Source organism: Crotalus tigris, unplaced genomic scaffold (assembly GCF_016545835.1).
Source record: "Crotalus tigris isolate CLP2741 ecotype Arizona unplaced genomic scaffold, ASM1654583v1 scf7180000017753.6788120, whole genome shotgun sequence".
Lineage (NCBI taxonomy): Eukaryota > Metazoa > Chordata > Lepidosauria > Squamata > Viperidae > Crotalus > Crotalus tigris.
Window position 1 is genome coordinate 3,846,791 of NW_024096615.1, and position 72,089 is coordinate 3,918,879.

The following is a 72,089-nucleotide window of genomic DNA, read 5'->3' on the forward strand; positions in this document are numbered from 1 at the left end:
TTACTGATGAAAAAGTTGTCAAGTGTAAACCATGCACCACAAACTTCTTTTGGAAGAGAACAAAGTCAAAAAAAGAAAGCCCTTTAAAACAAGCCTTCAGACCAGAAAGGATTTTATCACTATGCTTAAAAAATAAAAATCCATTAGTAATACTATATCACTGCTGCTTGCAAAGGGCTCCCCTTTATGCCGAACCAGGCACCTGATGAACTCTGGCAAGACCAATCAATTGTGTGTAAACATCTTGAAGGCTTTGGGATATTGAAAGGGGTGATTTAAAAACCACACCAAGCCTCTGTATCAAGGGCCAGTTTTCCCACCATGAGGCAAACGCTTCTTACCACCCACCTAGAAGAAGCCCACCAGTAGCAATTTCCAAAATGCCCAGTGTGCCGGCTATGCATTCTGCCAGGAGCCTAAAGATCGGAGTTTAAGAAAACCCACATGATAGATGAGCTCTCCCATGTGGACATCCCAGCTTGCAAATCATCCACGCTGTTCAACCCAAAACCAATGGGCCATGCCCCCTCTCAACTTCTGAAGGCAGCAACACCCTCCTCTGCCACCCAGAACCCAAGCTCTTTCCCAGGGAGACCAAAGTCTGCTTAACCAGCTGCAGGAGCAGAGCACACCCAGTGTCCTCAGCTGCCCCTCCAGCCTACTTTGCCGGCTTGCCCTTTGCAAACCAGGCGCTCCAGGTCCTACAGGTGATACCTCCTGGTAACAAGGGGGGACCTTAATTTCTCCAGATGCCACAATCTGTGGGCGGTCGGCTACAAGGAGCAGAGCACGAACAGCGCTGAATGGAGAGAAGCGAGCGGGGAGTGGAGCGCGCGAAGGAGATGTGACCAGGGCAGCAGGTGGAGGGAGGGTCGGCTCCAGAGGCGGGGGTGGCGCTCAGAAGTGAGGGAGGGGGTGGTGGCGAGACAAGCCTGAAACAGAAGTCTGGAGAGCGCAGCAGGCGGTGAGGGGAGAGGCCGGAACAAAGAGAGAAGTGGCTGGGAAGCCGGAGAAGCAGGGAAGATGTGGGGATTTCTACAATACGATGCAAAAAAAACCCCCCAAAAAAACAAATAAACCCTTGCCTTGGCACGTTGGTGTGCCTTTGCCCTTCCGACCCTAGGAGAAGTTGCCTTGCAAACTTGTTTGCGGTCGGTTTCTCAGTTTGGAAGATTGCGTGCACGTGCAGCTATTCTTTGTCTTGCCATCCCCACTTTGGAGCAAATTGTGGCCTATTGTCAAGCAGCGATACCTGTGACAGAACACGCACCATGCAGTACAAAAATGGTATGTTTTTTGTCCACTTTATTGGATAAGAGGGGGAAGCCATTTTCTGGTGGGATGTTCGCAGAGTGCGCGCTTGTTGCACATGCCTTGTTTCTTGCATGATTGGTTGCTGCATTTTGCTGCACGGAACTCTTGTTCCGCAAAGCTTGCATGGAGAACAGTGGCTACTTCCTTTGCAGCCAGCCAGGCTAAAAAACCTGGGAGTCCCACCATTTTTCTGCAAGCAACGGACAAAATCCTTCTCACCTGGCACCTACAAATTCGGGACACATTTAGCACAATGGGAAATAGTGAGAAATTGACGCACAAAAGTAATTTGGGGCTGATGTTGCTTTGTGATCCTTGACGCTTAGAGAGATAAGTAAGCAAGGATTTTTAATTCATTTGTTTAACAAAACGAACTACAAACTTAAGCTCCACTGAAATAATTAGAGAGTACCTGTATACGCCGGAAAATACGGTATATATATTCCTCTGCCAAGCAAAGGAAGCTCAGCGGCAGGCCAGAGAGGAAACTTACCACTTTTGGTTGTTTTCTCTCTTGCTTTCTGCTGCTTGTTCTCTCTTGCTTTCTGCCGCTTGTCCTCTGTATCGCTTTCCGCCATGTGCTCCAAAACCGAAACTTCGTAACTTTATATAGAAAAAAGCTGTGCATGTGCAAAGAGGAGGGAAGCAGGAACGGCACTTTCGAAAGCCAATAAGAGGGAGTAGGACAGCTAGGGAAAAGGGAAAAAATGGCAGACAGCGTGGTTTGGCAACCCACGTGAAATGGTCGATCGACCCCAAATGGGGTCGCGACCCATAGGTTGAGAACCGCTGTATTAAACAAAACTGGCTTCCCCAATTGACGTTGCTTATTAGAAACTGGCTGGGAAGGTTGCAAATTACAATCAAATGACCATAACCATAAGTCACTGCAACTATCAGAAATGTGAGCCAGTTGTCAGAGCCCAAATTGTGATCACGTGACTGTAGAGGTGATATGATGATTGTAACTTTAAGGATGGGTCATAAGTTACCATTTCTGAGGCCATCGTAATTGTTCAATAAACAATTGTATGTCAAGGACTACTTGTATTCAATGGGGAGCACACTTAGTCTTTTCATTCAGTTTAGAATCTTTTATTGCCCAGAAAGTTTACTGAAGTAGACATGCTTCATGCTGGATCTTTGCCATCCAGTACATTAAAGACAATGAGATGAGAATGGAGGAAATGTTATGGAGGAAAAGACAAAATGCTTCCTCATCATCCCCCTATTGTGAATATAATTACGTGATGAATTTCATTAATGCATTCTGTAAGTCTAAGCACTGACAAATCCTCAAAAATATAAGGTAAGAGAAATATTTATTTAAATTTTGCACAAGGAGTATATAATGGACAAATTCAATCAAGGAGTAAGTGCAATCAAATGAGGATATACAGATGATTTTTTCATAAGAAAACATTATGCAATCGTGCATTGTTTTACAGTTATTGGATTTTTTTCACAGCGGTAGATACATTGCAAAAAATTTCTGTATTTCCAAATGACATCCTTTTATATAACTTTGGGGATTCTTGCAGTTACCAATTAAACAAATGGATATAGACAAGTGGAGTTATATTAAAAAATATATTTTGGACATAGATGAAGTGCAATTTCAAAACTCTAGTAAGCATTTCCCTGCTTGAGGATTTTGACATCTTCATTTGCATGTCATTTTTTTCAGTAGTCCAGAATCTTACATAATGATGTCAAAAACATGAACCAAAACTTGAATCTCACATCAAAACATAGGTTTATACATCTGAACTTGTTCCTAGTCATATACATTTCATTCAGACTAAGGAACTAGACATCTTATTCAATTCATAGCATTTCTGTAATTGTATCAAATTAATCTTGGTCCAGGTCTGGCTTATTAATTTCTGATTTTTAAGTCCTTATTCTTTAACATAAATTGTCCAGGATTATCCTACTGTTTTCACAGTTTCTGCAGACACTGTGGATCTACAGAGCAGCAAATATGCCCATTCTAGAAAAAAGATAAAAAAGTGATTTATTATACAGCAGTTTTTTTAAAGTAAGCATATATCCCTAGAAACATTGAAATGGAGGGGGGGGGAATCATCCATTAGCACTTGTTGTTCAATTGTCCTGCATACACTTTTGTTTGATGTTCTAGTTAGATTAATCCAGCAATTTTCATTTACCATCCTTTAATGACTAACATCAGTTAAAATGAATACTTGAATCCCTTTTTTACATTTAATTATTTGATACCTATGCACAGTAAATTATACTCATGATCCCTATATTAATATTCCTTTAGAAACAGAGCATGCCACTGTGAGAGATGAAAATATAGCCCCCTTCTCATATAATAAGATAGGGCTAGAACAAACCTGAAATAGGCCCCACAGAAGTGATTTGAAGCTTTAACTTGAACTTTATGCTGTTTCTCAATAAGGACGCACTATTGTACTCTGCTGAGCTTTGTGCAATATGAAATTGCAAAGTAGGTAGTTCTGTGTATATTTGGAACATGAGTATTGTAATCATGGGAAAAGAGGAACTGAAATTAGCTGTTGGATGTGGGTTCCAATGTTACATGGATATATGTGAAAAGTTATGTTCAGCAAAAGTCAGCAGAAGTCAGCAAAAGTCAGCAGACCATCTGACTACAGTCTTAGAACGAGAAAGGATATAAAAGGTTGGGACTGGACCTGATTGATTTGCCATTGGCCTATAGCTGTCCTTTGGAATCTGCTATGCCATATAGTCCTCATTGCAATGGGTTATTGATGTAAGTGATGTTGTGTTATTATGCTTGCTATGTTCCAAATTATTAGCAAAATAAACCTCTGAATCCTAGAGTAAGAATTATTGTTATTGTGTTGCTGTCTCTTGTCTTTTTCATTGGGTTTTTCCACAACACCACTACCCTTTTTATTTTTATATATAATCAAATATCCTGGAAGTAGTTTGATATAACTATCAGCTACAGCTAAAGAGTGAATGAGAAAGAATTCTTGTCAATACCTGATAGAAGCAGAATGTGCCCTATCTAGCTGTACTCAACAAAGAACTGTTGATCAAAGAGATTATTTTTAAAGAAGCTAGTGCATATGGTGTATAGTATTTTTTATTCTTATCACAGCTACAAGTTAGATTAAAAATTGCCTTTTCTCTTGATCATACCACGGCAGTAGACGTAGGTAACAGCCTCGTCACTATTGTTATTAAATATTATTGTGCAAGGTTGGCAGTTAAACATGTAATCAGATTTCAGGATTACAATAATTTCTTTTTTTCTTGCATAATATTTTAACATACTACAGGCAACCTTTTCAGAACTTATTTATGTGCCTCAGATTATATTCCCATTAAACTCATAACATTTTTCTTAAATTTGTTGGGTTAACCAAGGAAAAGATAATGCTTCCAAATTTCCATCACTTGGTTTAGCTAAAGTGGAAAAGATGAATATTCATGCCTAGAATGCCACCTGATTTGTTTTAACAGTTATAAACTGGACTATGCATTCCAACTTTTATGCACACTGATGTTTGGAAAATATTGGGAAATATAACATGGATCTCCTTTTTGAATTTTGAAAAAATTCAGATATAAATGTGCCACACAAATAACTTACCATGAATTGAATTCCACTCTGTGCCTTCATTCAAATTTAAATTCTACTTTGACCATTTTCTAAAAATAGCAGAAGTCTGCTGGTTAAATAAATTATATAACAGACATAGTTTTGCTATCTCTTTTCCAGTCTATAAGTCTTATTGTCAAGTCTGCCATCAAAGGCGGGGGGGGGGAGAGGGCATGGGCAGATGAATAAATGGGCAATAAACCTATGCTAGTATGTGATGGGAAATAGGGAGGAGGGAAATGACACTTGAGGAAGACCAGGGATGCTTCAAACCAGTTTATGCCAGCCTTCAATGACACTGAAACACTAGTGACACTGGGAAAGGAATGTCGATTGCTCCAAACATCGGATGTTCCCCAAACATTTAGACACCAGCTCATTGGATGGTGTTGAGCTGGAGGGGGGGGGAATGGATCAACAGGAAAAGTTTGTATGCTTTTACATGGGAAATTCAGTTCTAGCCTGACTATATTGCAGCAAGCATCTTTAGTAAAAGAACCTATTACTTCAGCTAAATGGAGTCGAGGGTCTTTCTTTCCTAAGGTATTGGACTGGGACAGGTCTGACACTTATAATGAGTGTAGCCATGCAACAACTTACTACTATTTAAATAAACATCAGCCTAAATAAACATAACTTAAAGACTTAATCTCAGGAGTAATTAGGAAGAAACTACATATTATTTTATAGCATATAATATTATTCTACAGAACTACATATTATTCTACAACTACATATTATTATTCTACAACAAATAAAAAACATGTATCTAGTTTTCCTGTTACATGATATCAAATTTGCATTTCTCAGCTTTCACATCACTGTTTGCTACTAACAAAAATGAAGAAAAATTGACCACTTTAAATACACTTTAAAACTTAAATATATTTAAGGCCACAGAAGGATTAAGAAATTGACACAAGATCTTCTTTCATGATTATATTCAGCTAAAAGAAATTTTAGAATTTTGAATAAAATTATTTTATTGCAAGTTGATGAAATCTTATCCCATTACCTTCCTTTCTATGTAGTCCAGGAACATTTAGAGCATTAATAATCTATTTTATAGTATCACATTATTCTCATATAGTGGGTAATGAGTCTCATTTTAATCTGAATGTTTGAGTTATTTAAAGCATGACTCTGAAAATACATAATTTTTAAATGCACTTCGTTATGAAATATTCTGTTTCAAGGACAACAGTATTTAACAACATCAACCATAATCTGTCTGAAGCATTCTCTTTATATTCTTCTAGATCCCCATCCTGCTTTCTTCCAATTATCTCAGGAAGTTAGTTCTAAGCCAACTTATTCCTCTTTACTCAAGGCTCATACAGAATATTGATATGGTCTTTGATGGCTGGCACCAACTTCTGCATTCACAGCTGCAATTTAGCATTCTCAGTAAAAATATATATCTCTTGGATTTATTAGTGCAGTGAAATTACTTCACAATTCAGGTATTTTCTTTCCAGCAGATCCAGGGCAAAGTCAATGCTAACAACTAAAAGTCTAATTAGCATTTCATTTGCTTGAGCAAAAAGAAAAAAAGTATACAGGGTTGGACTGTGATAACCACTACAGTGCACAGCAGGTGCAAGATTTCTCTTTCATATTTTAAGAACTTAAAAAATCCTTTCAGGTTTGGTCTAACTCTAACCCTAACTCATCTAGGTATTATTTGTTAAATTTCTTTACAAATGTTAAGAAATAATAGAAAATTGATTTCTCTCCAAAAGCAGAGAGAGAAATAACTAACCTTTCTGATGTGAACAATCTCTAAAAGTTGATTCTTGAAAATATTTCATATTTTGGGGGGAATGAAAAGAATCACTTTTTCAAAATGACAAGCATCATGATTTATATATAAATAGGATTGCTTTGAACAGTGATAGTTTTGTTCATGGACAACAATTCTATGAGTAGTAGAAGAAAAATTGGACAAATCAAAATAAATTAGATTGAACAAAAATCTATACTTTTCATTTAGTTACAGATGTATCATATGATTCTATGTTGCAGGTGCAAAGTATTTATTCATTTCCCTGATATCATACCCAAAAGACTACAGCAGTTATTTTAAGAAGCAAAGAGGAAATTCTTGACATTCTTCACATTCAGAACAGATATTTTTGTTTTCTGTATATTGACTAGTATACTGTCTACACAATACCGTAATTTTATAATGGTTCTATTTTTGTCTTGATTTCACCTATTTTATGTTTATTCAGTACTAGCTTCCCCATTATACAGTACATCTTATAATTTTGACTACTTGTTATTTGAGTTTAATAGGACCTACTATGGCAGTTTTAATTATACTTTCAAAGGTTTTCTATATTTTGTGATTTTTAAAAAGTATTGTATTGTTCCATGCTGGTCTTTGGCCATAATAAAATCTAAGTTTCAAATTTGAAGAATCACCACTCATTTCAGTTCAGAAGGAATTATACAAAATATATTTTATCTCATGTGTTTATCTATAAGTGAAAAACAGTTTTATTCTGGTTTGATCTTAGCTTATGAATTTTTAAAAACTACTAGAATCTTGTAAGTTCTTCACTCCTTCTATTTCTTCTTCTTGACCTGAATAAATACCAGATCCAAATTATCACATGGATTCTATTTTCTGAAGGAAACAATAGTAGTATTTCATCTTTCTGATTTTCTGAAATATAAAAAGGGTGTCATCATTAAAACACCATGATTCTCTCTGACAATTTGTCAGAATCCAATCATATTTCATCTTTAATTATCAAATATAGAAATTCCCAATTCTGCCTTCTTTGGATTCTGCCATAAGAGGGAGAGAAGGGGGAGAACAAAGGGGCTTTATGGCCCTCACTTCCTTCAGTACACTTCAAAGAGCTGAATGCTGAATGTGTGTTTATTGTAACATCAAAGCGTTAGCACTAGAGAACCTTATCATAACAAAGCAGGATACTTGCCTTTCATGTAGTTACCTGAAGTCTCCATTCAGACGGAAGAAAGAAGAAAGGGGGTGGAATTGTGATACTTGAAACTATCACTGGAAGGGGGGTTGATTGGGTGGGACTACTGGGGAACCCCTTAAAACCTTGAATGGAAGAGCTTGAACCCCAAGTCCTGTCTAGCATGCCTGCAACCATTTTCTCTTAATAAAGGATTCCTGTTGGAAGAATTATTCCAAGAGTTCTGTCTTCTTAAGATGCAAAGTGGGGTGGGTCCTTACATTAGACAGGACTTGCAAAATTAATCCACCTGGAAGGAAGACCCTTGCCGGGGGATTTTGCAAAAATTTACCATGTCAGACAATGGAGCAAGAGAGGGGGAAAACTCCCTGGAAAGAGAGCCGCTCACCCAGTTGGAACCTTGCCAGATGTTGGGATCCGAGAGGCCAGATTCCTCAGGAGAAGAAGTGGTGGAGACACAGGACCACAAGCCTCGCTGGTCGATGGGCGTTGGAAAGAAAAGTGAGTGGGGAAAGGAATCAAGAAAGGTGACCCTGAGACGGGGGACCAAGCAACCAGAATGGAAGCAGGAGATGGAGAAATCCCTGCACGCAAGTGAAGAGGGAGGAAGCTGGGCACCGTACTCAGACTGGATCCTAGAGAAAGCTATTGACCTGATGAAAAGAACTCTCAGCTCCCTAGGAGAGGAGAATACTGAACCCTACGGCCGCCCCAGTTCCTGGAGCCGCAAAGGGAGAGACACCGAGGGGGACATGGAACCTGCAACCCCAGGGACATCTACTGATCCAGGAGCTCCCACCCCCTACCGGACCACAGATGGCAATCTGGACGGAAGGCACTACCACCCACAACAGAGGCACCGATCCATTCCAAGACGTCCACCGTTGGAAGTGAAATTCAAAGGGGAGCCAACACGCTTGGGGTTTTTCCTAACCCAAGTCCTCAGCTACATGGAGGAATATGGGCAGGATATTCCCAGCGACAAAGCCCGCATCCGGATCGTGCAATCTGCCCTGGATGGACCAGCTGCAGATTGGGTAGTGAACTTGCATGACTCCAATGCCCCAGAACTCAGTAACTTCAACCGTTTCATGTCCTCTTTGAGAAGACGATTTGAAGACCCCCTGGCTGATCGCAAAGCCCGTGAAAGAATAACAACGATGAGGCAGGGCAAACGCCCAGTGGCTGAGTATACACAAGAATTCCGGGCAATTGCCAGCAAACTGAATTGGCCAGAAGGCATCCTCCTTGGCCATTTCAAAGACGGACTAAACTATGATCTATATGATGCTTGCCTGCCCCGAGGGGACCCACATCGACTTAAGGAATGGTACGTCTTGGCAGAGGAAGCAGAGATCGACATATTGAAGAGGCACCGCCGAGGAAAACAATGGAGCCGCCCCCCGCCTGAGCTGACACACCAAACGGTGAAATCATCGGATACAGCCAAGAAGCAAATGGGGTGTTTCAAGTGCGGAAGAGAAGGGCATCGAGCTGTAGAATGCCGCTCAAAGGCCCCCCAGCACAACCCAGACAGATCCCCAATCAACAAACCCGGAAAGTATTCAGCTAAGCCAAAAGAAACGGCCATGAGAATGATGGAAATTGCAGAAACCCCACCTCTGCTCACCAAGGGGAAAGGACTCCAGCCTACACCACAGGGCCGGTGGATGCCTCAGATGACAGCTCGGAGGGCGAACCCCTGGTAAGTGGATGCATCACACCCATCTTCAAAACAGTGACTATATTAATCCCCCCCATGCCCGAAGCTGTGAAGGTGAAAGCCTTAATAGACTCTGGCTGTACCCGCTGCCTCATTAGCCCAACACTAGTGGGGAATCTGGGCATCCCATCCAGGAGACTGGAACAACCAATCTCATTTGGCCAGCTAGATGGATCCATAGCAGGGGGGGTGCCAGCTACCCTAGCCACTTTGCCAATACATCTCTCCCTGGGCAACCATGAAGAGGACTTAACGTTTGTGGTGACCCCAGGTATGGAATGCCCAATGATTCTAGGGATGGAATGGTTGAAAAAATGGAACCCCTGGGTAAATTGGAGGACGACAGAAATCAAATTCCCGAAGGGGGACCCTATGGACTTAAAACCCCAAGGGAGGCTACCAGAATCAAGAATAGAAAAAGCATCCATAGGAGAGGAAAAAAGATTAACAGAAATACCAGAGGAATATAGGGACCTTGCTGAAGTCTTCAGTGAGGAGAGGGCGAATGAGCTTCCCCCCCACCGACCCACAGACTGTACCATTGAATTCAAGCCTGGGGCAAAACTCCCGAAGCCCAGATTATACTCCATGAGCCCAAAGGAGAAGGAGGAAATGGAAAGATTTATAAAAAAAAACCTGGAGAGAGGTTTCATTGAGCCAGCCAAGCCTAAAGTGGCTGCCCCGGTCCTTTTTAGAGAGAAGAAGGATGGCTCTTTACATTTATGCGTGGATTATAGGGCCCTGAATACAATCAGTGAAAGCAACCTATACCCGCTGCCCCTCATGAAAGACATGCTGTCACACCTATCGAAAGGGAAAATTTTTTCTAAACTAGACTTAAGGGAAGCTTACTATCGAGTGAGAATCAAGGAAGGGGACGAATGGAAGACTGCATTTAACTGCCCCATGGGGTGCTATCAATTCAAAGTCTTGCCATTTGGATTACAAGGGGGCCCTGCAGTCTTTATGCAATTAATCAATGACGTTCTAAGGGAGCACCTGTTTAAGGGGGTCCTTGTTTACTTAGATGACATTCTTATCTTTACTGAAACAAAAGAGGAACACGTCAACCTTGTCAGAGCGGTTTTAAAGAAGCTGCGAGCCACCCACCTATATGCCAAACTCTCAAAACGCGAATTCCACCAGGAAAGGATAGACTACCTAGGTTATCGCATATCCCCTCAGGGCATTGAAATGGACCCAGAGAAAGTCAAAGCAGCATTAAATTGGGCACCACCCCGCACAAGAAAGCAACTACAAAGTTTCCTGGGCTTTGCAAACTTTTACCGCCAATTCATCCCCTCATTTGCACAGATAGCCTTGCCCCTCACCAACTTACTAAAAACGAAGGGAACATCCTCAGTAAAACCTAGCCAGCCACTAACATGGACAATGGAGTGCCAAGCAGCGTTTGAGAGACTAAAGAGACTTTTTTCTGCCGAACCAGTACTAAGGCACCCAGACATGGACAAGCCCTTCATAATACAGGCAGATGCAAGTGATGTGGCAGTGGGGGCTGTGCTATTACAAGAAAATGATGATGCAGTATTGCAACCCTGTGCATATACATCTAAGAAACTCACGGAAACAGAACAGCGCTGGCCCGTATGGGAGAAGGAGGCTTATGGGATACGTTGGGCATTACTCACGTGGCGACAGTTCCTGGAAGGCAACAAAATCCCCTTCCAGGTATGGACTGATCACAAAAATTTAGAAGCCCTGAAAACTTCCAGGAAACTCAATCCCAAACAAGCCCGCTGGTCCCAGCATTTTCACCAATTCCAATTTAAGCTCAAACATTTACCAGGAAGAAAGAACTTCCTGGCAGATGCACTATCTCGCATGCCCCAATATAACAGCGCACGAACCACAGACTCTAGACCAATAATGGCAGAATCACAACTGGCAGCGCCAGTAACCACAAGAACCCAAGCCAAAATAAAACCACAACTGGACAGCCAAACTGGGATTGAATTCAGAAAAAGTTTGGAAACAGATGATTGGTTCCAGAAAAACAAACATGTGTGCACAATGAGAGACGGATTGCCTTGGGTAGGGGAAAAGTTATATATACCAACAACTCAAAGACTAACTTTCATGCAACTTTGCCATGACACAAAATCAGCAGGGCATTTTGGATTTGTAAAAACTTTACACTTAATTAAACGGCAATTTTGGTGGCCATCAATAAAAAAGGACATAGAAAGTTATGTTGCCAGCTGCCCAACCTGTGCATCAGCAAAGAGGTTGCAAGGGAAATCGCCAGGGCTGTTACAACCAGTGGCAAGTCCCTCAGCCCCCTGGAGGGAAATAGCCATGGATTTTATAGTGGAATTGCCTGAAAGCAATGGGAATACGGTTATCTGGACAGTCACGGACCTATTTTCCAAACAGGTGCACTTTATCCCTTGCCAAAAAATTCCCACTGCAAAGGCCTTAGCAAAACTTTTCATCCAGCACATTTACAGATTGCACGGGGCACCCCAACGCATCATCTCTGATAGGGGAGTGCAATTTACGTCTGCATTTTGGAAGGAATTTTTATCCCTCTTAGGGACCACTCAGGGATTGACATCTAGCCACCACCCTCAAGGAGATGGACAAGCGGAACGGTGCCAGTCGGTACTTGAGCAATATTTGAGATGTTTTTTAAATTTCCAACAGAGTGATTGGACGGACTTACTTCCTTTTGCAGAAGTTGCCTACAATAATGCAGTCCACTCCAGCACAGGCTACACTCCTTTTCAAATAGCCAACGGCCAAAGTTTCAACCCTATGCCAGAGTTAACCCCAAAAGAACCAACGATCCCTTCACTGAAAGAATGGATGGAAAACCTACAAAACACCTGGCCAATAGTCAGAAAATCACTAGATGAAGCTAGGCGGGCATACAAAGCACAAGCCGATAAAAAAAGGGTTGAGCCTACACCATTCATTATAGGAGAAATGGTGTACTTATCTACAAAATACCTAAAGTCCCTACAGCCCTGTAAAAAACTTGGACCAAAATATATAGGACCTTTTCCAATTAAAAGGATCATAAATCCAGTAACAGTAGAATTAGAATTACCCAAAAACCTCAGGCAAATACACCCAGTTTTTCATTGCAGCTTGCTGAAAAGAGAGCATCAGTCACCTCTACGGCCAAAAATCCCCCCCCACCACCTCCAATCATGGTGGAGGGGGAACAACACTTCGAAATAAAAGAGATCCTTGACTCTAGGAGATATCATGGAACAACTCAGTACCTAGTTGCCTGGAAACACCTCCCTGCCTCACAAAATGAGTGGGTCCATAAACGTCACGTCAGAGCTATTGAAGAAGTTTCACACAGAGTATCCTAACAAGCCTAACTAAATTCTTTACTTGTGTTTTCTTTCAGGTGGATCTCTCTTATTGTTAAGAGGGGCCGGATGTCAGAATCCAATTATATTTCATCTTTAATTATCAAACATAGAAACTCCCAATTCTGCCTTCTCTGGATTCTGCCATAAGAGGGAGAAAAGGGGGAGAGCAAAGGGGCTTTATGGCCCTCACTTCCTTCAGCACACTTCAAAGGACTGACTCTGCGTTAAACGTAATCACTGAAGTTATCCAGACGGGAAGAAGAAAGGGGATGGAATTGTGATACTTGAAACTATCACTGGAAGGGGGGTTGATTGGGTGGGACTACTGGGGAACCCCTTAAAACCTTGAATGGGAGAGCTTGAACCCCAAGTCCTGTCTAGCATGCCTGCAACCATTTTCTCTTAATAAAGGATTCCTGATTGGACAGAGCTATTCCTATAAAGAAGTTCTGTCTTCTTAAGATGCAAAGTGGGGTGGGTCTTCTTACAATTGAGCTATGTTGCTGTAAAGAAGAATGTATGGTATTGTAAATATTTTGATATGACTATAAAGAAGTTATTTTGAATCAGCTAAATGCAGTCAACTGTGAGAGCTTCTAATTTATTTTTTTCACCAATAGAGAAATTAAAATTCTAACAATGAGTATATCACAATATGTTCAGGAAGTTAGATATTCAAATAGAAATGCAAATCTGAGAACTCACCCAAGGATTATGTGAACCCTGAGCTTAGAAAAGATCTTCCTACCCTTCTCTTTCCTTCACATTATCCTGATCATAGTTCTCAATTGATATGTCAGTCAGCTTTCTATTGTATGTAATTGCATGCTCTAATATCTTCAACCATTGTGATTTAAACTTTTTTCTATCATCATGCAATATTTGAGGGTTGATACACCTAGCCATTGTATTTGCTTTATAGTTGGAATTCCAAGGGTGACTCAGATGTGGACATGGCAGTATTACAGAGTAATTTCCACAAATTGATCTTTCTCAGAATCATCTATCAAGAGGAAGCAAATATTTGGATCCAATCCAATGCATTTAATGAAACTGAGTCAGTTGATATACTGAATTGCCACTATGGAATAATCAAGATATCTACTTCACATATAAATCACTCCAGGCTTATTTTCATTTTCTGAATTATATTCATGCCATAGTAACACAGCCATTAATTTTCTTTTATTATGCCTGTTCTACTGCTTTAGCCAGCCTGAAATTTCAAGAACATCTCAGAAAATTTAAGTATGCATAGAATTTTTATAACAGTCATGACTATATGGAGTCTATCATCTAATGCTTACAAAATAATAGAAAATAATAATCATTTGAAGATGACTGTAAATAGTTCTGTCACCAATGTCTTTTTATTGTTTTGAGCATGATATGGTTATGTTATTCTTGTTAATGGAAAAATTATATAATAGAATATTTTGAAATTGAATAATTAAGGCTTTAGGTTGCTGAAATTAATCAGTAAAACAATCTTGGCATGTTCAGGCTGAGGTCCCTGTGATTTCAGGAAAATCTGAATAATTGTGGAGTCAGATAAGCAACAAAGGCTAAATGGGTATCTCAGAAACATATTGACCATTTTAATAGGCTTCTATTAACTGAAGAGCCTTGTGTATCAAAACTTTGAACAACAGTTCTTTAGATCACTCTCATTTGCAATTCGTGTTATCTGTTATCTGGCATCTAAGGAGCCAAACAGGTATCTTAGCTAATTTCCTCCTTCCAGCTTAATTTAGTTTTCTTTTTCAGTATATTTAGAAAATTCAGGAGTTAGCTGTAATTATACAATTACAGGTTTTGATCCTTTCCATGCATAAATTCCACAACCCCTAAGATTCATCTGGGCTTCCATTCCTGAAGCAGAATGTCAGCTTTCCATTCACTGCAAGTTACTCACATACTAATAATAAATTAGAATCTAATCCTTCCACAATATTGCTTTTTATCAAATTGCACTTTTGTATATTTCCACATGAGTGTGGTTATAGACAACTATCATTGGTGCTCAGCATCTAAAGGAAAACTATGATCCGCTGAAAGTTATTAGCAGGCAGGAGAATGCTGCATTGAAATGTTCATTCTGAAAAACTCTGCTGCTTGAAGAATTTGTGGATAAAACAGAAAAAATGCCTGTAGCAGCTGTTGTTTATAGACAAGCATTTGAAAAGCACATGTATCAATATGCCCATGTATTAACATTCCTTCTGAAAAACTGCCATTTCCATAATTTATAATGGATGTTACATGTGTCAGACCTTTGAAATAGTCCAAACAAGAAGCACAAAATTCTCCTACCTTTATTGTATGTTTACAGTCACAGAATATTGCAAGTCTGAAAGTATTTTCACCTCCTGTATTTTTACTTTCAAGAAAGGTAAGGAGACTGCCTTATGAGACACGTATGCAGCGTCTTTGCTTCTGTGCACCGAGATAGCTTTTTGCCTAATGGTTATCTACTCTGTGGCTTTTCCTCCTGACTCCCAAGATAATTCCAACATTGTATTATAAACCTAGTTGTGAAATGAATCATGCAGTCATTAAACCAGTGGTTCTCAACCTTTCTAATGCCGTGACCCCATAATACAGTTCCCTATGTTGTGGTGACCCCCAGGGGTGTGGCCAAGTGGGTGTGGCCACCAAGTGGGCGTGGCCACCATGTTGTGGTGACCCCCAACCATAAAATTATTTTAGTTTCTATTTCATAACTGTAATTTTGCTACTGTTCTGAATCGCAATGTAAATAATTATTTGGATGTGATTTGAAGTTTGTGTAATGAATTGAAATGAAGTAAGGTTTAACATTGTTTCTTTTTTTAACTAAGTTAGTTATTATTGGAAGAAGATATAAATGAGACTGGTGATTAAAAGAGGGATGAGAGAGATTAAGAACTTGAACGTATCTGGAAGAGATAATTGAAGTGATAATCTGTTGAAGTAAAACAATATTTGATTATGGAAACTGTAAATTGATAAAGTCTTAAAACAGGTTTAGTAGTAACAGAAACTTAAACTAGAAATGGAATACCGTATATTCCAGCGTGTAAGACGACCCCCAACTTTTGAGAAGATTTTCAGGGTTTAGGATTCTAAACCCTGAAAATCTTCTCAAAAGTTGGGGGTCGTCTTATAGGCCGGAAAATACGGTATTTCCTAGTTTGATGTTACCTAGTTTGGTAGTGAAACATCTGCAAAAAAACACAGAGATCACCAAACCACAAACCAGAAGTCATAGGCAGCACATTGCAGAAGTTACCAAAACTGTATCAAAGATCTGTATCTCCAGATCACCAGTTGATAGCATCAGTTGAGGCAAATTCTAATCCACACATCAAGAGGGCATCCAGGTGAAGAGATTCATTCAGGAGGAAAGGAAAGCAGACTGACGCTATTTGACTGCACAATCAGCTCAGCTAGTTGACTGGCTCCCTCCCAACCCCTTATTGATCTCAGACACTGATTCTGGGCCAAACACAAGGCAAGCAAAATGCCGTCAACATACTGATGCCACCTCTTTCCAAAGTCCAAGCTGATTTCTTTGAGCATTTGTTTGTACTTGGAAAAAAGCAGAGTAGAGGAATATTTTTTAAGTGGATCTGAGTCAGTGGGAGACAATGGAAGGTTGAAGGACCAATTCTGGGTATCTGCAGCTCTGTATCTGGTGGACATGGCCACCCCCAAATGACACAGGTTGTAATTAGAAAAAAAAAACATTTCTCTGGATGTTTCTAGGAAAACTACAAAGGTGACTGGAATTACTTTTAAAATAGTCAAAAGAGTCTCAACTTAAGCCAAGATTTACTGATGAAAAAGTTGTCAAGTGTAAACCATGCACCACAAACTTCTTTTGGAAGAGAACAAAGTCAAAAAAAGAAAGCCCTTTAAAACAAGCCTTCAGACCAGAAAGGATTTTATCACTATGCTTAAAAAATAAAAATCCATTAGTAATACTATATCACTGCTGCTTGCAAAGGGCTCCCCTTTATGCCGAACCAGGCACCTGATGAACTCTGGCAAGACCAATCAATTGTGTGTAAACATCTTGAAGGCTTTGGGATATTGAAAGGGGTGATTTAAAAACCACACCAAGCCTCTGTATCAAGGGCCAGTTTTCCCACCATGAGGCAAACGCTTCTTACCACCCACCTAGAAGAAGCCCACCAGTAGCAATTTCCAAAATGCCCAGTGTGCCGGCTATGCATTCTGCCAGGAGCCTAAAGATCGGAGTTTAAGAAAACCCACATGATAGATGAGCTCTCCCATGTGGACATCCCAGCTTGCAAATCATCCACGCTGTTCAACCCAAAACCAATGGGCCATGCCCCCTCTCAACTTCTGAAGGCAGCAACACCCTCCTCTGCCACCCAGAACCCAAGCTCTTTCCCAGGGAGACCAAAGTCTGCTTAACCAGCTGCAGGAGCAGAGCACACCCAGTGTCCTCAGCTGCCCCTCCAGCCTACTTTGCCGGCTTGCCCTTTGCAAACCAGGCGCTCCAGGTCCTACAGGTGATACCTCCTGGTAACAAGGGGGGACCTTAATTTCTCCAGATGCCACAATCTGTGGGCGGTCGGCTACAAGGAGCAGAGCACGAACAGCGCTGAATGGAGAGAAGCGAGCGGGGAGTGGAGCGCGCGAAGGAGATGTGACCAGGGCAGCAGGTGGAGGGAGGGTCGGCTCCAGAGGCGAGGGTGGCGCTCAGAAGTGAGGGAGGGGGTGGTGGCGAGACAAGCCTGAAACAGAAGTCTGGAGAGCGCAGCAGGCGGTGAGGGGAGAGGCCGGAACAAAGAGAGAAGTGGCTGGGAAGCCGGAGAAGCAGGGAAGATGTGGGGATTTCTACAATACGATGCAAAAAAAACCCCCCAAAAAAACAAATAAACCCTTGCCTTGGCACGTTGGTGTGCCTTTGCCCTTCCGACCCTAGGAGAAGTTGCCTTGCAAACTTGTTTGCGGTCGGTTTCTCAGTTTGGAAGATTGCGTGCACGTGCAGCTATTCTTTGTCTTGCCATCCCCACTTTGGAGCAAATTGTGGCCTATTGTCAAGCAGCGATACCTGTGACAGAACACGCACCATGCAGTACAAAAATGGTATGTTTTTTGTCCACTTTATTGGATAAGAGGGGGAAGCCATTTTCTGGTGGGATGTTCGCAGAGTGCGCGCTTGTTGCACATGCCTTGTTTCTTGCATGATTGGTTGCTGCATTTTGCTGCACGGAACTCTTGTTCCGCAAAGCTTGCATGGAGAACAGTGGCTACTTCCTTTGCAGCCAGCCAGGCTAAAAAACCTGGGAGTCCCACCATTTTTCTGCAAGCAACGGACAAAATCCTTCTCACCTGGCACCTACAAATTCGGGACACATTTAGCACAATGGGAAATAGTGAGAAATTGACGCACAAAAGTAATTTGGGGCTGATGTTGCTTTGTGATCCTTGACGCTTAGAGAGATAAGTAAGCAAGGATTTTTAATTCATTTGTTTAACAAAACGAACTACAAACTTAAGCTCCACTGAAATAATTAGAGAGTACCTGTATACGCCGGAAAATACGGTATATATATTCCTCTGCCAAGCAAAGGAAGCTCAGCGGCAGGCCAGAGAGGAAACTTACCACTTTTGGTTGTTTTCTCTCTTGCTTTCTGCTGCTTGTTCTCTCTCGCTTTCTGCCGCTTGTCCTCTGTATCGCTTTCCGCCATGTGCTCCAAAACCGAAACTTCGTAACTTTATATAGAAAAAAGCTGTGCATGTGCAAAGAGGAGGGAAGCAGGAACGGCACTTTCGAAAGCCAATAAGAGGGAGTAGGACAGCTAGGGAAAAGGGAAAAAATGGCAGACAGCGTGGTTTGGCAACCCACGTGAAATGGTCGATCGACCCCAAATGGGGTCGCGACCCATAGGTTGAGAACCGCTGTATTAAACAAAACTGGCTTCCCCAATTGACGTTGCTTATTAGAAACTGGCTGGGAAGGTTGCAAATTACAATCAAATGACCATAACCATAAGTCACTGCAACTATCAGAAATGTGAGCCAGTTGTCAGAGCCCAAATTGTGATCACGTGACTGTAGAGGTGATATGATGATTGTAACTTTAAGGATGGGTCATAAGTTACCATTTCTGAGGCCATCGTAATTGTTCAATAAACAATTGTATGTCAAGGACTACTTGTATTCAATGGGGAGCACACTTAGTCTTTTCATTCAGTTTAGAATCTTTTATTGCCCAGAAAGTTTACTGAAGTAGACATGCTTCATGCTGGATCTTTGCCATCCAGTACATTAAAGACAATGAGATGAGAATGGAGGAAATGTTATGGAGGAAAAGACAAAATGCTTCCTCATCATCCCCCTATTGTGAATATAATTACGTGATGAATTTCATTAATGCATTCTGTAAGTCTAAGCACTGACAAATCCTCAAAAATATAAGGTAAGAGAAATATTTATTTAAATTTTGCACAAGGAGTATATAATGGACAAATTCAATCAAGGAGTAAGTGCAATCAAATGAGGATATACAGATGATTTTTTCATAAGAAAACATTATGCAATCGTGCATTGTTTTACAGTTATTGGATTTTTTTCACAGCGGTAGATACATTGCAAAAAATTTCTGTATTTCCAAATGACATCCTTTTATATAACTTTGGGGATTCTTGCAGTTACCAATTAAACAAATGGATATAGACAAGTGGAGTTATATTAAAAAATATATTTTGGACATAGATGAAGTGCAATTTCAAAACTCTAGTAAGCATTTCCCTGCTTGAGGATTTTGACATCTTCATTTGCATGTCATTTTTTTCAGTAGTCCAGAATCTTACATAATGATGTCAAAAACATGAACCAAAACTTGAATCTCACATCAAAACATAGGTTTATACATCTGAACTTGTTCCTAGTCATATACATTTCATTCAGACTAAGGAACTAGACATCTTATTCAATTCATAGCATTTCTGTAATTGTATCAAATTAATCTTGGTCCAGGTCTGGCTTATTAATTTCTGATTTTTAAGTCCTTATTCTTTAACATAAATTGTCCAGGATTATCCTACTGTTTTCACAGTTTCTGCAGACACTGTGGATCTACAGAGCAGCAAATATGCCCATTCTAGAAAAAAGATAAAAAAGTGATTTATTATACAGCAGTTTTTTTAAAGTAAGCATATATCCCTAGAAACATTGAAATGGAGGGGGGGGGGAATCATCCATTAGCACTTGTTGTTCAATTGTCCTGCATACACTTTTGTTTGATGTTCTAGTTAGATTAATCCAGCAATTTTCATTTACCATCCTTTAATGACTAACATCAGTTAAAATGAATACTTGAATCCCTTTTTTACATTTAATTATTTGATACCTATGCACAGTAAATTATACTCATGATCCCTATATTAATATTCCTTTAGAAACAGAGCATGCCACTGTGAGAGATGAAAATATAGCCCCCTTCTCATATAATAAGATAGGGCTAGAACAAACCTGAAATAGGCCCCACAGAAGTGATTTGAAGCTTTAACTTGAACTTTATGCTGTTTCTCAATAAGGACGCACTATTGTACTCTGCTGAGCTTTGTGCAATATGAAATTGCAAAGTAGGTAGTTCTGTGTATATTTGGAACATGAGTATTGTAATCATGGGAAAAGAGGAACTGAAATTAGCTGTTGGATGTGGGTTCCAATGTTACATGGATATATGTGAAAAGTTATGTTCAGCAAAAGTCAGCAGAAGTCAGCAAAAGTCAGCAGACCATCTGACTACAGTCTTAGAACGAGAAAGGATATAAAAGGTTGGGACTGGGTTCCAGAAAAACAAAAATGTGTTCACAATGAGAGACGGGTTGCCTTGGGTAGGGGAAAAGTTATATATACCAACAACTCAAAGAGTCACTTTCATGCACCTTTGCCATGACACAAAATCAGCAGGGCATTTTGGATTTGTAAAAACTTTACATTTAATTAAACGGCAATTTTGGTGGCCATCCATGAAAAAGGACATAGAAAGTTATATTGCCAGCTGCCCAACATGTGCATCTGCAAAGAGGTTGCAAGGGAAATCGCCAGGGCTATTACAACCAGTGGCAAATCCCTCAGCCCCCTGGAGGGAAATAGCCATGGATTTTATAGTGGAATTGCCAGAAAGCAATGGGAATACTGTTATCTGGACAGTCACGGACTTGTTTTCCAAACAGGTGCACTTTATCCCTTGACAAAACATTCCCACTGCAAAGGCCTTAGCAAAACTTTTCATCCAGCACATTTACAGATTGCACGGGGCACCCCAATGCATCATCTCTGATAGGGGAGTGCAATTTACGTCTGCATTTTGGAAGGAATTTTTATCCCTCTTAGGGACCACTCAGGGACTGACATCTAGCCATCACCCTCAGACAGATGGACAAACGGAACTGTGTCATTCAGTACTTGAGCAATATTTGAGATGTTTTTTAAATTTCCAACAGAGTGATTGGACGGACTTACTCCCTTTTGCAGAAGTTGCCTACAATGCAGTCCACTCCAGCACAGGCTACACTCCTTTTCAAATAGCCAACGGTCAAAGTTTCAGCCCCATGCCAGAATTAACCCCAAACGAACCAATGATCCCATCATTGAAAGAATGGATGGAAAAACTACAAAACACCTGGCCAATAGTTAGAAAAGCACTAGATGAAGCTAGGCAGGCATACAAAGCACAAGCCGATAAAAAAAGGGTTGAGCCTACACCATTTATTATAGGTGAAATGGTGTACCTATCTACAAAATACCTAAAGTCTTTACAACCCTGTAAAAAACTTGGACCAAAATATATAGGGCCTTTTCCAATTAAAAGAATCATAAACCCAGTAACAGTAGAATTAGAATTACCAAAAAATCTCAGGCAATTTTTCATTGCAGCTTGCTGAAAAGAGAGCATCAGTCACCTCTACGGCCAAAAATCCCCCCCCCACCACCTCCAATCATGGTGCAGGGCGAACAACACTTCGAAATAAAGGAAATCCTTGACTCTAGGAGATATCATGGAGCAGCTCAGTACCTAGTTGCCTGGAAACACCTCCCTCCCTCACAAAACGAGTGGGTCAATAAACGTCATGTCACAGCCCCAAAGCTATTGAAGACGTTTCACACAGAGTATCCTAACAAGCCTGACTAACTTTTATACCTGTTTTGTTTTCTTTCAGGTGGATCTCTCTTATTTTTAAGGGGGGCCGGATGTCAGAATCCAATTATACTTCATCTCCAGTTATCAAATATAGAAAACCCCAATTCTGCCTTCTCTGGATTCTGCCATAAGAGGGAAAGAAGGTGGAGAACAAAGGGGCTTTATGGCCCTCACTTCCTTCAGTATACTTCTAAGGAACTGAATGTGTGTATTGCAAAAGAACTAACCATAAGAATGGGGCCGTTTTCCTTTCATGTAGTTTCTTTGAAGTCTCCATCCAGCTGAGCAGTAATGAAAAGGGGGGTGGGAGTGTAATGCCTGAGACTGTCGCTGAAAGAGGGGGTTGATTGGGTGGGGCTACTGGGGAAACCCTTAAAACCTTGAATTGGAGAGCTTGGACCCCAAGTCCTGTCTAGCACGCCTGCAACCACCTTTTCTTAATAAAGGATTCCTGTTGGAAGAATTATTCCAAGAGTTCTGTCTTCTTAAGATGCAAAGTGGGGTGGGTCCTTACAGAGTGACTGCAAAGTTGAATCCTTTGGAAAGGACGTTGGTTTCGGCTTTAGTGAGGATCCTATCTGAGATGATATGCACTGTTTGTTTCATGTGTGGCTGTGAGGGAGGAGGGGTTTGTTTCTGGCATTCTTGTAGTCTTCGGAGTTTGTTGATGTGTGTGTCTGTCTTGAGGGTGGTCTGTGTTTCGGTTCTCCAGACGGCGAGTTGTTTGGATTTGTCCCAAAGTGCGGGGTGGATCTTGTTGCTGAGTTTGAGGTGAAGTGTGAGGAGATCTTTGTTGATTCAGTTTAGGAGGAATCTTTTTGTGCGAAGTTCATCTCTGATTAGGGCCAATTCTGTTCTTTTCAGGATGCGTTTGGTGGCTGCAGAGTTGGAGTGGAATTTCAGTTGGAAACATATGGGGATTAAATTTTGATCTTGGCAGTTGCGTAGGAAAGCGATGTCACATAAAATGGAAGCTCTTTGAACTTCGAGTTTTTCATAGGTCCTGGTCAGATGGTGGATATCCTCCCCGTAGAGATGCAATATTTGTTTTCTGAGGTGTTTCTGAAAGCACCAGCCTGAAGATGACGAATGAGACTTCGTCGAAACGTCGCCAAGACACTTCCAATTTGACGTGGGAGAAAACCCGAATAACCAAAGACATATATATATGTGTGTGTGTCTGTGTATGTATGTAGGTCTTTGGTTATTCGTGTTTTCTCCCACGTCAAATTGGAAGTGTCTTGGCGACGTTTTGACAAAGTCCCATTTGTCAGGCTGGTGTTTTCGGCTTTGTGTTTCTAGGAACACCAGCCTGAAGATGACGAATGGGTCTTCATCAAAACGTCGCCAAGACACTTCCAATTTGATGTGGGAGAAAATGTATATGTATATATATATGTATATATGTATATATGTGTGTGTGTGTGTATATATATATATATATATATATATATATATATATATATATACACACACACACACACACACACACACACACACACACACACACACACATATATATATATATTATAAAATTTGGATTGCTAACAAAGAATTAAGGGAGAATGGGATAGCTATTTCAAGTTTCTTAACTCTCTTCAGCCAAACTTACCTTTCTGAGATTCGAGCCTGGGCTGTGTGCATGTTATTATATATATAATAAAAATAAATAGTATACAATCACCAGGAGAATTTAAGTATAAAAAATACTTTACTAAAACCACCAAGCTTTCGTTGGGAACTCCCAACATCATCAGGGCTAAAAGCCAGTTAACAAGGATGACTTAAATAGGTTTGGCTGACATTTGCACCCGGTCCTGGACCGTGTCACCGGCCCTGGCTGGTCAATTTGTATTCCAGATGTTTCTTTGTTACTCCCATTGCGTTTCCTTCTATCATTCTTCCAGATCACCCCACCTACTGTTTCATTGCTAATACTCAAATTTGTTAACACCCTTTTGTCCTCCTTCCTTCTGATGGTATTAACTCCCACTTCATCCATCTTTCTGCTACTTATTTCGGGGGTATCTGATTCTCTTCTAACACTGCCATCAATCCCACTGGGGCTCCAGTTGTTTTTTCGCACCCCCTTTAACTGTGGATCGATGTTTTCCCTCTGTTCTATACTCTTTTTTTCTCTCCTCCTTACTCCTATGGGTAGTGTTTATGCAGACGTTGTATACTTGGGCACCCATACTCCCATCCCCCACCCTGGCGTTCCCTATGTCCACCGTCTTATGCTGTTCTATCTGTTGGTAACCACTGTCCCTACCCAAGACAGTTTTTAAACACTTGTTATGGGGGGGGTGTAGCTGCTGGTGGAAATGGCCTTCATCTATGGCTGTTCGTCCATTCACAGGACGGGGTAGAAGGGTACTTCCCCCCTTCTTACTGTGCAAGTGTTCATTCCACCTTTCTCCCCTCCTTCTCCCCCCTCCATGTCATATGCTCCTCGCTACTGCTGTTGTCGATGTTTTCCCTCCGTTCTATACTCTCTTCCTTACTCCTACGGGTAGTACTTATACGAACGTTGTATACTTGGGCACCCATACTTCCCTCCCCCACCCTGGTATTCCCTATGTCCACCATCTTCCACTATTCTATCTGTTGATAACTGTCACCCCTAATCAAGACGGGTTTTAAATACTCGTCCTGGGGAAAGTCCAGCTGCCGGTGAGAATGCCCTTCATCTATGGTTGTTCGTCCATTCACAGGGCAAGGTGGAAAAGTGCTTCCCCCCTTCTTGCTGCGCGAGCAAGTGTTCATTTCGCCTTTTCGCCTTCTTCCTCCCCTTCCCCATGTCACGTGCTCCTCACTACTGCTGTCCATAACACCGAGTTCCGAAGTCTCATTGCTAGATCTTCCGAATTCTCCACTACCATTGCCAAGTTCCAAAGGTGAGGATCTATCGGGATAATGTTGATAAAGGCACGAATCCTCTGTCAGCGAGCGCCTACATGCATCCGGCAACGGTGAGCTCCTCAGCTGTTCGTCGGAATAGCGCTTCCATTGATTGGGTGCCAAAGAGATGTCCCTGGCACGCTGGGGGTCAATTAAGGTCCCGTGCATCCGTTCGGGGCGGGGATCAAGTACCTCACCACAACCACAATCTTGTAAGCATCGGCCAGACTGCTTCTGGTGATTGGAGTGGTGGTTGGAATCCCACTTCCTCAATGCTTGTTGTGCTGGGTATAGATCATATTGATCTATACCCAGTCTTTGATTGAGTCTTTGTTAGAGAACCAAGCTTCTTTCAGTAGCCGGCCTCCTTTAGTGGCATCACCAGACATAATACGTGTATTCTCAAAGTCAAATTGATGGCCATGTTGTGCCATGTGCATCCATATTTGGGAATGTTGTTCGCCCCTTCTTATGGCTAACTTATGCTCATGTAAACGGGTTCTTAGCCATTTAGCTGTTTCGCCCACTTAATTGCTATCACAATTTTTACAACTAATTTTGTAGACTATCGCCGATTTATCCATGGCAGGAAGTGGGTCCTTGGGGTGCATGACTTTGGACCGCAGTGTCTGATTGGGTTTGTGGGCCACTTCTATCCCATGGGGGGCCAGTAGTCTAGCTGTTGCTTCTGAGATGTTGTTGATATAAGGTAGAGAAATGCGCGTTTTTTGTGATGGCGGTTCCTCTCTCCACCGATTGTCTCGAGGGTGTGGTGTGCTGCCATGCTGTCTAATAAATCTCATAGGATACCCATTCTGTTGGCAAATACGGAAGACGTGTTTCCTTTCTTCCTTTTTAAACTCCTCCATGCTGCAGTGGGAGTCTACGCGCTTAAACAATGCTTTAATGCAGCTAGCCTTATGGGACACTTAGAAGAGAACCAGATACCCCCGAAATAGGTAGCAGAAAGAAGGATGAAGTGGGAGTTAATACCATCAGAAGGAAGGAAGACAAAAGGGTGTTAACAAATTTGAGTATTAGCAATGAAACAGTAGGTGGGGTGATCTGGAAGAATGATAAAAAGAAACACAATGGGAGTAACAAAGAAACATCTGGAATACAAATTGACCAGCCAGGGCCGGTGACGCGGTCCAGGAGCCGGGTGCAAATGTCAGCCAAACCTATTTAAGTCATCCTTGTTAACTGGCTTTTAGCCCTGACGATGTTGGGAGTTCCCAACGAAAGCTTGGTGGTTTTAGTAAAGTATTTTTTTATACTTAAATTCTCCTTGTGGTCGTATACTATTTATTTTTATTATAAATATGCCCGGGAGTCGCATTTTTATGGACATCATTAAATATATATATGTATATATGTATGTATGTATGTATTAAAAATTAACCTAAAAATTGAGGAACGTAGTCTCCTGGGTGTATACATATTCGAAAGATAAAGACGAGCACCAGGAGATAAAACAATTAAATGTTTAATAAATAGATAACCTAGCTTTCGATGGCTGTATTGCTGCCATCATCGTCAGGGTGTTAAAAGCCAGAGGGTGGGGGAGCTCGTTTATAAGCACAAACGCGCCTGCACATGCTCATAGACCTCGTTATGGGGCCCGGTCGATTAATCCTCCCATCACTCATGTCAGATGTATTTCTGAGTTCTAAGTTCCTGCAGCTGATTACTTCTCTGTTGCGCGTGGCTCCTAAGCTGGGAGGCGAGCATTCCATGTTACTTCGCACCAGAGTAACCTGTGTAACTGCAGACCAATCCTGCGATGAAATCCCAGATCCGGCTGTCTCCCTCCCCTGTGTCCAGGGGCATGCTACCCCATCCGTGCTCCCATCTTCCCCTATAGCCCCCAACCCACTGCCCTTCCGTGCATGGGATGCACAGCAGTTCATTACGATCTTCATTCCTGTCAGTTTGGCGTCCGATTCAACTCTCCCCTTGAGGAAATTCCAACTGCGGTCTTCGCGCGTGCGCCCTCACACGTCCACCGTGCTACTCAGGAACGCGTGATGGGACCTTTAATGGGGCGATTGCAGTCATCATCCACCCCAGAGGTTCCGATCTTCAAACAGGCATCCAGGCCAGGTGCAGCAAGCGGACCATCCGGAACGCAGGCACCAAAGTCGCCGTGAGGAGAGCTGTCCTGCTTCACCTCAAGAGTGGGGGGGGAGGAGTGCTCCATACCGTTCAATAGGTCAGACGCAATATCGAGGAGGGGGAGGGGGAAGGGGAGGTGTGTTTGGAGCATCCAGGGCACCAGGGGGTGGGTGTATGTATGTATGTGTGTGTGTGTGTGTGTGTGTGTGTGTGTGTGCTACTTTCACCTCCAAAGTCATGTAGTGCCTGGCATAAATAAGAGTGATCCATCTAAACATTATTCTGATTAACACAAATAACTGATTTTAATAAAACTGCAATGCCATTTACTTTGGCTGTAGGAACCTAGAGCAAAGATGAAAATGTTTCTATATTTTATAAAACCAGTTAAAGAAAGTTCTACTTTTCCCATACCTTGCATTGGCAGAGAGTACATTCTGTACCATGCTTGATCCAGGATGATCCAGTGAATCGGACTACATTAGTTTCATCCAGACAAGTCTTGGTAATAGCATTTTTAATGGTGTCTGCTTGACAAGGATCGATGACACAATGTGGGCAACATTCATTCTCAGGGAGTATGCTGAATTCACAATCCATCTCAGGACAAGACAAAGGCCAGCAGTCAACCTCCCCCTGCTGTTAAAAAAGCAGATCAAAGGTTATGAAGTATGTTGTAATAATATGTATATATATATATATATATATATATATATATATATATATATATAATTATGGATGTAAGTATTGTATGTATGATTAAGATCATCATTATTGTTTGCTAAACCATGAAATATTGAAAGCCATCTGATTGCTGTCATGGGCTATGTGCTAAGAACAGTAACTTAAGTTATTAATGAAACTTCCAGGAAAAATAGGGAGTACATATAACTCTTTCATTGTCCTAAAAGGCACCTGTTTTGAGCTGATTTATTCCCACAGAGAATATTATATATTTGAATTAGATCAGGACTTCATAATATTTATATCTGGCTTATATCAGGCTTATATCAGGCTTCATGAAATTGGAAATCTATGTTTAGCCCAACAAAGAATAGCTACCTCCGAGGCAAATCTATTTGATATTATCTGGTTGTGATTTTCCATCACTAACAGTCCTACTGAGACCTATAGAACTTATTTTTGACTAAAAGTAAATTGTTTAGTATTCCTATCCATTGCTCATTTGTGATGTTTATGTGTTTGCAAATGCTGAAACTGAACAATGCCTAAGTTGATCTGAATTGCCCCATTATCTTGGAGAACTTTTCTCTGTGTGTTGTAAATGAACTTTAAGTCAAATATTTTCAGTATATTTTTAGTTATCTCATTTTTTTCTTGCAACCATGATTAATACCAATGCATTGCTTTGATGCCAATATTCATGTCTATCTGCTATTATGTACTTGTCACTTATCTGAAATTTTAGTCAAAATTATTTGAGAAATATAAAAGAACTATATAACTAATGTAAATTAATAAACAATAGTTAAGGTATATATAAATAATATCACTTTAATCGCGCCAGAGTTCATTTGAGAACAAAAAGTAAATAAATGAATAAATAAATAAAATAGTGGGAAGACTTACCAAACATTGGCACTGTTGACAGTTTTGAACCCATGTATCCCCACTATTGTACATGATCTCCCCACTTTGATGTAAACACTGACTACTCAGCCTTGGATCACATTCGGGACAGCAGAATAAATCAGCAGTGGGATTTTCACAGTCACAGACCATTCGTCGGCACATTACATAGCCAGTCTGCCATTGTAAAAGATAGTAAAATGTCACTTATGTTACACTATTATGACATGAAAAATAAAAAATATTTTGCAGTAGTTTGCAGCACTAAGGATTGAAGTTAAAGACTTTTAAAATCATTTGTAATTTATAATAAGGATGACCTAAAGACAATATTATTTACAACTGAAAAAAAATTAGAGTAATTATCCCAAGGTAGTCAGATAGAACATTGAGTTAGGTAGACCATTATTCCTCTTCAGTGTAAAGTCCTAGCTATGCTATAAATTATAATTATTTTCATGTTAATCAGTGAATACTAATATCTCTCATGTAGCACATCAACCACCCCACCCAAAAATTGTGTTTTCAAGTCTTTCTCATTTTTTTATTTTTTCACATTCCCAGAGGATCTCCCAACTCACTTGGCAAGAGCAAACGGAGCATCTATCATTTTCCAACACCCAGATTTGTCCATTGTGTTTGATCTTCCTTTCATGGATACAGTCCCCTGTGCAATTCTTCCCATGAGGGCATCGACAGTCATAGCCTCCATCCAAATTAAAACAGATTGTGTCATTGACACAGCTGTGCCTCCCAGTTCCACATTCATCAATATCTATAGAAAGAAGTGGAGGCATCAATCAATATCTGAAACTGGCCAATAAAAGAAATCTCAGTAATTTTCAGTTGAAAATTGTATTTTTATAAATGTTTGTATGTTAAAAAATAAAAAAAAATTCAATAAAAAAAAAGAAAGGCCTGAATTCCACACTAGCTTACAGCAAAAATCTATTTTATTGTAGTTAATTATAAGAGCAATTAAAATACACGAAAGAGCACCATATGTTTCATTTTATCTGAAGAAAGATTGTGTGGCAGGAGTTTCTGTGTTTAGTACTGTGTAGCAGAAGGCATGTTAAGGATTATGGTCTTCTATACAATGCTATATCAGGTTACATGTTATTTTACTTAAATGTTTCAAAAGGTATTGAGCTGACAAGTTAAGTAGCTAAACAAAAAAAGGGAAAAGCAAGAGGGTTTTTTCAAACATCTTTTGCAAAGCATAAGAGGCTTTAAGCATTTACATAAATGCTTGCTAGAAATGAGAAAGTGCTATGCATCAGTAAAACTCAATGTTCATATTCATTAGAAAGTATCAAAAGTATGTCTAATTTACCATTTTGAATACATTACACACATTTCATAAATATTATCCTTTTTTAATTATAAGCAACAAAATTTGTTGGCAAGAATGAAAATACATTCTCTTTAAAAATAATTAAATCTTTGTATACACACACACATTTGGGGAACAGGAAATAGCATACTGCTTATTTTAGGAAGTTGCAGGAATGTAAAGAAATCCTTTTTTAAAATCATCTATAGTGTTTCAGAAGATTGGGAGTATATCACTTAAAGGCTACAAATTTCAATAAATCAATGTTTCACTTGGTTCTATTTGTCTTGTTTTAAGACTACTGTGAAAAACAGATCGTGTTTAGCCTTATTTATGCAGAAATGTTGAAAGTTCAAAAGGGTTCACAAAGTTTTAAATACCAATGTACATTTTTTCAAAGATATGTGAAGAACCAAACTTTACTCAAACTTTAGCCAATTTTTGCTTTATGTGGCATATGTAACTATTTTCACTCCCATGCAATTTTAAAAAGCATCCATTATACAAACACTTTGCAACTTCTGCCTCCCAGCTACTTTGAATAAAATAAATGAGGAAAAATGAATAGACACAATGAAAATACTACATATGTATACAATTTCTCAAACCATTAGGAGCTGCACACACACACACAAACACACACACATTCTTTAATTTATTTTTCTTCTGTTTCTGCAAACATTCTTTTTTGATCTTGTGTTATAACTACAAATGGCTATCAAGAATATACCTAATCTTATTAATAAGAGCAAATGTATTATTACTAATTTAAAAAATGTGTACAATGACAAAGAATTGGCTCAGATGTGAAGGACAGGTTCCTTTAAGGTGGCCATGCTTTTAAAGGTGTGCTACATTAGCATTTTGTGTACATTTGCATCATAAATTCCCAGCAATGATTTAGAGTCCTACTAATACATATTTTAAATGCTTTATTTAAAAAATATTGTAATAAATCACATGTTTAAATAATGTTTTTAATACCAAGGGCATTCTTCTAAGTTTTTACTGCATAGTAAAAAACATGGGAAACATAATTTAATTTTTCACACCTACAGACCCCATCATTGGCATTTATTTATCACTATTCATTTGTTACTATTTGCCCGTAATCTTGATAAGTATTGGAATTCTTTCTTGTTCAAAATTAGTGAGGAATATATTCAGTTGCAGGCATAATCTGGATATTTTTACTTATGATAAACATTTAGTTAAGAGATAATTGTAGATTGAAGTGCTGCCAGTAAATTTAATAAAATGAATCTTAGAATGATTAGTTCTGATTAACTAGTTTTTGAAACAATTTAGCTCAGAATGTTTCTTAGCAAATTTTCAAGTTCAGCTAACAATAATTATTTGGACATTTTATTCCTAATACTATTGTTGTGTAAGAAATTTCATATTTGGTAGCAATTTTAGGAGATTGAATTGTGACATTTATTAAAGTTTGCTTGCAATTGCTGTTATTGGAGTGCTATTAGGAATGGGAACATTCACTCACATGAATTGATTTTATACCATTATTGTTAACAAGTGATTTAACGTCAGTTGCTGAATGTCAAGAATATATCCATATAGTCTTTTTTACAAAATCTCTAGGATTTAGAATTATTTTGCAAGGGGAATTGAATATTTTAAGGAATAAAGGAAGGCTAAATCAGCCTGCACTTGATTTTCAGCAGTTAATTGTTAATATCTCTTCTTTGTTAGCATTTGAATTATTATAAATTTTAGACAAAAGTTAATGATGGATATTTTTGTTCAATGCTATCAATGTGTTTTTCTTGTGAGGTGTATTTCCAGATCATTTATCCCCTTTCCTTCTTTTTTTAAAAAAATAGTTCCTCAACATTATTTTCACAAATAAACACACACATGTATTTTGTTCATTTATTTGATGTAACTTGAACTTTTTATTATTCCTTGTAAATTTTTTAAAGATTCCATTAATTTCTCAGAAAATAAGAATTTATTTCTTATTTCTCTTACACCATTTATTGATAACTTTTTTTTAAAAAAAACCAATGTGATGACCCTTTATTTCCTACAGGTTGTATTAATATTTCGTAGAACACTAGATGTTCCACTCTGTTGGCTGTTTACATCTCTTCTGGATTTTTTTTTTATTTTGTGGGCATTAAATAAATTGCCGTAGAGGTGACTGATGCTCTCTTTTCAGCAAGCTGCAATGAAAAATTGGGTGTATTTGCCTGAGATTTTTGGGTAATTCTAATTCTACTGTTACTGGATTTATGATTCTTTTAATTGGAAAAGGCCCTATATATTTTGGTCCAAGTTTTTTTACAGGGCTGTAGGGACTTTAGGTATTTTGTAGATAAGTACACCATTTCTCCTATAATGAATGGTGTAGGCTCAACCCTTTTTTTATCGGCTTGTGCTTTGTATGCCTGCCTAGCTTCATCTAGTGCTTTTCTAACTATTGGCCAGGTGTTTTGTAATTTTTCCATCCATTCTTTCAGTGAAGGGATCGTTGGTTCGTTTGGGGTTAACTCTGGCATGGGGTTGAAACTTTGACCGGTGGCTACTTGAAAAGGAGTGTAACCTGTGCTGGAGTGGACTGCATTATTGTAGGCAACTTCTGCAAAAGGGAGTAAGTCTGCCCACTCGGTTTGCTGGAAACTAAGAAAACATCTTAAATATTGCTTAAGTACGGAGTTCATTTTTTCAGCCCCCCCCATTTCCTTGTGGGTGGTGGCTAGATGTCAGTTCCTGAGTGGTTCCTAAGAGGGACAAAAATTCCTTCCAAAATGCAGACGTAAATTGCAACCCCCTGTCAGAGATGATGCGTTGGGGTGCCCCATGCAATCTGTAAATGTGCTGGATGAAAAGTTTTGCTAAGGCTTTTGCAGTGGGAATCTTTTGGCAAGGGATAAAGTGCACCTATTTGGAAAACAAGTCCGTGACGGTCCAGACAACAGTATTCCCATTGCTTTCTGGCAATTCCACTATAAAATCCATGGCTATTTCTCTCCAGGGGGCTGAGGGACTTGCCACTGTTTGCAATAGTCCTGGCAATTTCCCTTGCAACCTCTTTGCCGTGGCACATTTTGGACAACTGGCTACATAACTTTCTATGTCCTTTTTCATGGATGGCCACCAAAATTGTCGTTTAATTAAATGTAAAGTTTTTACAAATCCAAAATGCCCTGCTGATTTTGTGTCATGGCAAAGCTGCATGAAAGTGACTCTTTGAGTTGTTGGTATATATAATTTTTCCCCTACCCAAGGCAACCCGTCTTTCATTGTGCACACATTTTTGTTTTTCTGGAACCATTCATCTGTTTCCAAACTTTTTCTGAATTCAATTCCAGTTTGGCTGTCCAGTTGTGGTTTTAATTTGGCTTGGGTTCTTGTGGTTACTGGTGCTGCCAGTTGTGACTCTGCCATTATTGGTCTAGAGTCTGTGGTTCGTGCGCTGTTATATTGGGGCATGCGAGATAGAGCATCTGCCAGGAAGTTCTTTCTTCCTGGTAAATGCTTGAGCTTAAATTGGAACTGGTGAAAATGCTGGGACCAGCGGGCTTCTTTGGGATTGAGTTTCCTGGACGTTTTCAGGGCTTCCAAATTTTTGTGATCAGTCCACACCTGGAAGGGGATTTTGTTGCCTTCCAGGAATTGTCACCATGTGAGTAATGCCCAACGTATCCCATAAGCCTCCTTCTCCCATACGGGCCAGCGCTGTTCTGTTTCCGTGAGTTTCTTGGATGTATATGCACAGGGTTGCAATACTCCTTCATTGTTTTCTTGTAATAGAACAGCCCCCACTGCCACATCACTCGCCTGTATTACGAAGGGCTTGTCCATGTCTGGGTGCCTTAGTACTGGTTCGGCAGAAAAAAGTCTCTTTAGGTAAAGATAAGAATGTCATCTAAGTAAACAAGGACCCCCTTAAACAGGTGCTCCCTTAGAACAGCATTGATTAATTGCATAAAGACTGCAGGGCCCCCTTGTAATCCAAATGGCAAGACTTTGAATTGATAGCACCCCATGGGGCAGTTAAATGCAGTCTTCCATTCGTCCCCTTCCTTAATTCTCACGTGATAGTAAGCTTCCCTTAGGTCTAGTTTAGAAAAAAATTTCCCTTTCGATAGGTGTGACAGCATATCTTTCATGAGGGGCAGAGGGTATAGGTTGCTTTCACTGATTGTATTCAGGGCCCTATAATCCACGCATAAGCGTAAAGAGCCATCCTTCTTCTCTCTAAAAAGGACCGGGGCAGCCACTTTAGGCTTGGCTGGCTCAATGAAACCTCTCTCTAGATTTTTTTTTATAAATCTTTCCATTTCCTCCTTCTCCTTTGGGCTCATGGAGTATAATCTGGGCTTCGGGAGTTTTGCCCCAGGCTTGAATTCAATGGTGCAGTCTGTGGGTCGGTGGGGGGGGGGGAGCTCATTCGCCCTTTCCTCACTGAAGACTTCAGCAAGGTCTCTATATTCCTCTGGTATTTCTGTTAATCTTTTTTCCTGTCCTATGGATGCTTTTTCTATTCTTGATTCTGGTAGCCTCCCTTGGGGTTTTAAGTCCATAGGGTCCCCCTTCGGGAATTTGATTTCTGTCGTCCTCCAATTTACCCAGGGGTTCCATTTTTTCAACCATTCCATCCCTAGAATCATTGGGCATTCCATACCTGGGGTCACCACAAACGTTATGTCCTCTTCATGTTCGCCCAGGGAGAGGTGTATTAGTAGAGTGGCTAGGGTAGCTGGCACCCCCCCTGCTATGGATCCATCTAACTGGCCAAATGAGATTGGTTGTTCCAGTCTCCTCGATGGGATGCCCAGATTCCCCACTAGTGTTGGGCTAATGAGGCAGCGGGTGCAGCCAGAGTCTATTAAGGCTTTCACCTTCACAGCTTTGGGCATGGGGGGGATTAATATAATCACTGTCTTGAGGATGGGTGTGATGTGTCCACTTACCAGGGGTTCGCCCTCCGAGCTGTCATCTGAGGCATCCACCGGCCCTGTGGTGTAGGCTGGAGTTCTTTCCCCTTGGTGAGCAGAGGTGGGGGGTTCTGCAATCATTCTCATGGCCGTTTTTTTTGGCTTAGCTGAAGACTTTCCAGATTTGTTAATTGGGGATCTGTCTGGGTTGTGCTGGGGGGCCTTTGAGCGGCATTCTACAGCTCGATGCCCTTCTCTTCCGCACTTGAAACACCCCATTTGCTTCTTGGCTGTAGCCGATGATTTCACTGGTTCGTGCATCAGCTCAGGCGGGGGGCGGCTCCATTGTTTTCCTCGGCGGTGCCTCTTCAATATGTCGATCTCTCCTTCCTCTGCCAAGACGTACCATTCCTCAAGTCGATGTGGGTCCCCTCGGGGCAGGCAAGCGTCATATAGATCATAGTTTAGTCCGTCTTTGAAATGGCTAAGGAGGATGTCTTCTGGCCAATTCAGTTTGCTGGCAATGGCCCGGAATTCTTGTGTATATTCAGCCACCGGGCGTTTGCCTTGCCTCATCGTTTTTATCCTTTCACGGGCTTTGCGATCAGCCAGGGGGTCTTCAAATCGTCTTCTCAAAGAGGACATGAAACGGTTGAAGTTACTGAGTTCTGGGGCATTGGAGTCATGCAAGTTCACCACCCAATCTGCAGCCGGTCCATCCAGGGCAGATTGCACGATCCGGATGCGGGCTTTGTCACTGGGAATGTCCTGCCCGTATTCCTCCATGTAGCTGAGGACTTGGGTTAGGAAAAAGCCCAAGCGTGTTGGCTCCCCTTTGAATTTCACCTCCAACGGTGGACGTCTTGGAATGGATCGGTGCCTCCGTTGTTGGTGGTAGTGTCTTCCGTCCAGATTGCCATCTGTGGTCCGGTAGGGGGTGGGGGCTACTGGATCAGTAGATGTCCCTGGGGTTGCAGGTTCCACGTCCCCCTCGGTGTATCTCCCTTTGCGGCTCCAGTTGCTGGGGCGGCCGTAGGGCTCAGGATTCTCCTCTCCTAGGGAGCTGAGAGTTCTCTTCATCAGGTCAATAGCTTTCTCTAGGATCCAGTCTGAGTACGGTGCCCAGCTTCCTCCCTCTTCACTTGCGTGCAGGGATTTCTCCATCTCCTGCTTCCATTCTGGTTGCTTGGTCCCCCGTCTCAGGGTCACCTTTCTTGATTCCTTTCCCCACTCACTTTTCTTTCCAACGCCCATTGACCAGCGAGGCTTGTGGTCCCGTGTCTCCACCACTTCTTCCCCTGAGGAATCTGACCTCTCGGCTCCCAACATCTGGCAAGGTTCCAACTGGGTCAGCGGCTCTCTTTCCAGGGAGTTTTCCCCCTCTCTTGCTCCATTGTCTGACATGGTAAATTTTTTGCAAAATCCCCCGGCAAGGGTCTCCCTTCCAGGTGGATTAATTTTGCAAGTCCTGTCTAATGTAAGGACCCACCCCACTTTGCATCTTAAGAAGACAGAACTCTTGGAATAATTCTTCCAACAGGAATCCTTTATTAAGAAGAAATGGTTGCAGGCGTGCTAGACAGGACTTGGGGTCCAAGCCCTCCCATTCAAGGTTTTAAGGGGTTCCCCAGTAGTCCCACCCAATCAACCCCCCTTCCAGTGATAGTTTCAGGCATCACAATTCCACCCCCTTTTTTCTTTCTTCCGTCTGGATGGAGACTTCAGATAAACTACATGAAAGGCAAATAACCTTCTTTGTTATGGTAAGGTTCTTTGGTGCTAACGCTTTGAGGTTACAATAAACACACATTCAGCATTCAACTCCTTAGAAGTATACTGAAGGAAGTGAGGGCCATAAAGCCCCTTTGTTCTCCCCCTTCTCTCCCTCTTATGGCAGAATCCAGAGAAGGCAGAATTGGGAGTATCTATATTTGATAATTAAAGATGAAATATAATTGGATTCTGACAGTTTGCTTGCAATTGCTGTTATTGGAGTGCTATTAGGAATGGGAACATTCACTCACATGAATTGATTTTATACCATTATTGTTAACAAGTGATTTAACGTCAGTTGCTGAATGTCAAGAATATATCCATATAGTCTTTTTTACAAAATCTCTAGGATTTAGAATTATTTTGCAAGGGGAATTGAATATTTTAAGGAATAAAGGAAGGCTAAATCAGCCTGCACTTGATTTTCAGCAGTTAATTGTTAATATCTCTTCTTTGTTAGCATTTGAATTATTATAAATTTTAGACAAAAGTTAATGATGGATATTTTTGTTCAATGCTATCAATGTGTTTTTCTTGTGAGGTGTATTTCCAGATCATTTATCCCCTTTCCTTCTTTTTTTAAAAAAATAGTTCCTCAACATTATTTTCACAAATAAACACACACATGTATTTTGTTCATTTATTTGATGTAACTTGAACTTTTTATTATTCCTTGTAAATTTTTTAGAGATTCCATTAATTTCTCAGAAAATAAGAATTTATTTCTTATTTCTCTTACACCATTTATTGATAACTTTTTTTAAAAAAAAACCAATGTGATGACCCTTTATTTCCTACAGGTTGTATTAATATTTCGTAGAACACTAGATGTTCCACTCTGTTGGCTGTTTACATCTCTTCTGGATTTTTTTTTATTTTGTGGGCATTAAATAAATTGCAACATATACTTGAAAAAATTGCTCTGTTAAAAATGATACATATAGAATAAAGTTAGATATCATGTTTGCCTTATAACCAGCTGAAAACTTAGTGAAGACAAATACACACACACTCACATTTACTCATAAAACACAAATACATATCTCCAAATGGCTAGTGCCCAATGTCAACTCACTAGGAATTAGATTCGAACAAGTGTCACTTATTGCACATAAAAAAATTATACTGTTCAGAGGACTGGGATTCAGCATTAATAACCACACTGATTTAGTTATTTCAAATTTATACTTTAGAGATGTGTAAATGCAACATAATTTCAACAGTATTATTTTTTCTTTATTATGCTTGCATTATGTTGTATTTTTTTACTCTAAATAATATAAGGGCAGATTATTTTGTATCACAGTTTTAATATTGCCAAGTACTTGAAAGTAAATTTTATTTGAAAAAATATGGATGCTTCATTGGGTCTTCTTGCATCCCTAGACTCTACCTTGTGATGCCAGTAATCTAAATTTGGAGTATCAACAGGCATCATAGTCCTGCCTATTGTCTTAGGACACAGGTTGGCAACCTGCGACTCCGGAACCGCATGCAGATCTTTGAGCCTTCCCCTGTGGCTCCCAGCCTCCTCTGCCATTTGCAGACACAGAGACAATTGCTCTTCCCTGCTTCTCTCTGTCTCTGTCTGTCTGTCTGTCTGTCTGTCTGTCTGTCTCTCTCTCTCTCTCTCTCTGTGTGTGTGTGTGTGTGTGTGTGTGTGTGTGTGTAAAAGAGAGTGCACTCACAGTGTTCTCCAAGAGCTGAAAAGCGTATTGGGCAGAGCTCCTCCCTTTGCTGTGTCTCTGCAGGAAGCAGGAAGCAGGAAGGGCAGGAGAGAGCTAGCTAGCCCAGACGGAGTTGAGGTCCATGAGTCATAAAAGAGCAGATTGCCTACCCCTGAGCTTGTTGGAGAACAGCTTGAAGCCAGCTTGCCAGGTGAGCAGCAGATAGGAGAGAGGGAGGGGGGAGAGAAAGAGAGAGAGAGAGAAGGAGAGAGAGAGAGAGAGAGAGAGAGAGAGAGAGAGAGAGGAAAGAGAGAGAGCGAAAGAAAGAGTGGGGGAAGAGGACTGGCAGACCAAGGGTAGATAGAGAGAGAGGGAGGGAGAGAGAGAGAGAGAGAGAGAGAGAGAGAGAGAGAGAGAGAGAGAGAGAGAGAGAGAGGAGATAGAAAGAGACCCTTTTTGACATCTAAAATGACGATAAGACACTGCTATATTCTTTTTACCTGTTCGGGTTTTTCCCGCGTAAAATTGGAAGTGTCTTGGCGACGTTTTGACGAAGTCCCATTCGTCATCTTCAGGCTGGTGTTTTCAGCTTCGTGCTTTGAGCAGCAATGTGTGGTCTTAGCTGTTTCTTCCTTTTAACTGCCAGTGGGGGTATGAACTGATTGGGTGGGAGCGTGGCTGTTTTCTGATTGGGTGGAGGTGTGTTCTGAATGGTTAGGGGCTTGGCTGTGCTCTGATTGGCTGGGGAGTGTTCTGTTTGGTTGTGCTCAGGTTAGTCTGAGTTGCAGAGGGGTTTAAGATTTTGGGCTGCCTTGCTATTTTTTGGCTTCGCGTTCGTGGTCGTGCCTCCTATTCATGGAGGGTGTCAGTTTGCTTCATGTATGGATTGGAGGGGTTTAAAGTGGCTAGTGATGCAGCTGTGGTCTGGGTTCTGGTTTGTTGGTCGTGTGCATCTTCACGGTGTGGGCTTGGGTTTGTTTTTTTGTCGTGGATGTGTGGTGGGGTGACATCCTGTGTTGGTTTTGTGAGTGTGGGTTACGGTATCATTTTTTGGTTAGGGAGTCGTTTGTCAATAAGGGCGGGTTTCCAAATGGCTGGTAGGCGGGAGGTATCATCTCGCTTGTTCATGCTGTGTGGCGTTTTTCTATCTCGATGGCTTCTCTGATTATTCTGTTATTAAAATGTTCACTTTTGGCAATGGTTCTGGTATTTTTAAAGTCAATTTCGTGTCCTGTGGCTTTAAGGTGGTGGACCAGGGAAGATGTTGGTTCCTCTTTTTTGACTGAGTTCTTATGTTCTTCAATGCGTGCACTTATTCTTCTGTTGGTTTGTCCGATGTATGTGGTGGGACAAGTGGTGCATGGGATTTCGTATACTCCTTGATTTTCTAATTCAATTTTATCTTTGGGGTTTCTAAGGATGGTGGATATTTTTCTGTTTGTGCAGAATGCTGTTTTGATGTTGTGTTTATGGAGGATCTTACTGATTCTGTCTGTGGTGCCTTTTATGTATGGGAGGAGGGCTTTACCGTTTTCTTGTTCTTTGTCTTGGATTTTAGTGGGGGTTTCTTTTTGGATTAGGTTTGTAATCTTATTTCTATGGAATCCATTGGATGTTAGTACATTGGTGAGAGTGTGTAGTTCGGGTTTTAGGTGTTGTTCGTCAGCTAAGTGTTTTGTTCTGGAGATGAGTGTCTTGGCTACAGAGTTGATCTGTGATGGGTGGTGGTGTGAGAGAGCGTGCAGATAGCGGTTGTGTTCTGTGTTTATTCTGGTAGATGGGTGTTGTCCTGGGAAAAAGCACATTGGATTTTCTTGTGGGGGGACTAAGACATCCAGGAAGTGGAAGTTGGGTTGTAGTTTCTGTTTTCCCATGGTGACACCTGGTATTTTTGGGGGTGTAGGGCGGTTGAGGTCGTGTTGAAGGAAAGGTTGTCCAGTTTTTCTTTCCACCATGCTGGGCCAGATTATGAAGGGTTGTCGGTCTACGTATCTGAGCCAGAGTTTGGGTTGTGATCCGATTTTTCTAGAGCTTGGGTTTCAAAGTCTTCCATGTAGAGGTTGGCAATGACAGGTGAGAGGGGTGATCCCATGGGTGCTCCTTCTGTTTGTTTGTATTTTTGTCCATTATAGATGAAGTATGTGTTGGATAAGCAGTGGTTGGTCAGATCTAAGATGTGTTTGGGGGGGTTATATTTGTTTTGAATAGCTGTCAAGGCTTCTTTGATAGGCACTTGGGTGAAGAGGGATATGACATCGAAGCTCACTAGTAGTTCGCTGGGCTGTAAGTTTTGTTTCTTTATGATCTCTATAAACTGGAATGAGTTTTTTACGTGTGAGGTGATGGATTCTGCATAGGGCTGTAGTTGTTTGGCGAGAAATTTGGCTAGGTTTTGTAGAGGTGAGCATATGGAGCTGACTATAGGTCTGAGTGGGGTTCCTTCTTTGTGTATCTTGGGGAGACCATAGAGTTTGGGGCATCTGGATGATTTCTCTCTGGGAATGATTCTTTGCTGGATCTCTTCGCTAATGGGGGAGGCTTTTATCTTGGTTCTGGTGGTTTTTTCCAGGTAGGTGGTGGGATATGTATTTAGGGGTTTGTATGTGGAGTCTTGGAGTAGGTTGGTTAATTTGGTTTGGTAGTCAGATGTGTTCATAACCACCGTGGCGTTGCCCTTGTCTGCTGGTAGGATTATTATGCTGGTGTCTTCTTTCAGGTTACGTAGTGCTGTCTGTCCTCTTTGGGTAAGTTGCTTGTTGGGTGGCTTGCTTGGTGCAGAGGATGTTGGGATTTCAGAGTCTGATTCTGTTAGCGTCGTCGGGGTTGATTTTGGTCAGGCTGGTTTCAACTCCACATATAATGGTTTCAGTGGGGATGTGTTTGGGAGTGACTGCAAAGTTGAATCCTTTGGAAGGGGACATTGGTTTCGGCTTTGGTGAGGATCCTATCTGAGATGTTATGCACTGTTTGTTTCATGTGGGGCTGTGAGGAGGAGGGGTTTGTTTCTGGCATTCTTGTAGTCTTCGGAGTTTGTTTGGTGTGTGTATCTGTCTTGAGGGTGGTCTGTGTTTCGGCTCTCCAGACGGCGAGTTGTTTGGATTTGTCCCAAAGTGCGGGGTGGATCTTGTTGCTGAGTTTGAGGTGGAGTGTGAGGAGATCTTTGTTAATTCGGTCTAGGAGGAATCTTTTTGTGTGAAGTTCATTTCTGATTAGGGCCAATTCTGTTCTTTTCAGGATCCGTTTGGTGGCTGCAGAGTTGGAGTGGAATTTCAGTTGGAAACATGTGGGGATTAGATTTTGATCTCGGCAGTTGCGTAGGAATGCGAGGTCGCATAAAATGGAAGCTCTTTGGACTTCAAGTTTTTCATAGGTCCTGGTCAGATGGTGGATTTCCTCCCCGTAGAGGTTCGATATTTGTTTTCTGAGGTTTTCGCGGGTATTTGTATATAGGTCTTTGGTTGTTCGGGTTTTCTCCCGCGTAAAATTGGAAGTGTCTTGGCGACGTTTCGACGAAGTCCCATTCGTCATCTTCAGGCTGGTGTTTTCAGCTTCGTGCTTTGAGCAGCAATGTGTGGTCTTAGCTGTTTCTTCCTTTTAACTGCCAGTGGGGGTATGAACTGATTGGGTGGGAGCTTGGCTGTGTTCTGATTGGGTGGAGGTGTGTTCTGAATGGTTAGGGGCTTGGCTGTGCTCTGATTGGCTGGGGGAGTGTTCTGTTTGGTTGTGCTCAGGTTAGTCTGAGTTGCAGAGGGGTTTAAGATTTTGGGCTGCCTTGCTATTTTTTGGCTTCGCGTTCGTGGTCGTGCCTCCTCTTCATGGAGGGTGTCAGTTTGCTTCATGTATGGATTGGAGGGGTTTAAAGTGGCTAATGATGCAGCTGTGGTCTGGCTTCTGGTTTGTGGTCGTGCCTCCTCATCGGTGTGGCTTTGGGTTTGTTTTTTGTGTGGATGTGTGGTGGTGACATCCTGTGTGGTTTTTGTGAGTGTGGGTCTGGTATCATTTTTTGTGTTAGGGAGTCGTTTGTCAATAAGGGCGGGTTTCCAAATGGCTGGTAGGCGGGAGGTATCATCTCGCTTGTTCATGCTGTGTGGGCGTTTTTCTATCTCGATGGCTTCTCTGATTATTCTGTTATTAAAATGTTCACTTTTGGCAATGGTTCTGGTATTTTTAAAGTCAATTTCATGTCCTGTGGCTTTAAGGTGTTGGACCAGGGAAGATGTTGGTTCCTCTTTTTTGACTGAGTTCTTATGTTCTTCAATGCGTGCACTTATTCTTCTGTTGGTTTGTCCAATGTATGTGGTGGGACAAGTGGTGCATGGGATTTCGTATACTCCTTGATTTTCTAATTCAATTTTATCTTTGGGGTTTCTAAGGATGGTGGATATTTTTCTGTTTGTGCAGAATGCTGTTTTGATGTTGTGTTTATGGAGGATCTTACTGATTCTGTCTGTGGTGCCTTTTATGTATGGGAGGAGGGCTTTGCCGTTTTCTTGTTCTTTGTCTTGGATTTTAGTGGGGGTTTCTTTTTGGATTAGTTTGGTAATCTTATTTTGTTGGAATCCATTGGATGTAAGTACATTAGTGAGAGTGTGTAGTTCGGTTTTTAGGTGTTGTTCATCAGCTAAGTGTTTTGTTCTAGAGATGAGTGTCTTGGCTACGGAGTTGATCTGTGCTGGGTGGTGGTGTGAGAGAACATGCAGATAGCGGTTTGTGTGTGTTTTCTTCTGGTAGATGGTGTGTCCTAGGGAGCCATTGGATTTCTTGTAGACTAAGACATCTAGGAAGGGAAGTTGGTTATTAGCTTCTGTTTCCATGGTGAACTGTATTTTGGGGTGTAGGCTGTTGAGGTGTATGAGGAAGTTGTCCAGTTTTTCTTTCCCATGTGGCCAGATTATGAAGGTGTCGTCTACGTATCTGAGCCAGAGTTTGGGTTTGTGATCCGATTTTTCTAGAGCTTGGGTTTCAAAGTGTTCCATGTAGAGGTTGGCAATGACAGGTGAGAGGGGTGATCCCATGGGTGCTCCTTCTGTTTGTTTGTATTTTTGTCCATTATAGATGAAGTATGTGTTGGATAGGCAGTGGTTGGTCAGATCTAAGATGTGTTTGGGGGGGTTATATTTGTTTTGAATAGCTGTCAAGGCTTCTTTGATAGGCACTTGGGTGAAGAGGGATATGACATCGAAGCTCACTAGTAGGTCGCTGGGCTGTAAGTTTTGTTTCTTTATGATCTCTATAAACTGGAATGAGTTTTTTACGTGTGAGGTGATGGATTCTGCATAGGGCTGTAGTTGTTTGGCGAGAAATTTGGCTAGGTTTTGTAGAGGTGAGCCTATGGAGCTGACTATAGGTCTGAGTGGGGTTCCTTCTTTGTGTATCTTGGGGAGACCATAGAGTTTGGGGCATCTGGATGATTTCTCTCTGGGAATGATTCTTTGCTGGATCTCTTCGCTAATGGGGGAGGCTTTTATTTTGGATCTGGTGGTTTTTTCCAGGTAGGTGGTGGGATCTGTATTTAGGGGTTTGTATGTGGAGTCTTGGAGTAGGTTGGTTAATTTGGTTTGTAGTCAGATGTGTTCATAACCACCATGGCATTGCCCTTGTCTGCTGGTAGGATTATTATGCTGGTGTCTTCTTTCAGGTTACGTAGTGCTGTCTGTTCCTCTTTGGGTAAGTTGCTTTTGGGTGGCTTGCTGGTGCAGAGGATGTTGGTGATTTCGAGTCTGATTCTGTTAGCGTCGTCGGGGTTGATTTTGGTCAGGCTGGTTTCAACTCCACATATAATGGTTTCAGTGGGGATGTGTTTGGGAGTGACTGCAAAGTTGAATCCTTTGGAAAGGACATTGGTTTCGGCTTTGGTGAGGATCCTATCTGAGATGTTATGCACTGTTTGTTTCATGTGTGGCTGTGAGGGAGGAGGGGTTTGTTTCTGGTGTTCTTGTAGTCTTCGGAGTTTGTTGGTGTGTGTGTCTGTCTTGAGGGTGGTCTGTGTTTTGGCTCTCCAGACGGCGAGTTGTTTGGATTTGTCCCAAAGTGCAGGGTGGATCTTGTTGCTGAGTTTGAGGTGAAGTGTGAGGAGATCTTTGTTAATTCGGTCTAGGAGGAATCTTTTTGTGTGAAGTTCATTTCTGATTAGGGCCAATTCTGTTCTTTTCAGGATGCGTTTGGTGGCTGCAGAGTTGGAGTGGAATTTCAGTTGGAAACATATAGGGATTAAATTTTGATCTCGGCAGTTGCGTAGGAATGCGAGGTCACATAAAATGGAAACTCTTTGGACTTCAAGTTTTTCATAGGTCCTGGTCAGATGGTGGATTTCCTCCCCGTAGAGGTTCGATATTTGTTTTCTGAGGTTTTTGCAGGTGTTTGTATGTAGGTCTTTGGTTATTCGGGTTTTCTCCCACGTAAAATTGGAAGTGTCTTGGCGACGTTTCGAAGAAGTCTCATTCGTCATCTTCAGGCTGGTGCTTTCGGCTTCGTGCTTCTAGGAGCAATGTGTGATTGTAGCTGTTTCCTCCTTTTAACTGCCAGTGGGGGTATGAACTGATTGGATGAGAGCTTGGCTGTGTTCTGATTGGGTGGAGGTGTGTTCTGAATGGTTAGGGGCTTGGCTGTGCTCTGATTGGCTGGGGGGTTGACTGTGCTCTGATTGGCTGGGGGGTTGGCTGTGTTCTGATTGGCTGGGGGAGTGTTTTGTTTGGGTGGGGGCTTTGTTGTGCTCAGGTTAGTCTGAGTTGCAGGGGGGTTTAAAATGGTGAACTGCCTTGCTAAACCCACTTATGCATTGTCGGGTGCTGAGTGGGTGTGGCCCATTTACTGGGTGTGGCCAATTGGGTGGCCCATTGAGTGGGCATGGCTGCAGTGGTAACGGCAGACTGGGTGGGACTAAAAAGTTCAATCAATCAATTCCAACTTTGCAAGATCTTTTTTTTCCCCGACAAGTTGAATTTGACTGATTGATTGAACCTTTTTTTTTTTTTGCACATGGCGGCGGAGGCCTAAAGCGAAAAGGTTTTATAAAACTCAGCTGAAGGCCTAGGACTGGGCGGCGACGTGCATGCCCACAGAGAGGGCTCTGAGTGCCGCCTCTGGTACCCGTGCCACAGGTTCGCCACCACTGCCCTATACTATACCTGTACATTTGGTTTTTCTTGCCTAAATGTAGAACTTTACTTTTTTCACCATTGAATTTCATTTTGTTAGATAGCGCCCAATGTTCAAGTCTGTCCAGATCCTCCTGTATCTTAAGCCTATCTTCTGGAGTGTTGGCTATTCCTGCCAGCTTGGTATCATCTGCAAATTTGATGAGTTCCCCACCTATCCCCTTGTCCAAATTGTTGATGAAGATGTTGAAGAGCACTGGGCCCAGAACAGAGCCCTGGGGCACCCCACTACACACTTCCCTCCATGTAGATGTGGTTCCATTGAGGACCACATGCTGAGTACGGCTGGTCAGCCAGTTATGAATCCATCTGGTGGTGATGCTGTCTAACCCACATTTTTCTATCTTATCAAGTAGTAGCTTGTGATCTACTTTATAAAATGCCTTACTGAAGTCCAAGTAAATTATATCCACAGCATTCCTCTGATCCACTAATTTTGTCACTTGGTCAAAGAATGCAATAAGATTTGTCTGGCATGATCTGTTTTTGACAAACCCATGTTGGCTTTTAGTAATGACTTTGTTTGCCTCTAGGTGCTCGCTGATTTGTTGTTTATCTTTTCCAGAATCTTCCCAGGTATTGAAGTCAGGCTGATAGGTCTGTAATTTCCTGGATCCATTTTTTTTCCTTTTTTGAAGATGGGAACTACATCAGCTCTTTTCCAGTCCTCTGGCAGTTCCCCAGTGCTCCAGGATCTTTGAAAAATATAGTTCAGTGGTTCTGAAATCACATCTGCCAGTTCCTTGAGAACTTTGGAGTCCTGGTGATTTAAACTCGTCTAGGCTGGACAGGTGCAAGTGCATGCGCATGCACGCTTTCATTTCACCACTCACGCAAATGGAGCTGCATGTTCATGTATTCTTGCTCATCACTTGTATGGAACCATCCCCTCTCTCCCTCCCCACCCTTCAGTCTGCAATGGCAGGAAGGTGGGGGAATTCTGCATTAGGAAATGCCCTTAAGCAATGTGGGTAGGGATATTTCTCCCACCAAAAGAAATGAAAAATTCCTTAGATGAATTTCCTACTTAGTTTAAGATTAAGACTGAGTTGAGGTCATTTCTTCTTTCCATGATATCCCTTATTTCAAGAAGGCTCTTAGTCTTCTCAAAATATTTTAGGGAAAGCAGATGTTGCAGAAAGAGCAAAGAAGTTGAAAGCTCTTTTGGGGGGACATGGAAAGAGGTGAAGGATAATCCTTATGGAAAAGTATTTTATGTGTATTGATATGGTATTGATTTTTTCTGAAGTAAATGGGTCAGATTGCTGAAATAATGCTCAGTTCCAGATAACCCCAGTTTAGTGGGGATATAAATTACAATAGAGATATTTGTTTGCTATTTCCTTTATAAGATCTTTGGACTCAACACAATGAATTCTTAGCCTACATCAAGACAATTAGCATCACTCAAGCACAATTTCATAGGAATAGCAAATGAAGTATGATGCCCCTTTACCGACCTTCACATGATTCTCCACTAGGTGAAAACATGCCATTATCGTGGTAACCATCCCTGCACTCACAGTGGTACCATCCAGGTAGGTTAATACAGGTGGCACGGCTGTCACACTGAACAAAGCCATCTGAACATTCATCAATATCTGCTCAATAAATAGAAAACAACATAAACCATAGTATCAGTCCACAGAAATGGCTGTTGTTTGTGGACATATAAAGAAATTGATATATGAAAAGTATTTATGTTTTATAGACTAAGATACAATATACTAAAAAGGAACTGAAGTGTAATAAGTGTTATCTTTTTGTAAAGATGCAAGATGAGAAATAAATGTGAACTGTGAACAAAATAACACCATTAAAATACTCAGTATTGTTGAAACATTTCTAATTCATTCAATGAAAATAAATAAAAAGCATATTTTGCATGTCACTGCCCATGGAAAGCAGAAAAAGTCATTCCACCTGGAAGGTTATTTCTAACTATTATTCCTTCCCTTATGTCTTGCATTAGACTATCTCTTATAAACCAACAATATCTATTTCTGTAGCATGAACAGGACATTAAATCATAACTCCTTTTCTTCTGTAGAAGAAGAAATAATTTAGAAATAATTTTTAAATCTTTTTTTGAAACACAAAGACTATTCCAATGCATATTTTGAATATGAATTGCATTACTAGCTGTCATAATTAGTACATTTCCCAAGCTGAAACAAACTGTTTTTCTAGATCTACTTCTCTCTAGTCTTGCAAGGGCAACAAATAGTATTTCAAGGAGGAGGCAAAAGAAGAGAAATTGAAATATGCAGATTTTTTTAAAGGAATGTATGGAAAAATAAAAATAGTTTACAATGAATTAATTCAGGCAATTGAAAATGAGGCAAATTGGTATTTATAAATTTATCCCTTTCTTTCACAATATCCATAACATTCCATTATATCTCGAGAATATATCTGACTTTAGGAAACTTTTATTTTATTTACTAAATAAAATAATTATCTGCAATTATGCCAGATAAAACTTCTGAATTTTTCTCCCATTTCCCGCAACAATGTACATAGATAAAATGGTGAATAATTACAAAAGGTTTACAAAATATTTAAAAGGTATGACTCTATTGACTTAAATTCTATATAGAATGGAAATGCTTTTTTAAAAATAAAGCCAATATTTTAAAATAATTTTGCAAGTTAATTGGATTTTTTATTTTTAATTCTACCTTTCCTTTAAAAATTTAAGGGTTAGGTGTACATGGGACCTCCTAGTCCATTCCACTCTTTCCAAACTGTAAATCTATCATAGGTTAGATTAATAGACAGCATAATGGCTCTAATTCACACAGTAAGTTGGTTGATAATCAACCTGAACTAGATCTCCTAAATCCTAGTCAATGCCTAAATTGTTATACCAGTCTATATATTAGATTCATGCCTTCTGATTATCTCCAGGAGTGAATCTAAATTTGGCCACAATTATTGCTACCTCTTCACAGCATCACTTTTAAATGCTTTTGATTCTTGATTCCCACATATCTCAGACAAAGGTACTGAAATTTTGCTTTCAAACTTAAAAAACCCCAAACATATCTACAAGCACTATCTAGGTACTAAAGAAGTGTGCTGTGGCATTTGGTGGATATGTGGCAAAGCTAAGGCTTATTGGAAAAAGATACATACATGGTTAGAAAAAATATTAGGTGAACATGTGGATTTTAAACCTGAACTTTTTTTACTAGGTATAATGCCTGAAAAAATTAATAAGCAGAGTTTATATTTAATTTTACACATCACTACAGCAGCGAGAATAATCTTCGCACAATACTGGAAGAATGAAGGATTGCCATCAGAAGAAGAAATAATCAGAAAAATATTGGAATGTGCAGAGGTGGATGGATTAACTATGAGACTGAAAGATAAAGAAGACACAGACTACTACCAAATTTGGGATTTATTTTATTGTTGGTTAGAGGAAAGAATGAAGGATAAGGAATCGAATATGTATTAGCATAGCTAACCCCAGACAACCCGTTGACTGGAAAAATTCAATGGTGAAAAAAGCAAGGTTCTACATTTAGGCAAGAAAAACCAAATGCACAAGTACAGCATAGGTGGCACCATGCTCAATAATAGTAACTGTGAGAGGGACCTCGGAGTCCTAGTAGACAATCACCTAAATATGAGCCAGCAGTGTGCTGCAGCTGCCAAAAAAGGCCAACACAGTGCTAGGCTGCATTAACAGAGGGATAGAATCAAGATCACGTGAAGTATTAATACCACTCTTCAATGCCTTGGTAAGGCCACACTGGAATACTGCATCCAGTTTTGGTCACCACGATGTAAAAAAGATGTTGAGACTCTAGAAAGAGTACAGAGAAGAGCAACAAAGATGATTAGGGGACTGGAGGCTAAAACATATAAGGAACGGTTGCTAGAATTGGGTATGTCTAGTTTAACGAAGAGAAGGACAAGGGGGGACATGATAGCAGTATTCCAATATCTCAGGGGCTGCCATAAAGAAGAGGGAATCAAGCTATTTTCCAAAGCACCTGAAGGCAGGACAAGAAGCAACGGGTGGAAACTAATCAAGGAGAGAAGCAACCTAGAACTAAGGAGAAACTTCCTGACAGTGAGAACAATTAATCAGTGGAACAGCCTGCCTCCAGAAGCAGTAAATGCTCCAACACTGGAAGTTTTTAAGAAGAGACTGGACAGCCATTTGTCCGAAATGGTGTAGGGTTTCCTGCCTGAGCAGGGGGTTGGACTAGATGACCTCCAAGGTCCCTTCCAACTTTACTACTATTACTAATTAACATATGTATGCAAAAGAAAACCAATAAAATCTTTATTTAAAAAAAGTGTGCTGTGGAACAGAATTCACATATTCACTCTTGGAATGAAGGTGTAAAAACAAGGCCTCAAAAGACTTTAAAACTAAGGAACAAGAGCAATGAAAATTGTGTTGCTTTAGAGCAGTGGTGCCAAACTGCTGGCCCATAGGCCGGACGCATCACCAGGAAACCATGCCCACCCCATTGCCAGCAATAGGGAAAAAGCTCCGATATGTTGTGCGATGTCACATGATGTTGAAGTTTGAAATGTCTGCTTTAGAGAGAGAGAAACTAAGAAATTATCTAGAGCATTGATATTGACAAATGTTATGGGCACATTGAAGAATATAAAACCCTGCAGTACAGAATTTTATTGTGCATCTTAGATCAGACATGTCAAACACAAGGCCCGGGAGCCGGATGCGGCCTGCGAAGCCATCCTGGAAACAGTGAGGGAACGGCCCCCTCTGTCTTGGCCCTGGCCCAGGCCGGCCGGGAGCCAATGTACAATTTTGTGGTGGCCATCTATGCTGAAACGTATTCAGTCTTAGCTCCATAAGCCCCCCCCCCCGCATGGCCTGAGAGGAATGGTGAGGCTCCTCCAGTGGAGCATGCCTTGGCACTTGCCCTGGTCCCACCCCCTTCTGCCAGAGACCCTCAGATCTATCCCACTCCTGCCCAGGCCCCACAGGCACCCTTGATGCGAACGATGTAGAGCTAGCCACACCCACCCAGTAGGCCTCACCCACTTCATCCACGCCCACCCAGTAGGCCGCACCCACCCTGGCCACACCCACCTGGCCCCCTGAGGGCAACCGCAATGCTGATGCGGCCCTCAATGAAATTGACTTTGACACCCCTGCCTTAGATTCTGCTTGGTGTAACAATTCTATCATAAACTGTGAAATCTGAAGGTAAGTTACTGTAAGTTACTGTAGATTAAGCAGCTCTCTGGTAGCTGATATCAGTAGCACAGATTATTTTACAGAGGTATATTTTTCCATAGCTGCTTATCTGTCTATCAGCCATCCATCCAATTTTAGTCCACCATCATCCTATTTTGCTAACTTAGGAAAATAACTACTGTTGCTGAAGAAAATAATACAAAGCAGCTGCTCTAAGTTAACAATGAGAAATGGGATGCAGTTTCACAAATTTTCTTAAGGAGTGCTTCAACCAAAATTTAGATGAGGTAAAGTGTTCCTCAAAGATTTTCCCTGTCCACATAGTCAGCATTGATACAGTATAATAGTCAGGAATGGGAAAAAAATTAAGCAAAAACATAGAAACAAAATAGCATTTAATGTTTGCTGCATAGGAAGGTAGGATCTTGCTAATCTTCATTTAAAACAAATCTTTTAAAGAGTCATTTTTAAGGGATCTGCGTTCATTGTAGGTATATCCTGAAATGCAGCAGAACACTTCAGAAAGAATTTGCCAGAAACCAAGGGATTGTCTTCCAAATTGGCCTGAACAAAGACAGCTTTGAAATTTTAAACCTTTGAAGATGGACATAAATATACACAATATATCTGCAAATTTTTATCCACCTCATTTGCACCATTTTTGTACACTTTCTCTGAAAAGCTATGAGAAGAGTAAATTCTTTCTTTTTTTGCTAGGTATCTCTGTCTCATGGGTAGAAACAGTAGGACAATCCTTTTTACATGTAAACATAGAGCTCAAGTTGATAAAATTATTAACTCTTTGCAGATCTCTGCACATAAAACTCTATAAGTTCCCATTTGAAATTTACTTCATTGTGTTTTCCATCCAATATTTATTTATTTATTGGTGGTGCTGGTGGTGGTGACTGCTTTCATGTCAATGTTAATTTTGTGATGCCTGGCAATGTCCCTAAAATTATCTTAGCAAGATTTCAGAAATGCCAAGATTTCAGAAATTCCAAGATTTCAGATAATGCTTGCCATTATCTTTTTCCTAAGGCTTATATACAGGTCAAAGGTTACCCAGCTGGCTTCATATCCAAGACAGGATTAGAACTCACAATCTCACAATTTCTAGGTAGGTGCCTTAACCACAATACCAGACAAATAATGTCCACCTAATTATCTTTCTCTAACTTTGTCCCCAGTAGATTTTCCCAAAATACATTAAAATGTCACAGTGTTAAATATTGGCTCTTGCTGCTAATAATTGCTTCATTTCTTTTGTCTTGAGTTTTTGAACTAGAAAAGCATACAATATTTTTATACATATTCCTCCTTTAAGAATAAGAAAGAATAAACATCTGATTTTTTAACTTCCATGTGTAATGCCTGCTGCTATATAAACTCTGAAAGCTCTGTTGCTTTTTTAAAAAAAAGTCCTGCAAATTTTATCCAATTCTGTTTCAGTGTAAAACTTCTGTAGGCAACTCTCGGTTTGCATGAAATCACTGTACCTATTTGATAGGCTTTTCTTCACTTAGAACACCATGTTTTAATCTAACTATGTAATAAAGGTCTAGCCATATTTCATTATTTTTAATTGGAGAGTATGCCAATTTAAGTTTCAAATTTAGACCTAAAGCAAAGTGAACATCATCCTAAAAAATCCAGACTTCCTAAATCAATCCACAGCAGCACATCCACATCCTGGTGGACTGCCGCAATGTTATTGGAGAGTCCTGTTCAAGTGGAGTATTGTCCATCTCCAGTTGAACAGAGTCGTGATGGCTCTACGGCCCTTTGTACCTCCGTTTCCCCAGAGGCGGCCACAAGTGATGTAGGCAAACTTGGAGGAAAACAGTTCTCTTGTGTGTCTGGCCCGGCCTGCCGATGCCGTAACTGATCAATGTGGCTGTCAACGCTGCAAATATTGTATATTCTTGCTTTTGACAATATGCAGAATTTTCTGATAAATATGGGGTTAATAAAGAGCAGAAGGGGCATTGGGGGTAAAGCCCAGGAAAGAAAGAGGAAGAAAACATTTGACCTTCACACTAATTGGATAATGTGAGATATGACAGCTAATTTAGTGAGGGAACATGTTGATAATTTAACTGCTCAGAGGAAGAGAACTTAGATCCTAGCATCCCTCCGTTGTGCCTGTGCCGACATTTTGTAACAATAAAAGACTTTTAGGAAAATAAATGCCTGGAAGTTCTTTGAAATGTTTCATTAGCCGGAACCACAACATCATGCTAGGATCTCACATTCTTTTCAAATGACCTGGGGTCCCGAACCCCATCCACTGTCTCTCTATGCTTGAGAGGAGCTGGTAAAGATTTGGGGAAAATCTCATTATGGAGAAAGAAAGATTGTCTGAGGCCAGCCCCGTGGCTGCACAGTTTCCCCGGGGAGGGGAGCAACAGCCAGCAAGCCAGGGGAGAGAGGAATTTGGCAGATTTCCCAGCTGAGAGCGAAGACTGGGCAGAATGGGCAGATAACACAGTTATGGATGAGTCATTGGAAAGATTTCAAAACTCAGAAATGAAAACCAGAAATCAGTTCCTACAAAGTGAAACGTACAGCACTTCCATTGCAGATGTTCCTGCCAGGGACTCCAGCCCTGAAGAGAGAGAGAATCCCAGTCTGAATCCTCTGCAGCAATGGGGAGATTGGCTTTCCCAGCAGGTGGCTGATCCATGTCCCCTGAATTTACCACAGCTAATAGAGGCCTTGCAATGTCTTGGGATGGTACATAAGCCAGGAGATCAGCAACTGTTGGGAGAACAGCCACAGCAAGGAAGTTGGCCACAGCCCCCAAACGTGCAACCCCTGGGCATAAATCTGCAGCCAGGTTGGGGCCTACAGCAACTGGGGGGGAGCACAAGAGCAGTGGGGAGCCCAGCAGGAAGCCTGTCAGATCCTGCCTTTACCGGCCAGGGACCCCAATCCTGAAGAGAAGGGGAGTTCCAGCCTGAGGTATCTGCAGCAATGAGTAGAAGGGTTTCCCCAGCAGATGAATGATCATCAGCAGCAGAGGGCATCACCACCCCCTGCTGTCCAACAGCAGAGAAGACCACTACAACCCCAACTTGCGCAGCCACCATTGGGAGACCTATAGTCGCAGGGGGCACCATCAGACCCCGCTGGCCAGCAGCAGAGAGGCCAGCAACCATGGAACTAGCCCCAGTGGAGGCCACAGCAGCCTGTGTTTGCACCATCTTTCAATGCAACCTTTGATGGGGACCCAAAGAAGCTGATTTTTTTCGTCAACCAAGTGTGTTCTCACTTGAAACGCTGGGCCTATCTGTATCCAGAACCAGGGGCCATGGTCGATGTCATTGCGTCCAACCTAGAGGGAGAAGCATATGAATGGCTGAAGAATTTATATAGCGAGCAAGCCCCCGAATTAGAAGATCCCCACCGCTTTCTCTTAAGTCTGAGAGAACGATTTGAGGACCCATCCATTGGCCTTAAAGCAGCAGGACAAATTCATAAAATAAAACAAGCCGGGAGGCCTGCCCTGGAGTACGTGCGAGAATTCCGCAAGATAGCAGGTCGAATAGAGGGGTGGCCTGAGCAATCCCTCATACATTACTTCATCGAGGGATTAGACGATCACCTCTCTCAGGCCTGCATCTATCGAGAAGTACCTGTTTGGCTGCAGAAGTGGTACCAGACGGCCGTGAAGCTAGATGTTAAGCTATCTCGCTATAAGAAGCCTCCTCCACATGAACCCAAATGGCAACCAGAGCTACCTGGACAGCAATCACCCCCACAAAAGCCTTTGACTACTGCAGAGCTGAGAGACCCAGGCCACCTACACACCCTTCCTTCAAGTGTTTCCGGTGTGGACAAGGAGGATATCGAGCGGCCACCTGTCCAGTCCCCCACCCCAGACTGCAGAGCAGGCCAGAACCAGCAATGCAAAAGAAACCTGCTCAGCGGCCAACGAGAGAAAAATCCAACCGACTCATGCAGGAACCTGTCGCCCAGGTTACACCCCACACATAGGAGGATGCCGAGACTCCAGATGGACCCGCCCCTGCTCTACCCTTCTTTGACAGCAACAATGAAGGAGAAAACGAACCAATGATGAGTGGACAAATCCTGCCTTTTTCACTGGCCACCAAACTTATAATCCCTAAGTCTGGGGCACAAATAGACTTGAATGTACTAATTGATTCAGGATGCACCCGCTGCATTATTAGTCTGGCGTTTGCCATGAAAATGGGCATAAGGGCAAAACAGCTTTCCAAACCGGTGAGATTTGAGCAAGCCGATGGCTCCCTGATGGGAGGGACTCTTTTTTTTTCCCCCCAAAGATAATTTTTATTAAATTTTTAAAATTTTACAAAAACAAAAACAAAACGATCTTCCCCCCAACCTCCCCAACCCTCCCATTCCCTCCCCCGACCTTCCCAGAGTTGAATATAGGCTTAATTAAAATTTCACCAAAAAGTCTTAAAAAAAGATATAAACCATAAATAAATCTAACATTAGTTAAAAATCTAAATACATTAATTAGAAAAATTATAAAATAATTAACAATAGTATATATATAAAAAACATGAATACAAAAAATAAATGTTTAAAAAGGAAAAGAATAAAGAAAGAAAAAAAGAAAAGGAAAGGAAAAAAGAACAAAAAAGAAGAAAAAAATATTCCATTTTAAACATAAATTGTTAAAAAACTAAGTAATATTTTTTATATCCAACTTATGTTGTATAAAATCTATCCATTTTTTCCATACCACAACATACTTCTCTTGCGATTGATCCTTCAAGAAAGCTGAAATCTTTGCCATTTCCGCCAAATAAGAAACTTTGAGAAACCACTCTTGCAAAGTAGGCAAAGATTCCTTCTTCCAACATTGCCCTACTAACAACCTTGCGGCTGTAATTAAATTTAACATCAATGTAATCTCCTTAGTATCACAATCAATAACGATACCTAACAAAAACAATTGTGGGGTAAATTTTACCCTCCTTTTAAAAATTCTTTGAATATTCCACCATATCTTAATCCAAAAGGCTTTTATATTTTTACACGACCACCAGATATGATAATAAGTAGCATCCAAACATCCACATCTCCAACATTTAGGCTGTAAGTCAGGATACATACAAGACATTTTTTGTGGATCAAGGTGCCATCTGTAAAACATTTTATAAAAATTCTCCCTTAAATTCTGGGCTTGTGTAAATTTAACATTCCTCACCCAAATAGTTTCCCAAGTATCTAATAAAACTGGTTCACTAAAATTTTGTGCCCATTTAATCATATATTCTTTAACTAATTCTGCTTCTGAATCCAATTCTACTAACACCCCATAAATTCTCTTAATGTGAGTTCGTCTTTGATCTTTTACTTGTTTAAAAAAATTCTCATCTTCTCTAAGCAAACCCACATTACAATCTACCTTCCATCTATCCACAATTTGTCTGTACTGAAACCATGAATATATAATATTTTCTTGTGCTAAATCTTCCAAAGATTTTAACTGCCAATTTTTACCATCCCATCTGAGTAATTGTGCGTAAGAAACACTATCCATCTTAACTCTTCTCCTTATCCCCTCTATCGCATGCCATGGTATGGCCCATAATGGAATTTTAGAATCAGTTCTATAATATTTCCTCCAGACCCGAAGTAGAGAAATCCTTATAATATGAGATTTAAAAACCCTGTCAACCTTTTTATTAAAAATTAAATAGGCATGCCAACCAAAAAGTAAATCCCAACCCTCCAAGAGGAGTATTTCTACATTTGTTAAGTTAATCCAATCACTAATTAATGTTAAAACCACAGCATCATAATACAATTTCAAGTTCAGTACCTTGAGTCCACCTCTCTCACGAGTATCTTGTATAATTTTAAGTTTTACTCTTGGTTTTTTCCCTGCCCAGATAAATTTGTTGATACCTTTCTGCCATTCGTTTAAATTAACCTCATTCTTTAAAATAGGTATCATTTGAAATAAAAAAAGAAACTTTGGCAGAACATTCATTTTAATCCCCGCAATTCTTCCCAGAAAAGATAATTGCAACTTCTCCCAATTTTTCAACTCTCTTTGTATCTTGACCCACAGCTTTTCATAATTATTTTTATACAGTTTTGCATTAGAGACAGATAAAATGACCCCCAAATATTTTACCTTATCAACAACCTCGAAATCTGTCAAATTAACCAAAGTCTGCTTATCAAGATTGGTCATATTTTTGGGTAATATTTTAGTCTTATTATTGTTAATTTTAAAACCTGAAACCCGTCCATATTGATGTATCAATTGTAATAACTCTACTACTGAATGAATAGGTTGTGATAAGGTAACCACCAAGTCATCTGCAAAGGCTCTTAATTTATATTCTTTTTTATTGACTTCTATTCCTTTTATTTGCTGTGATTCTCGAATTTTAATCAGCAATATTTCCAAAGTTAAAACAAACAGCAGTGGTGACAATGGACATCCCTGTCGAGTCCCTTTTTCTATTGTAAAAATCTCTGACAAACCCCCATTAACTATAAGTTGTGCCATTTGTTTTTGATAAATAACACCAAGAGCTTGTAGAATTTTTCCTCCAAAATTCATTTTCTCAATTAATCTTAACATAAATTGCCAATTCAATTGATCAAAAGCTTTTTCAGCATCTAAAAATATCAATCCTGCAGAAACTTGATTATTTTTATCTAAATATTCTAATAAATTAATGATTTGTCTGACATTATTCTTCATATACCTTCCAGTTATAAAACCTGTTTGGTCTGTGTGTATGACATGATGCAAAACCCTCATGAGCCTATTGGCTAAAATTTTCACAAAAATCTTATAATCTACATTTAAAAGAGATATAGGTCTATAATTCTTTGGTAAAGTAAGATCTTGATCTTCTTTTGGAATTAAAGATATAAAGGCTCTACCCCATGACGGGGGAATCTCTGAGCCCTGTAATATATTATTAAAAAGTTCTCTTAAAGGTTGAACCATCTCTTGTATCAAAGTTTTATAATAAATAGGTGTCAGGCCATCCGTACCCGGTGCTTTACCTAATTTTAATTCTTTAATCACCATCTCAATTTCCTCATTAGTAATCAAACCATTAATTTCTTGCTTCTGATCTTCTGTTAATTTAGGGAAGTTGGCTTCATTTAGATAATTATCTATATCTAAAACCTGTACTTTAGTACTCTTATATAATTTTGGATAATAATCTAAAAAAGATTTCTTAATCAACTCCTTCTGATATACCAATTTACCATTATAATTTATTTTATCTATAATTCTCTGTCTCTGTTTCTTTCTCAATTGATATGCCAACCATCTCCCTGGTTTGTTAGCATTACAAAATGTATTTTGTTTCATATACAATAAATTAGTTGCAGTTTGATCAGCCATCAGCATATTAAATTGTGATTTAAGCATTTTTATAGATTCTTTAACCTTCTCATCTGTAGGATTTAAAATCAAAGTTTTTTCTTTTAATTTAATCTCATTTTCCAATTCCTTACGTTTCTTAATCTGCTTCTGTCTGTGAGCATTATTCATTTGTATCAAAATCCCCTGCATAAAGGCTTTACCTGCATCCCATACCATAGACATTGAAGTTCCCTTATGCATATTTAAAACAAAATAATCCTTTAAATGCTCCTTTAATTTTTGGACATTCTTTTCTTGTCTAAATAAGTTTTCATTCATCCTCCACGATCTCCTCTCCTCTTTTTCATCGACCAACTCCATCCAAACTGGACTATGATCCGTCAATGTCCTAGGAAAAATTTTAACGTTCTTTACCCTGAAAAATAAATCAGTTGTGATCAAGAAGAAATCAATTCTTGAAAAAGATTGGTGTCTATCTGAAAAGAAGGTGAAGTCTCTCTCCTCCTGATTGCGTTCACGCCAATAATCTCTCAGCTCCCAGTCTTCTTTCAACTCAAAGAAGGCTTTAGGTAATTTAGCCTGTTTGAAAGAAGTAGAAGATCCTTTTTTGTCTCTTTGAGTATCTAACACACCATTCCAGTCTCCCATTAATATAACAGATCTGTAGTCCAACAAAGTTAATTTCTGATGTAGCAGTCTATAAAATTGTTCCTGTTGTTGATTTGGTGCGTACAATCCCACTATAAGTACTTTCATGCCATATAAGGCAATTTCAATCATAACATATCTCCCTTGAAGATCAGATTCTACCAAACAGGCTGATAAGTTTTGCTTAACATAAATAACTACTCCCCCTTTTTTCCCAGGGGCAGAAGATACAAAATGAGATCCCAAACGAGCATTAACTAGATATTTTTGATCTTTAAGTGTAATATGTGTTTCCTGCAAACAAATAATATCATTATTTTGTTGCTTTAAGTAATGAAAGATTTTCTTTCTCTTTTGGGGGGAATTAAGGCCATTAGCAATCCAGGTCAGGAGCTTTACCATCTCCCTTAACCAGAAGCCTGGAGAAGACTGCTTGAAGATCTGCCATTGAAGAATGTGCTGCAGAACTCTTGGGTCTTGCTCCTCCCACCGTCAGTGAAACAATTTCTTGAAGAGATTCTTTAACTTCTTTCTTCTGTTGTTCCTTTTCCTTACGTCTATGTGCTGCACGGGTCATTCTTTGCTCTTTGATCTCTGTTTGTCGCGACCACTCCGCCTGTAGCTTTCCAGCAACCATCACACCTAATCCTTCAGACTGCTGTTCCACCTCTTTATCATCCAAACCTTTCTGCATCATAGATGATGGTGAGCCTGCTCCCAGGACCGAACTGTAAAACTCCTTTGCTTTAGTAACTGTGTTAAGTCTATAACGCGTCCCCGCATGGCTCACGACAATACCCATCGGAATCTCCCATCTAAATGGCATCATTCTTTTTTTAAGCTCATTAGCTAAAAAAGCAAAGTCTTTTCTCTTTCTTAAAATTTTAGATGGGATCTCCTTTAAAATAATAACATCTTGAGCAGCAATCTGGAATCTCTTATTATAGAAAGCTTGTATGATTTCATTACGCAGAGATCTCTTTGCAAAATAAATCACCACATCTCTTGGTAAATTTTTTTGTTTTGCGACCCAGGAGTTAATTCTGTAAATTTTTTCAACTTCTCTAAATATCTCTTCTTTATTTCTATTCAAAATAACAGCAAGGTCATTTACCACAATCTCTGTCAGGTCCTGCTGCATGTCCTCTTTCAGCCCTCTAATTCTTAAAGCATATTCCATTTCCCTATACTGAGACATAACAATATCATCTTGTGAGATTTCCATCTTTTTTTCCATGCCTTCAAACTTGTCTTCCAGAATGTCAACCTTGTCTGCAACCTCTTCCACTCTAGAGTCTAGCTTCTCAACCACAGAAGCAAGTCCTGTTAATGCCACAACTATGTCTTGCCTCAGAATAGTGTTATTCTGCTCCAAAAGCTCCTTCATTTCCCCTCTGATTTGGATTTTATTCTGCTCTAAAAGCTCCTTCATTTCCCCTCCAATTTGAGATACAGCATTTCCCATTATATCTTTCATATCTTGTACTGTTATTATTGGCAAAGGAGGAGAAGGTGGTGGTGTAGCTTTAGGTTGTTGTGCCGGTAGAATCGCAGCAGAAGAAGCCACCTTTGGAACTGTAGAAGTTACTTGTCTCTTTGAAGCCATTTTTTTAAAAAAACAAAAGATCTTGTTTCTTCTTTCTTCCTTCTTAAAAAAAAAAGAAAAGCAGTAAAAAATATCCTCAAAAAGAATAAAAAAACAAAGGAGAGTTTAAAGAATCTCAAATCCAACTTAAAAAAGGAAAAAAGTTTTTAAAAAAGCTATATAGTCCATAACGTTCCGTTTGACTCACTTTCTTCCAGAAAAAAAAACAAAAACTTTCAAATCACCATTTTACTTTCACTCTCCACCCAAACAAACAAAAAAAAGAGAAAAAGAAAATCAACCTAAACTAAAAATCAAATAAAAACCAATAAATTCAATCCTTTACCCAGCTCTGTCCGTTTTAAAAATAACTCACCAAGTTTCTTTAAGCACGGAGGTGATAGCAGCATTTTGCTTTGTTCCCAAAGGAACAAAGACAGCTGGGAGGCGGAGGCAACCCGAACTCCAAGGGAGCTCTCTTTTCACCCCCCAAGAAAAAAATTCCTGGGGGGTTTGAGAGGCTCTACCTCTATTCGGGTGATTCTCTTCCCCCCCCTTCGCCCGGGAGGGGGATTTCGAGCCACGGGACAGCTGGTATCTGCTGCGCTCCGCGGTTCTCATGCTCTCCCAGGAGGATGGCTATGAGGTAGCCGCCATCATCAACGCTATCCATCGGAACGATGGGAGGGACTCTTATCACACAATTAACCAAGCCTTTACGCCTAGAAATAGGTGCACACTGCGAGTGTATTCGCTTCCTGGTGGCTCCAAAAATGACTGAGGCGATGATCCTAGGACTAGCCTGGTTAGACAAATGGAAGCCGTGTATCTGGTGGGAGAAAGGAATGAGAACTGTGAGACTACCTATAGGGCCTGATCCCCCCATTGATTCAACAGATGTTACTGGGCATCTTAGGTCACCCAATGAGGGAGCGCATATGGCCACTTCACTGACTCCAGATGAACCAGTCATCCCCAAAGAATACTTGGACCTGGCGGAGGCGTTCAGTGAAAAAGAATGTGATGCCCTACCCCCTCACAGACCCAATGACTGCTCCATCGAACTGGTGCCCGGAGCCAAGCTCCCATGACCGAGGATGTATGCTATGTCCCCCCTCAAAATGGAGGAGATGCAGCGATACATGAACAAAAACCTAGCGAGGGCGTTTAACGAATGGGCCAAATCTTCTGTGGGAGCCCCTGTGTTGTTCAAAGAGAAAAAAGATGGGTCTCTTCGTCTCTGTGTAGACTATAAGGGACTCAATGCTGTGAGTGTGGAAAATAAATACCCCCTCCCCCTCCTAAAGGATTTATTGACCCATCTGGCTAAGGGGAGTGTCTTCACTAAATTAGACTTAAGAGAGGCATACTACCGGGTGAGAATAAAAGAGGGAGACGAGTGGAAAACTGCCTTCAACTGTCCTATGGGGAGCTATCAGTTCAAAGTCATGCCATTTGGACTACAGGGGGCCCCAGCTGTATTTATGCAGTTGATTAATGAGGTTCTACATGATCACTTGTACAAAGGGATTTTGGTGTATCTTGATGATATCCTGATATACAGCACGAATATGACTGATCACATAAAGCTAGTGAGAGAAGTGTTAAAGAAACTATTGAACGCCAAGCTTTATGTCAAATTGTCGAAATGTGAATTTCACCAAACCCGATTAGACTATCATGGCTACCGAATTTCCAATGAGGGTATTGAAATGGATCCAGCCAAGGTGAAAACTATAATCGAATGGCAGCCCCCAAGGACTCGCAAACAGCTCCAGAGCTTTCTGGGTTTTGCCAACTTTTATCGTCAATTCATCCCTTCTTTTGCCGAGATTGCCCTACCTCTTACAGAACTACTCAAAACAGGCAAAGGAGGAGGGAAGCCACGACCGGGCCAACCACTAGCATGGACAATGAGCTGTCAAACAGCTTTTGAGAATTTAAAGAGATTATTTGCCGCTGAACCAGTTCTAAAGCACCCCTGCCCAGGGGAATCCTTTGTGATTCAAACTGATGCCAGCGATGTGGCAGTTGGAGCTGTGTTACTGCAAAAGAACAAAAATGGGATCCTGCAACCCTGTGCCTACACCTCTAAGAAATTTACTGAGAGTGAGCAGAGATGGGCAATCTGGGAGAAAGAGGCCTTCGCGATTAGATGGGCATTATTAAACTGGCGACACTATCTGTAAGGGAGCAAAGTGCCATTTGAGGTATGGACATATCACAAAAACCTAGAAGCACTGAAAACTCCCCACAAATTGTCACCAAAGCAAGTACGGTGGACACAGTACTTTAACCGCTTCAACTTCACTCTAAAGTACATACCAGGAGGAAAGAACTTCCTAGCTGATGCGCTATTCCGGTTACCCCAGTACAAAAGCAAACAAGAGCAGGTTAACGAGGCAATTATTCCCAATCAACAAACTGTTGCTCAATTTACACCTCGCAGGGTCCCCAATCCTGATGACCCTGGAACGAAGAAAATAAAACAAGAGCTCCTCACTGACCAATGGTTCAAAGATAATCAAGTGTCCCTAACATGCAGGGATGGCTTGGCTTACAAAGGGGGGAAGCTATATTTTCCAGAAGCTCTCCGTCTTAATGCTCTCAAACACATTCATGATGTAAAGCAGGCTAGACACTTTGGATATTTGAAAACCCTACACCTCACCCGCCGGCAATTCTGGTGGCCGGGGCTGAAAAAGGATGTAGAAACTATGTAAAACGTTGTACTGTATATGCCACAATGAAAAGAATCCTGGGGAAAACTCCTGGGTTACTGCAACCCATGGCAGACCCTTCTCAACCCTGGGAAGAAATAGCTATGGACTTTATAGTAGATCTACCTAAAAGTAGATCTGGACTGTAATAGACTTGTTCTCGAAGCAGGCTCATTTCATCGCCTGCAAAGGACTCCCATCTGCCCAACGACTGACCAAACTGTTCCTGAAACATATTTACCAGCTGCATGGCGCCCCTAAGCGAATAATTTCAGACAGGGGGGTGCAGTTCACAGCAAAGTTTTGGAGAAGTTTTCTTAAATTAATTGGATCATCTCAAGGTTTATCATCTGCTTTTCATCCGGCCACCAATGGGGCCACAGAAGCCGCTAACAAAATGGTGGAGCAATATCTTAGATGTTACGTTTCTTACCAACAGATGAACTGGACTGATCTCCTCCCTTTTGCGGAGGTGGCGTACAATAATTCTGTGCACAGCAGCACTGGCTACACACCTTTCAGAATGGCCACAGGAAAAGAGTTCAACCCAATACCTGAATATCCTCAGTTGCCCTCCGCTTCCCAGACACTTGATCAGTGGGTGAGAGGTTGGGAAGAAGTTTGGAAAAACACAAAAACTGCTTTAAAAAAGACTTTTGAGACCTATAAAAAGCAGGCTGATAAAAAGAGGGCTCCCCAAAGAACATTCCAAGTTGGGGAAAAGGTCTATCTGTCAACTAAATATTTACACCTCAAATTGCCCAGCAAGAAATTGGGACCAAAATTCTTGGGGCCTTTCCCCATAGTAAGGATCATCAATCCGGTCACAGTAGAACTAAAACTCCCTAGACTTTTAGGGAAAATTCACCCAGTTTTCCATTGTAGCTTATTGAAGCCTTATCAGGGCTCCACTTTAAGACCTCCTCCGAAGAAGGCGCCTGGGCCCCTCGTAGTCGCAGGACAGACCCACTATGAAGTAAAACGTATTCTTGATTCTAGAATTTTTAAAGGGAAATTGCAGTACCTAATCCAATGGAAGGGATACCCGTTGTCTGAAGTCACCTGGGTGAAATCCAGTGAAGTGAAAGCTGACAGATTGGTCAAAAGGTTTCATATGAAACACCCCAACAAACCAAAAGATAACCCTTAACATATGCTTTTGTTTACTTTACAGGATCTGTCCTTCTTGTAAGGGGGGCCGGATGTCAACACTGCAAATATTGTATATTCTTGCTTTTGACAATATGTAGAATTGTCTGGTAATTATGGGGTTAATACAGAGCAGAAGGGAAGTTGGGGGTAAAGCCCGGGAAAGAAAGAGGAAGAAAACATTTGACCTTCACACTAATTGGATAATGTGAGATATGATGGCTAATTTAGGGAGGGAACATGCTGATAATTTAACTGCTCAGAGGAAGAGAACTTAGATCCTAGCATCCCTCCGTTGTGCCTGTGCCAACATTTTGTAACAATAAAAGACTTTTAGGAAAATAAATGTCTGAAAGTTCTTTGGAATGTTTCATTAGCCGGAACCACAACATCATGCAGATGCCGGGAATGTCCTTCAGTGTTCGTTCCATAATACTTTGGAACAACCCTGGTGCTACGCTTACCTCAAACTGCAAGCAGCATGCTTGGAATGTGCCTCTGTGTGTGACGATTGTTTGTGCTTCTGTGGTAGCGTTATCTACTGGTAGCTGCTGGTAAGCCTGGGCAAGGTCTAATTTAGCGAAGATTCAGCCTCCCTGGAGCAAAGCGAGGATGTGGCTCGTTATTGGTACAGGGTATTTATTTATTTATTTATGAGACTTATATACCGCTTTAAGTGCAAGCACTCTCTAAGCGGTGTACACCAGTAAGCAATGTATATATATATATATTTACATTGCCCCCAACAATCTGGGTCCTCATTTTACCTACCCCGGAAGGATGGAAGGCTGAGTCAACCTTGAGCCGGTGAGATTTGAACCGCTGACCTGCTGAACAGTCAGCTAAAGTGGCCTGCAGTACTGCACTCTAACTGCTGCGCCACCTCAGGTAAGCATGTTGCTGTAGTGCTTTGTTTATGGTGCACTTGTAGTCTGCTCAGATGCGGATGTCCCCACTAGGCTTAACTGGGGTCACTATTGGAGTCTCCCACTGGCTATAGTCCACCAGTTGGAGCACTCCCTGCTGTACCAGCTTGTCTAGTTCTGCATCAATTTTTGGCTTCAATGCAAAAGGAACCCTGTGCGTTTTTAATCGGATTTGAGTTACTGCTGTTTTGAGGTTGAGTGAAATGAGTGCCCCTTAGTATTGTCCCAACTCTGTGCTGAATACATCAGCATATTGTTAGCATACTGCTGCTAGATCAGCTATTTGTGTTCAATGGATGCCTATCACCCTGATGCCCAGGGCCTCAAACCAGTCCAGTCCTATGAAGTTGGTGCGCAGTCCCTCTGTGACCACTACACTGAGGAGACCCTTGAACTCTCTGAATTGTACTCTAATGGTAGCTTCCCCCCTTACGGGAACACAGTAATTCTGGAAGTCCGTTAGCACTAAGCTTGATGATTTGAGCAGGACACATCATCAGCTATGTTTGCAAATGTGGTTGAAAGTCCTGGAGGAGATAATGGACAAGATTGATCCAGTATCTAGCTCCATGGAACAGTCTTAGTTGGAGTCTTATCTTTTCTTTGATGGAACATTGGGCCCATGTGTTGGATGCTACGCCTTCCTGAGCAGTATTCAATTCTGTTCTGTCCTCGGGGCCATTTCCCCTTATGCTGCTGTGTCGCAGGTTTCATTTCCCACTGATGACCTCTGCAAACTCTGGAAAGCTGCCCTTGCTTTCCACAGGCACAGCATACTGCTATATGGAATCTGCACTCTGCTCTTTCATGCTGTCACCCGCAGCTTGCACAATTCTGTAGGGAAGTTGCTTGCTCTGTGGAGAGTGGCCGTCTGGGTGGCTCTCTCCATAAACAATCGATTTCTTCACTCTCACGGGCCTCCCCTGAGCCTTCTGCGGTCTCTTGGTGGATCGCTGTGGGGCTGGTGTGTGTTTTAGGTGGCCAGAGAGTCTTCATCACCCCTCTGGCAGCCTCTTCTGCCATGACTTCCTTCAAAGCATCTTGGAAAGTCAGTTTCTCCATGGTGAATAGGCGCTGCTGTAATTCTCTATTATGCAGGCCGCAAACAAGCCTGTCTCTGAGACGGTCTTCCAGGTCAAGGAACTCGCATTGGTGCGAAGCTTGACGAAGGACTGCCACAAACTCTGCTGCAGATTCCCCGGATCTCTGCTCACGTTGCTCGAATGCATGGCGCCAGGCGATTACTGAGAGTTTTGGCTCAAAATGTTCCCTTAATTTTTTCTTGAGGTCTGCGTAGGCCACAGTCTCTATACTTGCCAGTAATATCAGGTTTTCAGCGATATGAAACATGGCTTGTCTGCAGACACATAGTAAGGTTGCCGTCTTCAGGCCATCGTCTGTGATCTGGTTAGCCCGGAGATAATTGTCTACTTGGGAGATGTATGAGCTCCACTGTTCCAGATGAGTAATATTGAACTCGTTGAGTCTTCCCAATTTAGCCATTTTGGGGAGGCCCCTGTGGTGTTGGTTAATGCATGTACTGCTGCAGTTGGAGCTGTGCTGCACTTTGGAATCCTGGGGACAGATCCCTCAGGTATATCTGTGCTTCCAGTGTGTCTTACTGGCAGGCAGGGCAGGGAGCGTGGTCCCATCAGGTATCTTTACCTGGTCTGACACCCAGTGATTTCAGCGCGCCTCCACTGTGGCTTACTGTTAGGCAGGGGGTAAAAACGAGACCTGCTGAGACTCTTTACCCAGCCTATCACCCAGTGATTTCAGTCTCTTGGTTAGCAGCAGCTCTCTCCTCTGCAGCATCCCACCTTCATCACCACTATTGTGTAGTGGGCTTCAGTAGGCAAGGAGCAGACCAGCATAGTTACATTATTTATTGACATTGACTAGAACTGGAGAACTGCAGGCAATTGCCTGTAATTTATACTCTGAACTCGAAGAGCCTTAACCAATCACAGTACTTGAAAAACCCGCCCAAATATGAATGTTCAAAGTTTCTCTCCAAAACAGTTGGAGTTAACAGTCAGGCTGATCTAAAGGTTAGTTTCATTTTAGCTTCACAAGCAGTTGGAGTCAGGTTAGTTTTACTTTAGCAGGGATTAACACAACTTTATATATATTCAATACATAACAGAAAGCATATGAGTTAGATCAAAATGACATCAAATCAAACAAATTCTACATTGTTTCTCTAAGACAAACCTAGTTATGAAGCGGCAAACTCCCCAATTCTGAATCCAACATTGCAGTGATGATCTCTTCGACTGATTATTAAAGAGGAAAATGATTTTAAAGGGCATGTCAGTGTTGGTTAGGTGACAGAGAAATAACTCTGTGTATTTATTTGCCAAATAATTGGCAAATCACTATCACAAGAAACATCCAGGCCATTACTTGGACTGAAATGTGTGACATATGCCAAGACCTTCCTCCCATTTCTTTATGTATGAATGCAAACTTGTTGAAGGCAGCAGCCCATGAGTATTTGCTGCATATGAATGTGTTGATGGAAGAAGGTTGCAGATCTTTAGAAATGAATGATTGCCTGAAACCATTTCTGCTACAAATCCCATTCTTGCTGACCAGCAATCTATTACTCTATGGATTAGAGGTCTAAATTTAGGATTGCAGAAAAAACAATTGCAACCAGCCTGCCTTCATTGAGGACCTGTATACCACATGAACTAGAATGAGGGCTGAGAAAATATCTACAGACCCCTCACATCTATTTCAACTTCTCCTCTCAGGATGCCTCTATAAGGCATTGCATGCCAAAACAACTAGACACAAAGATAGTTTCTTCTCCCATATCATCACTCTGCTAAATATCTAATTCCTACAGCATTGTCTTTTGCTCAAAGATATTTACCCATGTAGTAGGCTGTATTGCTATTATCCTTATAATCTTCTCATTCTTCTCATCTTCTCATCCTTCTCACCTCTCATCTTTCCTACTACCTTCTCCTATATGTATATTGTAATTTATCAATTGTTGTATCTTATGATTTATGATCTATGACAGGAATGTCAAACACAAAGCCCGCAGGCCAGATGCAGCCCGCAAAGTGGTTTCATGTGGCCCGCGAAGCCATCTTGGAAACAGTGAGGGAACGGCCCCTGCTGCCTTGGCCCTGGCCCAGGCCGGCTGGGAGCCAATGTACAATTTTGTGGTGGCCATCTATGTTGAAACGCATTCAGTCTTAGCACCACAAGGCTGTCTGGAAACAGCAAGGAACCAGCCCCTGCCGTGTCGGCCCGCCCCCTGGGTGCATGCTGGGGAGGTGTCACCCTTTGTAAGGAATGAAGAAATGCACCATCGCCTGGAAGTGGCCACCAGATGGCCCTCGCCTACTTCACATATCCGGCCTGATGGGCTCTAGGAGAGAGGTTTAGGCAGGCAGCAGGGCACTCTCCTCACGGCGCCAAGAGGCTGAATCGGGCGGTGCAAATCTGATGAGAAGTGCAATGCTGCCTAGCCCCTAGCCTGCCCAGTTTAGCAGGCAGCAAGATGCAAAGCTGGCGAGCTTCGCACCGCCCAGCTCAACCTCTTGGTGCTGTGAGGAGAGCTGAAACTGGGCAGGCTGGGGGCTGGGCTGCATCGCGCTTCTTTTCAGATTTGTGCCACCTGGTTCAGCCTCTTGGTGCTGTGAGGAAAGCACCCCGCTGCCTGCCGAAACCTGGCAGACTGGGGGCTGGGCGGCATTGCATAGGTAACATTGATTCTCACGCTACTCATGGCATCCCCTCCCCCAGAACCCACCAAGCCAGATATGTGAAGTAGGTGAGGACCATGTGCTGGCCACTTCAGGCAATGATGCATTTCTTCATTCCTCATGAAGTGTGACACCTCCCCAGCTGTGTTTCTTGCCTGTTTTTGTCCCTCCCTCATCTCAAATATTTTCCCACCACTGTGTACTTAGGAAGGAAGGAAAGAAGGAGAGGGAGGGTCTGAGGAAGTTCTGCCTTAGTCCTGCCCTGCTGCCCTTTCACCATCCCCTTGTCCCCTCCTCCTGGGCTATCATGGGGGTCTCCCATCCTATTGCTAAGGAAGCTTTGGATACAAAGCCAGGTCTTCTTCTATGGGAGAGGGAATGGGCCTCCCTCTGACTTTGCCTCATACCCATCATGAGCAACCTAGCTAAGCAGAGCAAGCACAGCAGGAAAGGTAAGTGCAACTGGGCGCCCCCTTGGGGAAATGGGGCTGGGCTTGGTGCCACGGGTGCTCGAGGGCCAGGCTGGGCATTTGACCTCTGCTGCCCAGGGCTCTGGGCAGCCAGCACCACCATCCAGCCCCCCCTCGCATGGCCTGAGAGGAACAGTGAGGCTCCTCCTGTGGACCATGCCTTGGCACTTGCCTTGGTCCCATCCCCTTCTGCCAGAGACCCTCAGATTTGTCCCACTCCTGCCCAGGCCCCCACACACACCATTGACGCAAACAATATAGAGCTGGCCATGCCCACCCAGTAGGCCACACCCACTCCATCCATGCCCACCCAGTAGGCCACACCCACCCTGGCCACACCCACCTGCCCCCCCAGGGCAACTGCAATGCTGATGCAGCCCTCAATGAAATTGAGTTTGACACCCCTGGGTTAGATTCATGAGCCAACATGTCTTGCTGTCAGTCAATGGCTTCCCCTGCGTTGAGACTGGGACACCCTAGTCCAGGACAAGCGTTGCAACTTTGGCTGACTTGATCTGATTGGGCAGGAATACAATCTAAACCCATTGATGGATTCTCCATCTCCATGCTGAGAAAAGGTGTTCAGGTAAGACAATGCCCCATCTCTCATAATTATCTTCTTTTAATGTGGTATATTTTGCAGTTAAATAAATGCCCCAATATTTGACTTTTTTAACTATTTGAAGGTTTGTCATTTTAACGAGTTGAATTTTCTGTTTATCTGTTAGATTTTTTGTTAATACTTTAGTGTTTTCCCTATTTATTTTCAGTCCAGCCACTTCTCCAAATTTCTCAACTTTCTGCAAGAGTTTATCGGCTGTTTCCAATGGCTCCTCCAAAATAAAAACCAAGTCATCCGCAAAGGTCTGTAATTTATATTTCTGGTCTTTAATCTCCAGACTTTAAATTTCTGTATCTTGTCTAATATTTCTTGCCAGTACCTCTAATGTAAGAATAAACAACAGGGGAGACAGTGGACATCCCTGTCTAGTGCCTTTTTAAATCTCAAATCCATCTGTATAATCTCCATTTAAAAGTATTCTTGCTGTTTGTTTCTTATAAATTGCTTGAATTGCTTTATTAAAATTCTCATTAAAGTCTATTTCTTGAAATTGTTGAAACATGAATTGCCAATTTAAATTATCAAAGGCTTTTTTGTGCATCAAGAAATATAAGTGCCATCTGGTTCCCTGGATGAATTTCATAATATTCCAAGACATTTAAAATATTCCTCAAGTTGTTCTTTATTGTCTTTTTGGTAGGAAACCATTTTGGTCTGAGTGAATAAATTCAGTCAAAAAGTTTTTCATTCTTTCTGCCATTATTGCAGCAAAGATTTTATAATCTATATTTAGTAGCAATATTGTTCTATAATTTTTAATTAGTATATGATCAGTATCTTCTTTAGGTATCAAAGTGATATTAGTTTCAGTCCATGAGTCTGGTATTTTTGTCTGTATAAGGACTTCATTACATAAGTCTTTCAAAGTTGGAGTTATAATATCTTGTATTGCTACATAAAATTCTGCAGGAAGTCCATTAGGTCCTGGTGTTTTATCTTTCTTTTGCTTTTTTATTGCCTCTGTAATCTCCATCATTGAAATATTCTTGTTTAACCTCTGGCACATATTCCCAGGAACCTTTGGGAGGTTTGCTTCTTTTAAGTAAGTCTGGATTGCCTCTTTAGAAACTGTCTCCACCTTATAAAGTGTCTCATAGTAAGCCTTCATAATTTTTTTCATTGAATCATTATAGCAATGTAGCTCACCCTCTGAGTCCCATAGCTCAAGACTTTTCAACCAGGGGTACGGATACCACCTGTGGTACATTGGCACCTGGCAGGTAGTATGCGACCATCCTAGAAAAGTGGTAGTGGGGGAGGGAAATGAGCTGAACCAGTGGCAGCACTGCACAAACCTGAGCGAGAGATGGCTGGAGCTGCAGGGCTGTCAGGGCTCAGCGGAAGCGCCAGGATCAGCGCTTCTTCAGGACTGTCAGGGCTCAGTGGATGCACCAGGATCAGCGCCAGGCTCCAGCTGGAGCTCGTTACTGATCCTGGCGCTTCTGCTGAGCCCAGAAGAACCCCCATCAGCTGGAATGTTGCAGTATCTCCAGGGTTTTGTGATTTACATTCAAATGCTTGGCAACTGATTCATATTTATGACAGTCACAGTGTCCCAGGGTCATGTGAAGTGACCAAAACCTGCTGCAACCACCCAGCAGATGGGGGGAATAAAAACCAAACACCCCCACCCCACCCCCGCTGCCAATCCTCAACAAAAATGCTCACAACAATGAAAACCTTGGACAGGAGGAAGAGCACCGCCGGGTGGGCAGGCAGGTGTCTTGCTTGGCTGTGGCTTGGGGGGCACTTTTTTCAGTGCCGTTGTAACTTCCAACAGTCACTAAGCGAACTGTTGTAAGTCGAGAACTACCTGTACTTCATCACTTTTTTCCTTTTTTGGGGGGTGTCATCAAGTTTTTGACACCTTACTAGGCGACTGGTGGTATTCAGATGTTGCCATATCCTAAAAGTGATACAATGGGTAAAAAGGTTGAAAAGCCCTGCCGTAGCTTACTTATTAATCTTTTTTCTTTCTTTTTTTAATCTATATGCAAGCCATCTCCCTGGTTTATTAGCATTTTCAAAGAAATTATGTTTAGATCATTTAATCTGTTGTGCCATTATATTTGTCTCAAGTAAATTTAATTTGTGTTTTAATAATTCCATTTGTATTTT

General features: G+C 41.3%; 1 protein-coding gene across 1 annotated transcript; it reads right to left on the reverse strand.

The window, feature by feature from the left end:
* Window positions 1–19,408: 19,408 nt before the first annotated feature.
* Window positions 19,409–47,157, reverse strand: NELL2 (neural EGFL like 2). Its single transcript, XM_039340577.1, has 5 exons — window positions 47,030–47,157; window positions 29,317–29,510; window positions 28,736–28,912; window positions 27,560–27,784; window positions 19,409–20,080 (listed from the first exon to the last, which is right to left on the reverse strand). The coding sequence occupies exons 1-5, from the start codon at window positions 47,058–47,060 to the stop codon at window positions 20,030–20,032; spliced, it is 678 nt and encodes a 225-aa protein (XP_039196511.1). The 5' UTR covers window positions 47,061–47,157; the 3' UTR covers window positions 19,409–20,029.
* Window positions 47,158–72,089: the final 24,932 nt, after the last annotated feature.

Bases quoted from the DNA above. Each gene is read 5' to 3' on its own strand.
- NELL2 (XM_039340577.1), bottom strand. From the start codon at position 47,060: ATGTTTTCACCTAGTGGAGAATCATGTGAAG. The intron at 29,511-47,029 runs GTCGGTAAAGGG...TTCTTTCTATAG, and splicing joins TAGTGGAGAATCATGTGAAG to ATATTGATGAATGTGGAACT. The intron at 20,081-27,559 runs GTATGGGAAAAG...TCTTTTTTCTAG, and splicing joins GTACTCTCTGCCAATGCAAG to AATGGGCATATTTGCTGCTC.